At 38.8% G+C, this 72,089-nt stretch overlaps 5 protein-coding genes across 8 annotated transcripts in view; 3 read left to right on the plus strand and 2 right to left on the minus strand.

Moving 5' to 3' along the window:
* Nucleotides 1-7,961, minus strand: part of cd164 (CD164 molecule, sialomucin) — a 20,694-nt gene extending 12,733 nt beyond the window's left edge. The window contains exon 1 of one of the 2 annotated variants that reach the window (XM_061900501.1): nt 7,728-7,961. In XM_061900501.1, the coding sequence (XP_061756485.1) occupies nt 7,728-7,797 (70 nt within the window). In that variant the 5' untranslated portion in view covers nt 7,798-7,961. The remainder of the gene's footprint in view (nt 1-7,727) is intronic. The other variant, XM_061900502.1, reaches the window with a different exon arrangement.
* Nucleotides 7,962-27,375: 19,414 nt separating this feature from the next.
* Nucleotides 27,376-35,791, minus strand: ppil6 (peptidylprolyl isomerase (cyclophilin)-like 6). Its single transcript, XM_061900504.1, has 8 exons — nt 35,626-35,791; nt 35,300-35,379; nt 35,120-35,215; nt 31,554-31,910; nt 31,336-31,483; nt 27,780-27,839; nt 27,588-27,723; nt 27,376-27,515 (listed from the first exon to the last, which is right to left on the minus strand). Exons 4-8 carry the CDS (start codon nt 31,599-31,601, stop codon nt 27,404-27,406), a joined length of 504 nt encoding a protein of 167 aa, XP_061756488.1. The 5' UTR covers nt 31,602-31,910; nt 35,120-35,215; nt 35,300-35,379; nt 35,626-35,791; the 3' UTR covers nt 27,376-27,403.
* Nucleotides 35,792-35,864: 73 nt separating this feature from the next.
* Nucleotides 35,865-54,513, plus strand: LOC133552914 (flap endonuclease GEN homolog 1). The gene is made up of 13 exons (XM_061900503.1): nt 35,865-36,321; nt 40,111-40,306; nt 40,371-40,547; nt 40,641-40,751; nt 40,831-40,904; nt 42,463-42,548; nt 44,470-44,620; nt 46,069-46,105; nt 46,176-46,256; nt 46,335-46,465; nt 46,554-46,615; nt 47,725-47,874; nt 51,887-54,513. The coding sequence occupies exons 1-13, from the start codon at nt 36,161-36,163 to the stop codon at nt 52,924-52,926; spliced, it is 2,457 nt and encodes an 818-aa protein (XP_061756487.1). The 5' UTR covers nt 35,865-36,160; the 3' UTR covers nt 52,927-54,513.
* A 5,463-nt stretch (nt 54,514-59,976) lies between these two features.
* On the plus strand, nt 59,977-60,549 carry msgn1 (mesogenin 1). Its single transcript, XM_061899571.1, has one exon. It carries the CDS (start codon nt 60,010-60,012, stop codon nt 60,430-60,432), a length of 423 nt encoding a protein of 140 aa, XP_061755555.1. The 5' UTR covers nt 59,977-60,009; the 3' UTR covers nt 60,433-60,549.
* Nucleotides 60,550-68,666: 8,117 nt separating this feature from the next.
* The window catches only part of si:ch211-51e12.7 (uncharacterized protein LOC336335 homolog), a 20,236-nt gene continuing 16,813 nt past the window's right edge, over nt 68,667-72,089 (plus strand). For 2 of the 3 annotated variants that reach the window (XM_061900512.1, XM_061900510.1), the window contains exon 1: nt 68,667-68,821. The gene's annotated coding sequence lies outside the window, so the exon portion shown is untranslated. The remainder of the gene's footprint in view (nt 68,822-72,089) is intronic. The other variant, XM_061900511.1, reaches the window with a different exon arrangement.

Genomic DNA, 72,089 nt, shown 5'->3' on the forward strand with positions numbered 1-72,089 from the left:
CTCTGTGCGATATAGAAAATGACTATCGTGATATTCAAGGGTACGTTCTCACGCAGTTGCTTTTAGCTGCGGGCATTACACTGCAGGCTTTCATCACTCTTTCTTGTTTCTGCTTCTCACAGAAGCGCACCTTCTTACATATGTTACAGATGTATATGCCCTCGCGGAGCAGAGGTAGCGGCATGGGTTACGTCAGCTGTGGTGCGAGTGGTAATATGAGAGAAAGAAGGTGCTAATCTGTTAACAAATGAAGAATTAATTCACAGGAAAAATAGCAGGGGGTCCATCGTCTGGCGGTAGTTTGGCTTCAAGCGGGAATATGTCAAACAGACAACCGTACTGTAATTTGTCAAGTGTGGGGCAAAAGCGTTGATAAAAAAAAGTAGCATTACTGCCATGGCAAGGGGCAAGAGGGGGCAGAGCCCCCTTAAATAAATGTCTTGCCCCCTCAAATCAAAATTTGAGAAAGTAAATTTTAATAAACTCACAAAATCACTACATTACAAGTTGACAAAATTATCTGCACTAGCGGAAAAATCCGCCGAAAAAGGGACACACACGATATAGTAGTGTCGGCTTCCCTCTCATTCCTCCCTCCGCTCTGCGTGTACAACATTCCACAGGCTGCACAGCAGACACACACACCCGCACACACCCCTCAGCCCTCAGTAAACATCCAATCACTGTTGCATTATGAAAGTAAAAGAAAAGGAAAAGTTGTCTACATTTATCATATACTTGTTAGGATGGGTGTATTTGTGTAGTCTTATCTGTCATAAACACGTTTATCGTCGCGGACTTTCGGTGCTACGGAGTTTCTTTTTTTTTTTTTTTACAACTTGACGAGAGCAGTGACAGCGGAGGCACTGAGCAGCAGTTGTTTGGAAGGCAGAGAGCCTCCACTGTCCCTGTAACAAGCTAAAAGTCATTTATGATGCTGTTCATGACGGTAAAAATGAAACATAAGGTATATATCCTGCTTAGCAGTCCTCCTCTGCTGCCCTCTGTTCAGAGTGGAGTCGCTAGCAACGGCCCGTTTTACTTAGCAACGGTCTGGCAATCGACTGCTGGAATTCTTTTTCTGTTGTTTTTCTTGAAATTCTACATAATCAACCTTTGATGTTTCAATCTACATTTTGTAATAAACAAATTATAAGTTTCATTTGATATGACCAAGACACCTAAAAACAAAAACACAGCCGTTTTCATCAATTTACAAGCAAGTGGGCAACACACATACATTGGAGTGAATGAATTTGGTGCCCACGTTCTGTTTTATAAATTAGTTTGAGATTATTTTTTATCATTATTCATCAGACTACCTTTCAGTTTTGTAAATATTGACTGTAGTGTGTGAAGTCCTACTTTGGGTCAAAATTTATTTGAGAGTTAGGCCATCCAGTTAGGATAAATGTTATGTTGTTGGTTGATAAAATCTGGATGAAGGATGTTTTATTTTATTCATTTATTTTTATTTTTCAGTTTCCCCCCCCTGAGGGATTGCCACCTTATTGTGGTCAGGGGGTTTGCGTGCCTCAGTGACCGTAAGAGCTATACCAGCAGGAGCTTAGTCTTCAGGTGGGACACCCAAGTTGGACAGGTCTGAAGGTATAGGCCTGACAAAGTGCAATCCACTACTCCAGGTTGGGGTTGGACACATAGCTAAAGACCCATTTCAATGAAGAAAGCATCGTTACTCTAAGTACAAAAAAAAAGTGCTGGAGCATGATGTGTACACATGATGCCCCCTTCACATTTCTGACTGCCCCCTCATATAAGCATGCCTAGAACCGCCCCAGATTACTGCTAATATTTAGCATAATTTTAAAAGTCACCCGCTAGAGAATAAAGAGTGCCACACCAACAAAATGCAAAGGCAACCATTTCCACATCAACACCGTATGAAAAAAATAGTCAACAACAGAGAGAGATAACGTCTGCAGGAACCTACCACATAGCAAAGGACAAACACTATTTGATTTCCTATTATGCAGCTAATTTTTATTTGACAGTTATTGAAATATCTTGTGTGACATCATGCACAAAGGTGTACTTTGTTTTAAACTTTTGTAGTGGCGTTTTGTACAAAAAGTGCACTTTAATTTAGTGTTGTTTTGATATGTCATCTTTGTGACATCATCCACAAAAGTGCACTAATAGCTTGTTTTAAAACATCTCTGACAATCTTGCACTTTCTGTTTTGAAACGACATGAATGTTTGGGCCACTGCTTAATAACTGTTTAATAAATACAGTTTTGGTCAATTGACTTAGTTGTGATTTCCTTCTCTGCATGAAACTTTAAAATGAGCATATATTAATGCAGTATGAAAAATAATGTTTTAATGTAGACACATAGAATCATCATACTGCTGTGATTATATGCATCAAGTGTTAATTCAAGGCTAAAGCAAAATAGAGATATACTGTATATTGCGTATCGCGATATGGCCTAAAAATATCCATCGATCCATTTTCTACCACTTATTCCCTTTGGGGTCACGGGGGGCGCTGGTGCCCATCTCAGCTACAATCGCTGGAAGGCGGCGTACACCCTGGACAAGTCGCCACCTCATCGCAGCCTAAAAATATTGAGATGTTAAAAAAAGGCCATATCACCCTGCCCTAGTTCCTAGTTCAATCCCCACCTTCGACCAACCTCGTCACGTCCGTTGCATCCATGAGCAAGACACTTCAGCCTTGCTGAGGGTGAAGTGTTGTGGTTAGGGCCTTGCCATCAATGTGTGAATGTGTGTGTGAATGGGTGAATAAGGAAATAGTGTCAAAGCGCTTTGAGTAAAAAAGCACTATACAAGTATAACCCATTTACCCTTTACTAAAAAACGTTTCAATAAATCAATCAAAATGCTGTGAAGTGGGAAAGGTATAGGATCAAATAAGCTTTACTGGCCCTGTGATGAGGTGGAGACTTGTCCAGCTGAGATAGGCTCCAGCACCCCCACAACCCCATAAGGCAGTGGTTCTCAACCTTTTTTCAGTGATGCGCCCCCTGTGAACATTTCTTAATACAAGTACCTCCTAATCAGAGCAAAGCATATTTGGTTGAAAAAAAAAAGAGATAAAGAAGTAAAATACGGCACTATGTCATCAGTTTCTGATTTATTAAATTGTATAACAGTGCAAAATATTGCTCATTTGAAGTGGTCTTTCTTGAACTATTTGAAATTAAAAAAAATTATAATAACTAAAAACTTGAAAAATAAACAAGTTATTCAATTATAAATACAGATTTCTACACAGAAGTAATCAACTTAAAGTGCCCTCTTTAGGGTTTGTAATAGAGATCAATTTGGATTCATGAAACTAATTATAATTTCTTCACAAAAAAAGAAATCTTTAACATCAATATTTATGGAACATGTCCACAAAAAATCTAGCTGTCAACACTGAGTATTGCATTGTTGCATTTCTTTTCAGAGTTTATGAACTTACATTCATATTTAGTTGAAGTATCATTCGGTAAAAATATTTATAACAAGAATAGTTAAATTGTTGCTATTTTTAGAACATTTTTTAAAAATCTCACGTACCCCTTGGCATACCTTCAAGTACCCCCAGGGGTAAGCGTACCCCCATTTGAGAACCACTGCCATAAGGGACAAGTGGTAGAAAATGGATAGATGGTTGGAATTCTAAACATTTCTTCCCAAAAAAAGAAATCTTTGACATCAATATTTATGGAACATGTCCACAAAAAATCTAGCTGTCAACATTGAGTATTCCATTGTTGCATTTCTTTTCACAGTTTATGGACTTACATTCATTTTTTGTCAAAGTATTATTCAATAAGTATATTTTTAAAGGATTTTTAAATTGTTGCTATTTTTTAGAATATTTTTAATAAATCTCACGTACCCCTTGGCATACCTTCCAAGTACCCCCAGGGGTAAGCGTACCCCCATTTGAGAACCACTGCCATAAGGGACAAGCGGTAGGAAATGGATGGATGGATGGAATTCCAAACATTTCTTCACAAAAAAAAGAAATCTTTGACATAAATATTTATGGAACATGTCCACAAAAAATCTAGCTGTCAACACTGAGTATTGCATTGTTGCATTTCTTTTCACGGTTTATGAGCTTAAATAAATATTTGGTTGCAGTATTATTCAATAAATATATTTATAAAGGATTTTTAAATTGTTGCTATTTTTAGAATATTTAAAAAAAAATCTCACTTCCCCCTTGGCATACCTTCCAAGTACCCCCAGGGGTAAGCGTACCCCCATTTGAAAACCACTGCCATAAGGGACAAGCGGTAGAAAAATGGATGGATGGATGGAATTGTAAACATTTCTTCACAAAAAAAGAAAACTTTAACATCAAAATTTATGGAACATGTCCACAAAAAATCTAGCTGTCAACATTGAGTATTGCATTGTTGCATTTGTTTTCACAGTTTATGAACTTACATTCATATTTTGTTGAAGTATTATTCAATAAATATATTTATAAAAGGATTTTAAAATTATTGCTATTTTAAGAATACTTTTTAAAAATCTCACGTACCCCTTGGCATACCTTCCAAGTACCCCCAGGGGTAAGCGTACCCCCATTTGAGAAACACAGCCATAAGGGACAAGCGGTAGAAAATGGATGGATGGATGGAATTCTAAACATTTCTTCCCAAAAAAAATAAATCTTTGACATCAATATTTATGGAACATGTCCACAAAAAATCTAGCTGTCAACATTGAGTATTGAATTGTTGCATTACTTTTCACAGTTTATGCATTTACATTCATATTTTGTTGAAGTATTATACAATAAATATATTTATAAAAGGTTTAAATTGTTGCTATTTTTAGAATATTTAAAAAAAATCTCACGTACCACTTGGCATACCTTCAAGTACCCCCAGGGGTAAGCGTAACCCCATTTGAGAACCACTGCCATAAGGGACAAGCGGTAGAAATGGATGCTTCTTCTTACTCCTTTTCAGACATGATGTAAAATGAAATGTTGGTAATTTGTGTGATGTATTATGCTGTTAGTGTGTTCATGTTCGAAATAAACTAAAGAAATAAAAATTATTATTCTGATTATAAAATGGAGAGTAGTAGAGTTTTCTTTTCAAAAATAAAATAAAATGACTACACGCCACAATTCTATGAGCAACCTATCAGGGCATTTGAGGGCACGTTGCATGACAAAAGCAGCATTTATTGCGTCTAAGCCAGTGGTTCTTAACCTGGGTTTGATCGAACCCTAGGGGTTCGGTGAGTCGACCTAAGGGGTTCGGCCGAGCTCAAAACACACCCGACTCTTCGTGTAAATACAAACTTCTCCCTGTTGGCGTATTACAGATACGGCAATAGCTGATTGATTTGTAGGTGTGTAATTTGTTGTGAGTTTATGCACTGTCTTAGTTTTGTTGTTTGAACAAGGTGATGTTCATGCACGGTTCATTTTGTGCACCAGTAAAAAAAATATGGTATCACTCTAGTATAGGGAACATATTCACCATCAATTAGTTGCTTATTAACATGCAAATTAGTAACATATTGGTTCTTAAAGGCCTACTGAAATTAGATTTTCTTATTTAAACGGGGATAGCAGGTCCATTCTATGTGTCATACTTGATTATTTCGCGATATTGCCATATTTTTGCTGAAAGGATTTAGTAGAGAACATCCACGATAAAGTTCGCAACTTTCGGTGTTAAGAGAAATGCCCTGCCTCTACCGGAAGTCGCAGACGATGACGTCACACGTGTGGGGGCTCCTCACATCCTCACATTGTTTTTAATGGAAGCCTCCAACAAAAAGTGCTATTCGGACCGAGAAAACGACAATTTCCCCATTAATTTTAGCGAGGATGAAAGATTTGTGTTTAAGGATATTGATAGCGACGAACTAGAAAAAAAAAGATTAAAAAAAATGAGTAAGAAAAAAAAAAAAGCGCGATGGCATTGGGACGGATTCTGATGTTTTTAGAGACATTTACTAGGATAATTCTGGGAAATCCCTTATCTTTCTATTGTGTTGCTAGTGTTTTAGTGAGTTAAATAGTACCAGATAGTCGGAGGTGTACGTCCACGGGTGTCTTGACGCCAATGTCTCAGGGGAGTCCGCTTCATGGACGGCCCAAGCTCAGCTTTTCTCCGGTAAGAAGCGACTTTTTACCACAATTTTCTCACCGAAAACTGCTGGTTTACATTCCGTCGTGATTCATGTTTGCTTGACCGCTCTCTGATCCATAGTAAAGTTTCACCTCCAAGAATTTTAAACAAGGAATCACCGTGTGTTTGTGTGGCTAAAGGCTAAAGCTTCCCAACTCCATCTTTCTACTGTGACTTCTCCAATATTAATTGAACAAATTGCAAAAGATTCAGCAACACAGATGTCCAAAATACTGTGTAATTATGCCGTTAAAGGCCTACTGAAATGAGATTTTCTTATTTAAACGGGAATAGCAGGTCCATTCTATGTGTCTTACTTGACCATTTCGCGATATTGCCATATTTTTGCTGAAAGGATTTAGTAGAGAAAATCGACGATAAAGTTCGCCACTTTTGGTACTTCCTGAAAAAGCCTTGCCTCTACCGGAAGTCGCAGATGATGACGTCGCAAGTGTGGGGGCTCCTCACATATTCACATTGCTTTTAATGGGAGCCTCCAACAAAAAGTTATTTGGACCGAGAAAACGACAATTTCCCCATTAATTTGAGCGAGGATGAAAGATTTGTGTTTGAGGATATTGATAGCGACGGACCAGAAAAGAGAGAAAAAAAAAAAGAAAAAAAAAAGGAGTTAAAAAAAATCAATCAATCAATGTTTATTTATATAGCCTTAAATCACAAATGTCCCAAAGGACTGTACAAACCACTACGACGTCCTTGGAAGAACCCACATAAGGGCAAGGAAAACTCACACCCAGTGGGCAAGGAAAACTCACACCCAGTGGGACGCCAGTGAAAATGATGACTATGAGAACCTTGGAGAGGACCTCATATGTGGGCATTAAAAAGGCCGTATTGGCATGTGTTGCAATGTTAATATTTCATCATTGATATATAAACTATCAGACTGCGTGGTGGGTAGTAGTGGGTTTCAGTAGGCCTTTAACTAGTCATTATGTACTAATCAATGCCTTATTCGACATGGCCTTTTTGGAACCCTAAGCCTAAACCTGACCCCAACCCTAACCAAATAACTCTAAATTAGTCTTTATTACTTAGAATATGTTCCCCTAGTGTCCAAATGACTCTAAATTAAGTCTTTGTTACTTAGAATATGTTCCCAATACTAAAGTGTTACAAATAACATACAACTGTCTTGAATTAGAAAAAAAAAAAAAAAACATTTTATTTTTCACTAAAGGGTTCGGTGAATGCGCATATGAAACTGGTGGGGTTTGGTACCTCCAACAAGGTTAAGAACCACTGGTCTAAGCCTTCAAGCGGAGGTCTATGATGGCACTATCTCCAATCCAGGTCTATGATGGCACTATCTCCAACCCAGTATTCATAACGTGTCAGTCAGCGTGCTAAAGCTAACGCTAGCTGCTTCGGGCAAAAAGCAGCCTCACTGGCCAGCCTGGAAACGAAGCTGCCAGTCGGAGCATGCAGGAGCGACACAAACTAAATAACACAAAAACAACATTTTAATGTGCCACGTTTTCATTAAAAAAAAAGGCATTTCGCTTCGTAAAGAAGACGGCTACTCAACTAGCGGCTAGCGCCACTAGCTGGCGAGGCAAACTTACCTGTGTCTGACGCGGCAGATGCGCCAATCAAAGCCAAGGCTGCGGCGAAAAAAAACACCTTCGCTTCCATAACTGCGGCCGACTAATTTAGTGATTTTTACTTCGAACCGGTTAAATGTATCAATCTGCGGGAGAAAGGACGACACAGAGACGGCGGTGATTTCTGGGCTTGCTTCGTCGTGCGCTCGTGTGCTCGAGGGCTAACTAGACACTTCCTACTTGACAGGTCATGTGACACCTTTTTTTTTTTTTTTTCCTTTACCCGAGGGGCGGGGGAGGGAGGTAATTGGGCAACCTCTACTGCGGCAGCCTTATTGATTGACTGGAGAATTGATTAGAAGTTTACATAGGAAAGGGTATAGTTTCATGACAGTAGAGCAGGGGTCACCAACGTGGTGCCCGCGGGCACCAGGTAGCTCGTAAGGACCAGATGAGTCGCCCGCTGGCCTGTTCTAAAAATAGCTCAAATAGCAGCACTTACCAGTGAGCTGCCTCTATTTTTTAAATTGTATTTATTTACTAGCAAGCTGGTCTCGCTTTGCTCGACATTTTTAATTCTGAGAGAGACAAAACTCAAACAGAATTTGAAAATCCAAGAAAATATTTTAAAGACTTGGTCTTCACTTGTTTGAATAAATTCAATTATTTTTTCTTCTTATAACATTCAGAAAGAAAATTTTATAGAAAAAATACAACCGTAAAAATTATTTTAGGATATTTAAACACATATACCTTTTTACCCTTTAAATTCCTTCCTCTTCTTTCCTGACAATTTAAATCAATGTTCAAGTTTTTTTTCTTTTTGTAAAGAATAATACATACATTTTAATGTAATTCTTCATTTTTGCTTCTGTTTTTTCGACGAAGAATATTTGTGAAATATTTTTTCAAACTTATTATGATTAAAATTAAAAAAAATATATTCTGGGACATCTACAAAATCTGTAGGATCAAATTTAAATCTTATTTAAAAGTCTTTTGAATTTCTTTTAAAATTTTTGTTCTGGAAAATTTAGAAGAAATAATGATTTGTCTTTGTTAGAAATATAGCTTCGTCCAAGTTTTTATATATTCTAACAATGTGCGGATTGGATTTTAACCTATTTAAAGCATGTCATCAAAATTCTAAAATTAATCTTAATCAGGTAAAATTAGTAATGATGTTCCATACATTCTTTTTTTAAAAATTTTCAAAAAGATTCGAATTAGCAAATTTTTCCTCTTCATTTTTTTTCATTTGAATTTTGAATTTTAAAGTGTTGAAATTGAAGATAAACTATGTTTCAAAATTTAATTTTCATTATTTTCTCCTCTTTTAAACCGTTCAATTAAGTGTTTTTCTCATCATTTATTCTCTACAAAAAACCTTCCGTAAAAGGAAAAAAATGCATGACGGAATTACAGACAGAAATATCCTTTTTTTTTTTTATATATATGGATTTTTTTATTAAAGGTAAATTGAGCAAATTGGCTATTTCAGGCAATTTATTTAGGTGTGTATCAAACTGGTAGCCCTTCCCATTAATCAGTACCCAAGAAGTAGCTCTTGCTTTCAAAAAGGTTGGTGACCCCTGCAGTAGAGCTTTGGTTCTCAACCTTTTATTCAGTGATGTACCCCCTGTGAACATTTTTTTTTTAAATTCAAGTACCCCTAATAAGAGCAAAGCATTTTTGGTTGAAAAAAAGAGATAAAGAAGTAAAATACAGCACTTTGTCATCAGTTTCTGATTTAATAAAGGCCTACTGAAATGAGATTTTCTTATTTAAACGGGGATAGCAGGTCCATTCTATGTGTCATACTTGATCATTTCGCGATATTGCCATATTTTGGCTGAAAGGATTTAGTAAAGAACATTGACGATAAAGTTCACAACTTTTGGTCGCTAATAAAAAAGCCTTGCCTTTACCGGAAGTAGCAGACGATGTGCGTGTGATGTCACGGGTTGTAGGCCTCCTCACAGAGAAAGCAACAATTTCCCTAATAATTTGAGCGAGGATGAAAGATTCCTGGATGAGGAAATTTAGAGTGAAGGACTAGAAAAAAAAAAAAGGCGATTGCAGTGGGAGCGATTCAGATGTTATTAGACACATTTACTAGGATAATTCTGGAAAATCCCTTATCTGCATATTGTGTTGCTAGTGTTTTAGTGAGATTAAATAGTACCTGAAAGTCGGAGGAGTGTGTCCACGGGTGTGTTGACGCCAGAGTCTCTAAGGGAAGTCACGGCAGCTGCTCCGCTGAGGTCTCCGGTAAGAGGCGACTTATTACCAAAATTTTCCCACCGAAAACTGACGGTAAAGCTTCATCTTCGGGAATTTTAAACAAGGAAACACCGGCTGTGTTTTCGTGGCTAAAGGCTAAAAGCTTCCCACCTCCATCTTTCTACTTTGACTTGTCCATTATTAATTGAACAAAATTGTTAAAGATTCAGCAACACAGATGTCCAGAATCCATCCCATCCATCCATCCATTTTCTACCGCTTATTCCCTTTCGGGGTCGCGGGGGGCGCTGGCGCCTATGTCAGCTACAAACGGGCGGAAGGCGGGGTACACCCTGGACAAGTCGCCACCTCATCGCAGGGCCAACACAGATAGACAGACAACATTCACACTCACATTCACACACTAGGGCCCATTTATTGTTGCCAATCAACCTATCCCCAGGTGCATGTCTTTGGAGGTGGGAGGAAGCCGGAGTACCCGGAGGGAACCCACGCATTCACGGGGAGAACATGCAAACTCCACACAGAAAGATCCTCAGCCTGGAATTGAACCCAGGACTGCAGGACCTTTGTATTGTGAGGCAGACGCACTAACCCCTCTTCCACCGTGAAGCCCCGATGTCCAGAATACTGTGTAATTATACGAATAAAGCAGACTACTTATAGCTTGGATCGGGCTGGAAAATAATGTCCACTACAACCGGTGATGTCAAACGCACGTGTCATCATACCGCCACGTTTTCAACACGACACTTAGTGGGAAAATTTATAATTGCAATTTAGTAAACTAAAAAGGCCGTGTTGGCATGTGTTGCAATGTTAAGATTTCATCATTGATATATAAACTATCGGACTGCGTTGTCGGTAGTAGTGGGTTTCAGTAGGCCTTTAAATTGTATAACAGTGCAAAATATTGCTCATTTGTATAGTCTTTCTTGAACTATTTGGAAAAAAAGATATACAAATAACTAAAAACTTGTTGCAAAAATAGACAAGTGATTCAATTATTAATAAAGAGTTCTACACATTGAAGTAATCATCAACTTAAAGCGCCCTCTTTGGGGATTGTAATAGAGATCCATCGGGATTCATGAAAGTAATTCTGAAAAATTTTCAGGAAAAAAAGAAATCTTTAACATAAATATTTATGGAACATGTCCACAAAAAATCTAGCTGTCGGAAACTGAATATTGCATTGTTGCATTTCTTTTCACAGTTTTTGAACTTACATTCATATTTTGTTGAAGTATTATTCAATAAATATATTCATAAAGGATTTTTGAATTGTTGCTATTTTTAGAATATTTAAACAAAATCTCATGTACCCCTTGGGATACCTTCAAGTACCCCTAGGGGTACCAAACCCCCATTTGAGAACCACTGCACTAGAGATTCTAAACTGAAAAGAAATTATACAGGAAAGCCTGAGCTTGTCTCAATTGAAATCCTTTATTTCAACCCACATAACATGGAACAACATAGAATAGAATAGAATAGAATAGAATAGAATAGAATAGAAAGTACTTTATTGATCCCTGGGGGAAATTCAACAATATACAGCAAACATACAGAGAACACAGTGCTGTGCAGAAGGTAACATTTAAAAGACAACAATCCATCCATCCATCCATTTCCTACCGCTTGTCCCGTTCGGGGTCGCTGGAGCCTATCTCCGCTGCATTCAAGCGGAATGCGGTGTACACCCTGGACAGGTCGCCACCTCATCACAGGGCCAACACAGACAGACAACATTCGCACTCACATTCACACACTAATACTGCAGGACAATTCAAATAAATAAATGAATAAAATAATGTTTTTTTTATTCTCAGTTACCATTTTCCGCCGCTTGCATGTGGGTAGGTTCCCTCCGGGTACTTTGCCTTCCTCCCACCGCCAAATACATGCATCTGGGGAATAGGTTGATAGTGTGTGAATGTGAGTGTGAATGTTGTCTGTCTATCTGTGTTGGGCCTGTGATGAGGTGGCTACTTGTCCAGGGTGCACCCCGCTTTCCGCCCGAAGCAGCTGAGATAGGCTCCAGCACCCTTCACGGCCCCGAATGGGACAAGTGGTAGAAAATGGATGGATAGAGAATAGAATAGAATAGCTGAGATAGGCTTAGCACCCCCCGTGACCCCAAAAGGGACAAGCGGTAGAAAATGGATGGATGGGAATAGAATAGAATAGAAAGTACTTTATTGATTCCTGGGGGAAATTCAGCAATATACAGCAAACATAAAGAGAACGCAATGCTGTGCAGAAAGTAACATTCAAAAGACAGCAATACTGCAGGAAAAAAAAAATAATAATAATAAAAAAGTAAAAGTATTTTTTTTATTCTCAGTTACGATTTGCCGCCGCTTGTATGTGGGTGGGTTCACTCCGGGTACTTTCTCCCACCGCCAAAGACATGCACCTGGGGATAGGTTAATTGGCAACACTAAAATTGGCCCTGGTGTGTGAATGTGAGTGTGAATGTTGTCTCCGTGTTGGCCCTGTGATGAGGTGGCGACTTGTCCAGGGAGCACCCCGCTTTCCGCCCGAAGCAGCTGAGATAGGCTCCAGCTCCCCTCGCGACCCCGAACGGGACAAGCGGCAGAAAATGGATGGATGGATGTAAGTGAATTTTAAGCGGCTTTGAAGGAAGCATGACATTAGTGTTGTCCCGATACCAATATTTTGTTACCGGTACCCGTACCAAAATGTATTTGGATACTTTTCAGTACTTTTTAAAATAAAGGGGACCACAAAAAATTGCATTATTGGCTGTATTTAAACAAAAAAATCTTACGGTACATTAAACCTATGTTTCTTATTGCATGTTTGTCCTTAAATAAAATAGTGAACATACTAGGCAACTTGTCTTTTAGTAGTAAATAAGCAAACATCCATTCATCCATATACCCTTCAAAGGCTCCAAATTTAGCTTCTGACGTATGCAGTAACATATATTGTGTAATTTCTCATTCTATTACTTTGTCAAAATTATTGAGGACAAGTGGTAGAAAATGAATTATTAATCTACTAGTTCATTTACTGTTAATATCTGCTTACTTTCTTTTTTAACATGTGCTATCTACACTTCTGTTAAAATGTAATAATCACTTAGTCTGTAATTTCAGTTCTTATGTGGCTTGTACATGTTAAGAATGGACAACAATAAAGCTAATGTCTCTTCTGTTGTATGGATGGTTTACATTAGTATTGGATGATACCACAAATTTGGGTATCAATCCGATACCAAGTAGTTACCATGAATTGATTTATGTGGACCCTGACTTAAACAAGTTGAAAAACGTATTCGGGTGTTACCATTTAGTGGTCAATTGTACGAAATATGTACTGTACTGTGCAATCTACTAATAAAAGTTTCAATCAATCAATCAAAACAGGATCATACAGTGGTCATAATTTAAGTCATCATGTGTCTAGGGACATATTTCCTGAATTTATAAACACAATATAATTTTTTTTTAAACGAAAGAAGATTTTGTGATGATAAAAAATATTGATATCATAGTAGTATCGCCTCCTGTATTTGGTATCATTACAATAAATGTTAGGTGTGGATCCACCAATGGCGTTTGTTTACATTGTGACGCCGGTGAGCTATTTTATCCTCCTACGGTGTGTAGTGAAACTTGTTTAGCTATTCCTCGTCCTGCAGGGATGATACTTGTAAGAAACTCACTTTATTTGTCGCCCTGGAGGCGAGGGTTAGTGATTTAGAAGTGGATACGACACTGCAGACTGCGGATGGATTTTAGCCGCTACCTAGCTAGCCATGTCTTAAAGCACCTCTTCCTGAGGGCGTTTCAGTATTGTAGCTTCACCTTTATCTTTAGTTTTTAAGCCAAAATCCATCCGTTCTACCTTTTCGGTCTAAACACCTTGTCTGCTTGTAAGTACTCCATGATTGAACATGCTCGTCGGCTCGTAAACCAGCAATTACATGATGTGACGACAATGGGTGAGGGGGACCGGTACTTTTAGAGGCGGTATAGTACAAATATAATTCTTTAGAATCGCAGTTTTATACTAATACCGGTATACCGTACAACCCCACATTAAATTTACGCTCCTTTATGGCTATCGGTAGGGAGTTCTATATCTAGGTGATAGGCAAATTAATTCCAACCTTTTTCGGAATCCAATCTGGGTTGATCGTAATTTGTAAAACTACCTCTGGCGTTGTAGTGGTGGATATTTTTTATGTTTTGTAAGTATCCAGACAGGTACATGGGTATTTTTGTGGTAAAGTGTATCTTGTACACCAGTCCAATTGTTGTCAAGACTAGGACTTTGAGTTGAGTTGAGTTGAGTTTGAGTTTATTTCGAACATGCAAGCATACAACATAATACATTACAAGTTCCAGTTTCTCTTTTCAACATGTTCGAAAAGGAGTAGGAAGAAGCAGAGCTTATTTAATCCTACCCCTTTTCTTTTCCATAACAGTTGCTAAAACTTTAGTTCACTTCCTGTTCTCAAAGTATTCACAATATACTCCATAAGTAATCACAATGAAAATAAATAAATAATTGTTAAGGTAAGTTTTATTCCATACGATGAGATAAGTAAGATTATTTTGAGAATGAAAGAATGAATGGGTGAATAAATTCAGAATGTTTGTCATGGTGCTTCTTTGTTGTACTTTGTAAACACTTTAAGTGTGAAGAGTTTCTTGAAGTGGATCATATTAGTACATTGTTGGATTGCTTTGCTTAATCCACTCCATAGTTCAATTCCACATACTGATATACTGAAGGTCTTAAGTGTTGTACGTGCGTACAAATGTTTGAAGTTACATTTTTCTCTAAGATTATATTTCTCCTCTTTTGTTGTGAAAAATTGTTGTATATTCTTGGGAAGCAGGTTGTAGTTTGCTTTTTGTATAATTTTAACTCTATGCAAATCCACTATGTCGTGGAATTTCAATATCTTTGATTCAATAAATGAAAGATTTGTATGTTCTCTATATCCAACATTATGTATTATTCTAACTGATCTTTTTTGTAACACTGTTAGTGAATGAAGTGTACTTTTGTAATTATTTCCCCATATTTCTACACAGTAACTCAGATATAGTAACACTAGTGAGCAGTAGAGAATATGAAGTGATTTTTGGTCTAGAACATATTTAGCTTTATTCATTATTGACGTTTTTCTTGCTACTTTATGTTGTATATTGTTTACATGAGATTTCCAGTTCAATTTATCATCAATCATTATACCTAGAAATTTGGTTTCCTTTACTCCTTCAATTTCTATTCCGTCTATTTGTATTTGTGTTTGACTTTCTCTTCTACTGTTACTAAATAGCATTGTTTTAGTTTTACTGAGATTCAATGATAGTCTGTTTTTGTCAAACCATTTTTTAAATTTGTTCGTTTCTTCTGTTATTATTTGTATTATCTTCTGTGTGTTCTCTCCTGAACAAAACGCTGTTGTATCATCCGCAAATAATACTAACTTTAAATCTTGTGCAACTTTTCAAATGTCATTTATATAGAGATTAAATAATTTAGGTCCTAGTATTGATCCCTGAGGTACACTACAGGTTATATTTAGCGCTGTAGAAATGTGTTCGCCTAGTTTCACATATTGTTTCCTGTTCGTTAGATAACTTCTTATCCAGTTTAAGACTAACCCTCTGATGCCATATCGTTGTAGTTTTTTGATTAAAATATTATGATTAACTGTGTCAAATGCTTTAGTTAGATCCATAAACACTGCTGCCGCACATTTTTTACTATCTATTGCATTGGTAATTTCTTTTGTAATTTTAATTAAAGCCATTGAAGTTGAAACATTAGCTCTGTATCCATATTGGTTCTCTACGAGTATTCTATTTTTATTTATGAAACTCTCTAATCTGTTATTGAACAGTTTTTCAATGATTTTTGAAAATTGTGGAAGTAAAGACACAGGTCTATAATTTGTAAATTGGTGTTTATCTCCAGTCTTATAAATTGGTGCAACTTTAGCTATTTTCATTTTGTTTGGAAATGTACCTGTTTGAAATGATAGGTTACTAATATACATTAATGGTCCTGAGATCTCTTCAATAACCTTTTTTATCGTTTCCATATCAATTCCATTACAATCAGTTGAAGTCTTAGATTTACATTTTTTCACGATTGTTACTATTTCCTCCTATGTCACATTACTGAGGAACATGGAGTTGGCATTTCGCTCAATGGTTTCATTATAGTCCTCAATTGAAACTGGGTCTGGAATCCTTTCTTCCAATTTTGGTCCAATATTTACAAAGTAATTATTAAAGCTTTCAACTACTTCCTTTATGTTGTCATTATGTTTATTTCCGTCTAAGAAGTATTGAGGGTAGTCCCTCTTAGTGCCATTTTTAATAATGCTATTGAGAATGCCCCATGTTGCTCTCATATTATTTTTGTTCCTGTCCAAATTTTCACTGTAATATTCTTTTCAACATGATCGGAGTATATTTGTTAACTTGTTTTTATACTTTTTGTACTTAACTTCTGCCTCTGTAGTTCTTTGTGCTATAAATTTTCTATATAGAGTATTCTTCTTCTTACAAGCATTTTTTAATCATTTTGTCATTCATGGTTGATTATTATTTCTCTGCTTACTACTGAGTTGTCTCCATGGACAATGTTTGTCGTAAAGTATTATAAACTTGTTTAAGAAATGTTCATATGCTTCATCAACCTCTTCTTCATTGTACACATTGTTCCAATCTTGCTTTTGTAGCTCAATTTTGAAAGCAATCATCTTCTTCTTGGAGTAGCTTAATGCGAGGATTTCGCAGTCCGCTGCGATGAATGTTCTCCAGGGGTGCAAATCGACTTGACTGAACACGACGTGAAGGTAATGACATGATTTAATTAATCACACTAAAAGTACTAAACAAAAGGCGCGCACGAGGCGAAAACAACTTAGGACATGAGACATGAACAAAAAAAACTCCCTATACTGTGGACATAAAAACGAAAACACTTACTGTGACAAGAAAAAACCGAGCATGGATAATGTCAGGGGTATCAAGAGTGAATCAAGGGTGATGTTGCCAGGCCGACTACCTGGCAACTATGGCTTGAATAGTGATGTGAACATTGACAGGTGCGTGAGTCCAAACAAATAAGGCGCGTGAGTTGTGAACACATAACAGGTGAAACTAATGGTCGTCATGGTGAAAAAACAAGGGAGCGTAAACAGCTACTAAGAGTAAAAAAAAAAAAACAGAACAGAACCAAACAAAACATGATCACAAAGACATGACAGTTGGCTAACAAAATTCACCCCACACTAAGGAAATGATTGGCGGGTTGAGTAGAAACCTAAGTTTGTTTTGGCCTGTCTGGAGCTTAGTTTTTAGGGCCTTTGAGGCACCATGGTACCAAACATTAACTCCAGAGTTTAAAGTGGGGTTAAATGAGTGCTTGTGCTAGCTGGAGTCTTCAGCGGGGTGATCTTATGTATGAACCAAATTCGTTGGTTGATCATTTTTACTACATTTGTAGGGATTTTGTCCACTGGATAGATTAGCCTAAAGGTTGCAGCCTCAATAGGTAATCTTGTTTGTGTTTGTCATCACATTGTCATCAACTTTGACTGTAAAGTTATCTACTTTACATAGGTTAGGAATTGACCCAAGAGGATGGATTCGGTTTTACCCGTGTATTGATATTTTGTTGTCATTGAGCCAGGTGCAGTTCTTGTTTAGCTCAGAGTCAAGAGCTTTTTTGGACGTGCTGTAATGAAACAACTGGAATTGTGTGATGCATTGCGTTGTATCGTATGCAAGTTCGAAATAAACTGAAACTGAACTGAAAATGAACTGAACTGAACTGAACTGAACTGAACTTTTCAACCTGAAATTTGTCCCTGTCAGAGGTAAGGAGAGCCCTGTGGTTCGCGAACAGGAACAAGGTGCAGTCACAAGCAGATGCCATCTCGTTTATGTATATTAGGAACAATAGAGGTCCTAGTATGCTTCCCTTCGGAACACCAGAAGTTACCAGGGTACCATTAACCTATACTGCCTGCTCTCTCCTTACCAAATAGGAGGGCATCCAGCTCACTGCATTTTTGTCAAGGCCGATAGAGTGATTTACGGTGTCAAAATCCATCTGGAGGCCCCGCATGACTATTGCCCGAATTCACCTCCTAGTCATTTCAATAGAGAAGTCATGTGTCAGTTGAATGGAACTCTCTGAAGCCAGATTTAAACTCATTATGTTACGTCTGTTCGGCATTGTGATGCCGGGTTCGATTCCCTCGAGGATGCGTCAAGTGAACACAGCAAAGGTAAGACTATAAACAATTTAACGAAAATGATCTATGAAACAAAACACTGGTGCTAATAAAAAGGCAAACCAAAGACGCTAGCAAAAAAGCTAGGACATACAACAATGAGAACTAAACTGGCACGTAGGCACATAAAAGAGCAAAACAAAACATACAGCATGAGAGCTGGAATGAGAAAAGGGTTTAGCGTGAAAAGCTAGCGAGAATATACATACGATGACAAGAGTGCAGACGTAACTCATTGCGTGAAAGCAAATTATGAACCCAGGCTGAACAAACAAAAGAGGACGGCTTATAAAGTGACGGTGATTATCTGTAGCAGGTGTGCAGGGCGTGAGCAGCAGGTGAACTGATGAGTAACCATGGTAATGACTAAACAGGAAGTATGAGGGTAGAACGACGGACTGAATAAAAATGCAACAAACTATAATATGGGAAGATCGGAATACGGATCTTAACACATTAACCAGTTTATTGTCTTCGAGATCATTTGAAACCTGTTCATATACTATTTTTTCAATTACGTTAGAAATGGAACTGAGGATTGAGATGGGACAGTAGTTGTTAGGTCTAGTTTGCTACCTTTTTTGTGCAAAAGGGTTACTTTTGCTAGTTTGAAGTATGGAGGGACCTGCCCCTGGTTTATAAACAGGTTAAAGATGTGGGTAATAATTAATAAAAGTAATGGATAGGGTTTGAAATCCAACAAGAAGGTTGTTGTGGCAGGTGGTCTTTTGTTGATGTAGTGTAGCTAGTGGTTCTCAAACGTTTTTCAGTGATGTACCCCCTGTGAACATTTTTTTAATTCAAGTACCCCCTAATAAAAGCAAAGCATTTTTGGTTGGAAAAAAGAGATCCATCCATCCATCCATCCATCCATCATCTTCCGCTTATCCGAGGTCGGGTCGCGGGGGCAACAGCCTAAGCAGGGAAACCCAGACTTCCCTCTCCCCAGCCACTTCGTCTAGCTCTTCCCGGGGGATCCCGAGGCGTTCCCAGGCCAGCCGGGAGACATAGTCTTCCCAACGTGTCTTGGGTCTTCCCCGTGGCCTCCTACCGGTTGGACGTGGCCTAAACACCTCCCTAGGGAGGCGTTCGGGTGGCATCCTGACCAGATGCCCGAACCACCTCCTCTGGCTCCTCTCGATGTGAAGGAGCAGCGGCTTTACTTTGAGTTCCTCCCGGATGGCAGAGCTTCTCACCCTATCTCTAAGGGAGAGCCCCGCCACACGGCGGAGGAAAAAAGAGATAAAGAAGTAAAATACGGCACTATGTCATCAGTTTCTGATTTATTAAATAACAGCGCAAAATATTGCTCATTTATAGTGGTCTTTCTTGAACTATTCGGAAAAAAAGATATAAAAATAACTAAAAACTTGTTGAAAAATAAACAAGTGATTCAATTATAAATAAAGATTTCTACACATAGAAGTAGTTATCAACTTAAAGTGCCCTCTTTGGGGATTACAATAGAGATCCATCTGGATTCATGAACTTAATTCTAAAAATGTCTTCACAAAAAAAGAAATCTTTAACTTCAATATTTATGGAACATGTCCACAAAAGATCTAGCTGTCAACACTGACACATTGTTGTATTTTTTTTTTCAGTTTATGAACTTACATTCATATTTTGTTGAAGTATTATTCAATAAATATATTTATAAATGATTTTTGAATTGTTGCTATTTTTAGAATATTTTTAAAAAATCTCACGTAGCCCGTGGCAATACCTTGAAGTACCCCCAAGGGTACGCGTACCCCAATTTGAGAACCACTGATGTAGGGCACCGTAAACATTTTTAAACATCTTGTCGGTTGTCACAGTGGTGAATTTAAAACCATCTTTGCATCCCCTAGTTTTCTGTAGAGATCAGTGATATACAGCCCAGATGAGGCCAATAGTTTGTTAACCATATAAGTGGCTATGGTTGTAAAATATACGATAAAACATTTAGCCACTTTTAACTTGTCTGAGATTAGAGAGAGAGCAGTTTTGAGGTCTAGGCCCTTTTCCATCGCAGGAACTTTTTCAGGGACTTTCCCACTTCCCCACAGGGGTAAATAAAGTTGCCTCTGTGCTTCCACCAAAAACTACCCGGGTAGATTTTAATCTTATAAGATCCTTTGGAATTCCTCCTAGCTAGATGGAACTTTTCCAAGCGACCAGGAAACTTTTAAGGGGTGTGCTGTGCTGTCGAATGCTGATTGGCTGAACACAGTTGGGGGCATTCCTAAAACCTCTCTTTCAATCAAACACCATTGGAATATAAGCAGAGACTTGTTTATTTCTTGTGTATTTCTATTCCAAAACCCAAAACCAGTGGAGTTGGCACATTGTGCAAATGGTAAATAAAAACAGAATACAATGATTTGCAAATGCTGGTTCCATTGTATTCAGTATTCAGGTTGGTCCATCCTCACTTCCTGTGGTTCCCCGGCGCCACAGTCCAGGATAAGCACCGACTGCAGCGCATGGTACGTGCTGCTTAGAAGGTGATTGGCTGAAAACTCCAATCCCTCCAGGACCTGTTATCCTCCAGGACCAGGAGGCGTGTGGGGCAGATCACAGCTGACTCTTCTCACCCTGGTCACAAACTATTCTCCCCTCTCCCCTCAGGCAAGTGACTACGGTCCATCCAGACCCACAACTCTCACCACCTGAACAGTTTTTTCCCCTCGGCCATCAGACACATGAACAATAACAATCTGATAGCTCACTTACAGCTCGTCTTATTACCTATTCTGTCTTATATGACATTTAGAAGGCGGTCTGGAGAGGGATGCAGACCATCACCGGCCTCAAACCGTCGGGGTTAGGGGGGTGGGCAGAGACAAAGAGAGGGCCAATGAGCTAAACCAGGTATTTAACAGGTTTGACACAGTGGCTCCGACAAGCTCAGGAACCCCCCCCAAAAAACATGCCAGCCGGGCCCCTGACAACTTCAGCGAACCAATCAATCCACCCCCCCCCCTTTCAGAGTCCCCAAAATCCAATGACTACCTCCCCCCACCTAACACCTCACCCTCAGAAGGATGAGCCCGCCCTCCCCCAACCACCTTAAAACCCCCCGAGTGTTTCTGTCTGCAGAACAAGTGAATGCACTGCTAAATAAGTTACACACAGGCAAGGCCGCATGTCCTGACAGTGTGAGCCCCAGGGTGCTCAAAGCCTGCAGCCCACAGCTTTGTGGTGTGCTCCAGCACATGTTCAACAGGAGCCTTAGGCTGCAGAAAGTCCCCACACTCTGGAAAACCTCATGCGTGGTCCCCATCCCCAAGTACACGCGACCCAGCACATCAAAGGACTACAGGCCGGTGGCTCTAACCTCCCATATCATGAAGACCATGGAGAGGTTGGTCCTGGAACAACTCCGCCCTACAGTCAAGCCCCACCTGGACCCACTCCAATTCGCCTACCAGCCCTGACTGGGAGTGGAGGACGCAGTCACCTACCTGCTGAACCGAGCCCACGCCCACCTGGACAAGCCTGCAAGCAGTGTGACGGTCATGTTTTTTGACTTCTCCAGTGCTTTCAATACCATACGGCCTGGGCAACTGGGTGTGAAGTTGGAGAGGATGCAAGTGGAGGCCCCCTTGGTGTCCTGGGTTGTAGATTACCTGACTGACAGACCACAGTACGTGTGACTGCAGGACTGTGTGTCTGACAGGCTTGTCAGCAACACGCAGGGTACAGTCTTCTCCCCCTTCCTCTTCACGATTTACACCACCGATTTCCACTATCAGTCAGCGTCCTGCCACCTTCAGACGTTTTCTGATGACTCTGCGATAGTGGGGTGTATTGAGGATGGTGATGACGAGGAATACAGGACACTGGTGGAGGACTTTCTCACATGGTGTGGAAAGAACCACCTCCAGCTTAATGTGATGAAGACCAAGGAGCTGGTTGTGGACCTGGGAAAGAGGAGGAGTATTTCAGCGACCCCTGTTTCCATCAGAGGGGGTCGATGTGGACATGGTAGAGGATTTTAAATACCTCGGTTTAAACATGGACAACAAGCTGAATGGGTCAAAACACGCTGAGGCCCTCTACAAGAAGGGACAGAGCTGCCTCTACTTCCTCAGGAGGCTAGGATCCTTCAACGTCTGTACAAAGATGTTGAAGAAGTTTTACGAGTCGGTGGTGGCGGGCGCTTACTTGTATGCCGTGGCTTGCTGTGGCAGCGGCTGAGAGTGAGGGACGCAAAACCGACTGGACAAGTTGGTAGAGAAGGCCAGTAATGTGGTGGGAGTGGAGCTGGACTCCTTGGTGGTGGTGTCATAGAGGAGAAGTCTAGCAAAACTCCTAGCCATTATGGACAACACCTCCCACCCACTACACTCGGACCTTGAGGAGAGAATGAGCACATTCAGTGGAAGGCTCAGACTCCCAAAATGCAACACGGAACGACACAGGAGGTCCTTCATACCGACAGCCATCAGACTGTATAATGCATATGTTCCTTCTGGACTGCACTTAAATGTAGAATATATGTAGAATATATTCATACTATTCCTATATTATATATATAATATATGTTATATATTATTTATTATTATTGTTGTCTATTGTGAGCGAACTGTGGTGCTGAATTTCCCCCTAGGATCAATAAAGTACTATCTATTCTATTCTATTCTATTCTATTGTGTTGCACGATTGCACCAAGTAATATTCCTAGTTTGTGAAACCGTTCTCAAACAATGGCAATAAAAACTATTCTGATTCTGAAATCCTTTTCAACCTACCGTATATTCAATTGAATAGACTGCAAAGACAAAATGCTTAACGTTCGAACTGGTTAACGTTGTTATTTTTTGCAAATATTCGCTCATTTGGAATTTGATGCCTGCAGCATGTTTCAAAAAAGCTGGCACAAGTGGCAAAAAAGATTGAGAAAGTTGTGGAATGCTCCTCAAATACTTATTTGGAACATCCCACAAGTGAACAGGCTAATTGTGAACAGGTGGGTGCCATGATTGGGTATAAAAGCAGCTTCCATGAAATGCTCAGTCATTCACAAACAAGGATGGGGCAAGGGTCACCACTTTGTGAAAAAATGCGTGAGTAAATTGTCGAACAATTCAAGAACAACATTTCTCAACAAGCTATTGCAAATAATTTAGGGATTTCACCATCTACGGTGGGTAATATAATCGAAAGGTTCATAGAATCTGGAAAATTCACTGCACGTAAGCAGCAAGGTTGGAAACCAACATTGAATGCCCATGACTTTCGATCCATCAGCTCGCACTGCATCAAAAACGGACATCAGTGTGTATTGGATATCACCACATGGGTTCAGGTCGGGAACACTTCAGAAAACCACTGTCAGTAACAGCAGTTTGTCGCTACATCTGTAAGTACAAGTTAAAACTCTGCTATGAAAAGCCAAAGTCATTTATCAACAACACCCAGAAACGCCGCCGGCTTCACTGTGTCCGAGCTCATCTAAGATGGACTGATGCAAAGTGGAAAATTGTTTTGTGGTCTGAGGAGTCCACATTTCAACTTGTTTTTGGAGACTGTGGACGTCGTGTTCATCCGGACCACAGAGGAAAATAACTATTCGGACTATTATAAACGCAAAGTTCAAAGGCCAGCATCTGTGATGGTATGGGGGTGTATTAGTGCCCAAGGCATGGGTAACTTACACATTTGTGAAGGCACTCTTAATGCTGAAAGGTACATACAGGTTTTAGAGCAACATATGTTGTGAAGCGTTAAATATGACAACAGAGACCTTGGACTGTTGAACAACTTAAGCTGTACATCAAGCAAGAATGGGAAATAATTCCAGCTTAAAAAATTGGTCTCTTCAGTTCCATAACGTTTACTGCAGGGGTGCTCAATATGTCGATCGCGATCTATCAGTCGATTGCAAAGGTAGTATTGGTAGATCGCATTACATAAAAAAAAAATTGTGGGGCGTCTGTGCTGAACAACACTGGCCAGTGAAACTATTTTAGAGTGTTTTTACTCAGCAGTAGTCTTTAAACTTTATGCAGTTTAACATTGTTTATTATTTTTACAAACTTCATTTCGATACGTGAAGTTACAAGAAGTGGACGGAGTCTTTTAAACATATTTACGGACGAGTATGAAGTCGGACTTTATTGGATAAATGTGAAATAAAATAGGCAGCACATGAGTGGAATGAAGGTAAATAACAGAATAATAATTTACTCTATTACATAAGTAGTCAGTGACACTTCATGTGTGTAGTTATTAGCCTCATCTCGAGTGAACAGAAAGCTAATGCTAAAAAGCTAGTGTTAAAGCCAATTTGTTTGTGTTGTAGTCGTAAGATGAACTCTGACATTTATTATTTATATATTGTTATTTACAGATGAAATGGACCAGAAGGAATGGACCGGCCCTCATGAATTCAACATTTACAGAGAGGACGACTTTTTGACTGTGGGACATCGCGGACAAAAGCCTGACATTTTTTTAACAATTAAGTACACTTTATTTTATAAATCATATCGTTTTGTATATTATTGCTTTGTATTTCATTTACTTTTTAGTAAACTAACTGTGACCTAATATTGTCTGTTTTGTCCCCTGAACTTTTGGTGGAAAAGGGCCTAATATTATGATACATGGTTTTGAATTTGTAGCCATAGCTTAGTTGGTTGTTAAGTAGGATAGGATAGGATAGGATAGGATAGGTCTTTATTGTCATTGCACAAGTACAACGGAACTTTGTTTTCAGCACAAACCTGTTCAAGATTAGACAAACAAACAGTGCACAGGGTTACAGAACAAGAATGCTGATGGGTCGCCATAAGGCGCCCCGTAAAAGATGGGAAAAAGGTAAACGCTGGGAGTAAAAAAATAAAATCTAGACTGGGCTCCTATGGGGGCCCAGGCTGGAGTGGGAAAAAACCTCCATTGCAAAGCACACATACATATTACAACATACATCTCGAGATATCTAGCAACAGAGGGAAGGTAGTTCAAGGTGATGGTGGTAGGCCGCAGCTCTCAGGCGCTGACCATCCATTCATCACCCCTTTGGGATTTGCGTTGAGGGCGTTGGGTTGGGGAATGGGGGGGTGTATGTGTGGCGTATATTTTTTTTGTGGATGTGTGTGTGTGTGTGTGTGTGTGTGTGTGTGTGTGTGTGTGTGTGTGTGTGTGTGTGTGTGTGTGTATGTAAGCCCGCAGTGTGTCTCTGTTCCGTGGCCTTGATGTATTATGAGTCGCTAGTCCAAAGTAAACAACAGGTGTGTGTCCATGAGAGAAAAGAAGGGAGTTTGTTGTGTCTTCACTACACCGTCCTTCAGGAGAGTCTCGAAGCCAGGGAAACAATCCAAGTTAGAATGATTTGTATGCGAGAGAAAATAAAATGTGCTTTTCACTCTAAATTGTCTATGACTGGTCCTCAAAAACTGCGGGATAGACAGTCCGATGTAATCCACAGTTCTTCCCGCATCCTCCAATCATTTGTGGCAGCTTTAGGGTACTTTGAAGACTGCCAGCAACTTCCAATTTGTCGACAAACCAGAGCAACGCTTACTCCAATCAGCAGATGTCCTGTTGTCATAATTCCCAATAGGTGGATATCTTAATGTCGTCGACAGAAAAGGCTCGCCAGGCTCGCGGCCCTCCTTCTTCTCCCAAGAGTCCGTCGTGTGTCCAGCAACAACCGCTTTGTCACGACAGCAGGTTCCCCCAAACCCAAGATCTTGTCAATTTTGTTGAGGCCAGTTAAATAGTTCCAATGTTTAGATTTGGAGAGCAGTGCAAAAAGAGGCAACAGGAAAGTTAAGACAAGACAAAACAAAGAAGCAAGCAGGAGAGATAAGGGAGAGGAAAGGGGAGCGTCCACCCTCGATGAGTGCCAGAGAGAAAAAAAAGAAGAAAGAAAAAAAAGTAGCCTCCACAGCTCACATGGCTTGTTTAGATTTCTTCGTTTTTATCATCAATGTCGTTTTTTGGGCGGATTTGATCAAAGAAGTTGTAACATCAGATAGTTTCTTAGCCTGTTCACAGATTAGTGCATAGTGGGTGTTGAAGTTTAAGCTGAACTGTTTTTTTAGTTCAATTCGCAGTTCCATTTCTCAAGAGTATTTTTTATCCCTCCATTTTAATTAAATCTAGAATTTCCGAATTCATCCATGACTTTGACCTGATTTTAACATATTGGTTCTGTTGTATGGTGGCTAAGACTGCATAGATTTTCCTCTATGTGGCCCCCGAACTAAAATGAGTTTGACACCTATTTCTTAGGGCAGACCTGGACAAATTAATGCCCTGGGGCCACATGTTAAACTTTTCGATCTGAACCGCCGGACATTCCCCAAAACATTTTTTAGATGTTTAAGATGTAAAGTGTAGCTGCCATTATGATGTGCAGTGATGTTTTCTAATGACTGTAAGTCTTCAACCATACTAAGTCTTTCAATGCTTGGAATCTGCATGATGTACTAGTTACTATGGTCATCTAGTTAGTTACTATTGTCATCTAATTAATTACTATAGTCATCTAATTAGTTACTATGGTCATCTAATTAGTTGCTATGGTAATGTAAGTCACAGCAGCTCAGACGAGGCACCAAGCAGTGCGGGTTGGAATCATTTCCACAGTGTTTCCAAAGTCTGAAATGTGGGTGTCAGGGACAGACGTGGAAGGAGATTTTTACAACAAAGTTCTAAAGCGTAGCGATATATCACATTGTAGGTGTTTTTCTTTTTTTTTTTTACCCGTCGCGTTCATATTTCACTGTATTTGTTGCATTTTTGTTGCGTTTTGCTTGATTGTAAAATATGTGGATGAAGAGGGGGTGTGATGTTCATATGTTGTCAATATTCCGTGTTTTATCGTTCATAGTTAATATTGCAAATCCCACATCCTTTATTTTCATGTACATTCTGGGTGTATCATTCAGTAAAAAAAAAAACATAAAATTCTATCACGTTTTTAGCATTCAATCAGACATTATTGCGAGGTTTTGTATTAATGTTCCTAAAAATCAGATATACCAGCCCCTGGACACATTTTTTTCTCAAAATTTGGCCCCGAGTGAAAATAATTGCCTAGGCCTGTCTTAGGGCATTCAATCAATCACAACTGGACTGTTTGGTTTGTCTTAGAAAAATGTGTTCCTTACAACATTGTTTTTGTTTGTTCTTTATTGTTGTTATATAACAGCAGCTATACCTCAAACACACCACAGTTTACCACTCTACATTCCTGCTTGGGTCTCTGATTGACAGTCGGGATCTCCTCTATTCTCTTGAGGACATCTACACCCTCAACCACTTGACTGCATTGGGGGAAAATATGTATAAATATTATGTAAGCGTATATAATTATTCATTTATGTATGAAAACAAACCCAAAAGGAACGTATGCTCTGTCCATCCATAACGTTGACTGCAGAGTGATGTAGAACTGGGAGCCATTGCTGTGGGGGCCCTTATTGGCCATTCCGAGAATTGCCCGCTTTGAGTGAGAATGAGCAAAGCTCTCATCTGAAAGCAGGCGGTAAATGTTAAGTGTAGTACTGCAGATCTGCTTCTCTCCTTACCTTCAAAGGTTGGCCCGTAGATGGACTCCCCTCCATTTCCTCTACTACCTGGGGAAATATCTGAAAAAAGTTTAAGTAGAAATCCTTATTAAACATCCTGTATGATATTGCTCTAAATCAGTGGTTCTCAAACGGGGGCACGCGTACCCCTGGGGGTACTTGAAGGTATGCCAAGGGGTACGTGAGATTTTTTTTAGAAATATTCTAAAAATAGCAACATTTAAAAAAAAATACAACAATGCAATATTCAGTGTTGACAGCTAGATTTTTTGTGGACATGTTCCATAAATATTGATGTTAAATATTTCTTTTTTTGTAAAGAAATGTTTAGAATTAAGTTCATGAATCCAGATGGACCTCTATTACAATCCCCAAAGAGTGCACTTTAAGTTGATGATTTCTCCTAAGTGTAGAAATCTTTATTTATAATTGAATCCCTTGTTTATTTTTCAACAAGTTTTTAGTTATTTTTATATCTTTTTTTCCAAATAGTTCAAGAAAGACCACTACAAATGAGCAATATTTTGCACTGTTATACAATTTAATTAACCAGAGACTGATGAAATAGTGCTGTATTTTACTTCTTTATCTCTTTTTTCAACCAAAAATGCTTTGCTCTGATAAGGGGGTACTTGAATTTAAAAAATGTTCACAGGGGGTACATCACAGAAAAAAGGTTGAGAACCGCTGCTCTAAATGGCCACAACATTAGCAGGCACCAATTTCCGGGGCTGGTGCTCTAGCCAAAAAAAGACCAGCCATTACAAAAATTATTAATACAATTATTCATGCCTCCATCCATTTCCTACAATTCTACCGCTTGTCCAATTATTATTGTAATAATATGGATGAAGTGCTGGCTGTCCAGAGAGTCAGGACCCGGGATGTGCATCGGTTGGGGACATCTCTGCGCTGCTGACCCGTCTCCGCTTGGGATGGTCTCCTGCTGGCTCCACTATGGATGGGACTCTCATTATTATATTAGATCCACTATAGACTGGACTCTCACTATTATGTTGGATCCATTTTGGACTGGACTTTCACAATATCATGTTAGACCCGCTCGACATCCATTGCATTTGGTCTCCCCTAGTTTTTCCTTGCCCTTATGTGGGCTCTGTACCGCGGATGTCGTTGTGGCTTGTGCAGCCCTTTGAGACACTTGTGATTTAGGGCTATATAAATAAACATTGATTGATTGATATTGTTACAATTATTATAAAAATCACAGCGAGGCATTTTCAATCCATCCATCCATTTTCTCCGGCTTATTCCCTTTTGGGGTCGCGGGGGGCGCTGGCGCCTATCTCAGCTACATTTTCAATGAATATATTTATTTCAATTAATAATTACAAACTCAAATTATCATATTGAAAAAAACTTGAACCCATTTCTGACATTTGCTGAAAGACTCATCAAAATCCCCCCATAACCCTTTGAGATACATTGCTAACGAACACATTTTCTACTGCTTGTCCCTTTCAGGGTCGCGGTGGGTGCTGGAGGCTATCCCAGCTACACTCGGGTCGAAGGCGGCGTACACCCTGGACAAGTCGCCACCTTATCACAGAGCCAACACAGATAGACCTGTAGGTCCAATCTGCAAGTTGGCGTCTGGGCTGACTCGCGGATTGGCGCTGTTTGGTCCTTATGGTTTTGTCGGTCGCAGTTTTTCGGTCGTCATGTGTCAGTCCAGCAAAAGTCAACACACATGTAGGTATTTGAATAATTCTGGAAATTCAAACTACCCTTTTTCCAAGTTTAAAAAAATTCCAGATTTTCCTAAAATTCCCTAATACCATTTACTACAACATTTCTTGCCCGATTTAAACAATTCCAACATCAACCAATTCAGCTCATTTAGGATATTAATGCTCGTAATAAATTTTTTTAAAGCCAACTTTTCCAAAAACTCCCAAATTACCAAGAAGTTTACATTGAAATTAATGGGACATTTTTCCAAGTTGCACAATTACCACATTTTTCAACCTATTTAAACCATTCCAACATCAACACATTCCACTCATCCTAGACATTTAAACTAACACTTTCCCAAGTTCCAAATCAAATTCAGGTTTTCCTGGAAATTCAAACTCTTCAACATTCAAACCATTAGAACATTCAAACCATTTCAGCTTTTAAACAATTACATTATTCAAACCATTTCAGCATTCATCCTACATTACATCAGCATTTCAGTTCAGTGTCAGCTCTCCAACAACCGAACCATTCCAACATCCAAACTGTTCTTACATTCAAACTACAATCTGTCAGCATTTCAGTTCAACTTCAGCATTGGAGCATTCACACGCAATTCTTTCAGGATGGATGGATGATCAAAATTAAAATATATTATCCTGTATTACAAAAATATTTTTGTTAAAATACTGTACTTAAATATCTGCTTGACTTATGTTTTCAAAACAAATTATCAATCAAATTGTAGACTGGTTTTCTGCTACTGTTGTGTTTAGTTTATTACCAAATATTGTCAACGGATTGCACAAACATTGTTATCACCTGTCTGTCAGATTTTGTAGGTCAAAGGAGATGTAGGTTGCAACCCTTTGTGCTACACGAGGGTAAAGAGGTGTGGCTAATGAACGCCTCAGAGCAAGTCAGGGTAGGATTCTTACAATAACTGAAATAAATGGCCCTTCAGATATCAAAACATTCTTGGGGACAATTGATGATTATTATTTGAATGGAAGAGAAAATGGGCTACAGCAGGCAGGTAACTTTTCTCATGCAGGGCAAAAAGGCCTATTTGTGTATGTCACTGCACATTAGGTTGCATTTGTTTGTACTGAACAAGACATTTTTTTAAATGATAATAATTTGGACACCTTTGATTAGAATTGTGCATAAATTTGCATAAATGTGGTTTTATTCTATTGGATAGGACTTGTACCTCAGTATATCTCGGACCTCATCCAAATTTACACTCCAGCGCCCGCTCTGAGGTCCGAGAGCCAGCTCCAGCTCATGGTGCCCAAGACCAGACTTAAAACCAGGGGAGACATGGCCTTCTCTGTGGTCGGCCCTAAGCTCCATGTTCAAACTGCTCTCACAGTGTAGTGTTTTGAGTCTCGTCTTTAGACCCACTTTTATTCTTTGGCTTTTAACACTACGTGGGTTGTGTGGTCCTCTGTTGTCCTCTGTGTTTTTTTAAATTTTGATTTCTATTTACTGTTTTAATTGGTTTTACCCTTTAAAATAGTTTTTAATCATATTTATTTTTATGTTGTTTTTTTATATTTATTTATTTTTGTTTTTATTCAGTCATTGGTTGAGCTAAGGATAATATTTGATAATTGTTTTTAATATTGTTGTGCAGCACTTTGGAAACATTTTTTTTGTTTAAATGCGCTGTATGATAAATAAAGTGGATTGGATTGGATTGGATTTCCAAATATATTTAAGTTCTCTGTTAAGGACTAATTTAAAAAAACACACCCCGATATCGCCATGATTAATCCCCAAAAGAATTCAAGCTTTGAGAAATCCCTATTTCATTTGGTATTGCATTTAAATTTCATGTATTTATCATTATTACCTCCACCTTGCACCCAGCCTTTGGGTACCACGCGATGGAACAGCGAGCCCTTGTAGCAGAGCGGGTAGCCGTCGGTTGAAAGGCCTCGCTCTCCTGTGCAGAGAGCCTCAAAATTCATTGATGTTTTTGGGCATACATCTGAGAATAGCTGCAAGAGAGTGAAAAGAATATATGGTGAGGGACATTATATTTTTTAAAGACATAATAGGATGATTCACCTCAAACAACAACGTCCCTACAGGCTCTCCTCCAATCTCGACATCCATGAAGACAAACTTATGCTAAAAATGCAAGGGAAAAAACACAGGAAATATACTTTCTCCTGCACTATATTTACCTCCTGATTACATACCATGAAATCTATGATGGATACAATAAACTTAGTGGAGACTTGCCCCAGATGACTGGAGGTGTTTCAGGTAGTGTTCTTTCACACAGGAAGGCTGCGGAGGTTCGCACGTGAAGCCCCACTGGTTCTCGGCCCAAGTGGCAAGAGCCCCCTCATCTCCGATGAAATGACCATCCAGAAAACACATGACGCTGCTGGAGAACTCCCATACTACGCCACGTAACTCCTAAACATAAACAAAGAGTAGATTGACGTCACTAATAGAAAGTTCTATTAATGCTTATACTCTATAGTTCAGGGATGTCAAAGTCAAGGCCCGCAGGCCGGATCTGGCCCAAAGAGGGCCGAATGAAGTATATATGGCTGTATATAGGATATTTATTTAGTATTAGAACCGGCCCGCAGCCGCCTGCTGCTGTTTTGCACGCACCAATATTACGTCAGTGTTGGCGTTAGGTATTTTCAAAATGGGGTCACATGGACCCCATCAAGTCACATTGAGTCCCAGAGTAAATTTTGGGGGTCACGCTTTTTTGTAACCGTTTTGAAAACAAATTATAAATGTATGCATTATCCTTTTATAGCTCACATTCTATATTGTGTTTTGGAAAAAGAGTTACTTAATATATTTTTTTTAAAATACAAAAGAAAACATTTTTATACAGACCCCGTTTCCATATGAGTTGAGAAATTGTGTTAGATGTAAATATAAATGGAATTAAATTATTTGCAAAACATTTTCAACCCATATTCAGTTGAATATGCTACAAAAACCAAATATTTGATGTTCAAACTGATAAACATTTTTTTTTTTGCAAATAATCATTAACTTTAGAATTTGATGCCAGCAACACGTGACAAAGAAGTTGGGAAAGGTGGCACTAAAGACTGATAAAGCTGAGGAATGCTCATCAAAAACTTATTTGGAACATCCCACATGTGTGCAGGCTAATTGAGAACAGGTGGGTGCCATGATTGGGTATAAAAACAGCTTCCCAAAAAATGCTCAGTCTTTCACAAGAAAGGATGAGGCGAGGTACACCTCTTTGTCCACAACTGCGTGAGCAAATATTCTAACAGTTTGAGAACAACGTTTCTCAAAGTGCAATTGCAAGAAATTTAGGGATTTCAACATTTACGGTCCATAACATCATCAAAAGGTTCAGAGAATCTGGAGAAATCCCTCCACTGTCACTAAATACAGTTTGTCGCTACATTTGTAAGTGCAAATTAAAGCTCTACTACGCAAAGCGAAAGCCATTTATCAACAACATCCAGAAATGCCCCCCGCATCTCTGGGCCCAAGATCATCTAAGATGAACTGATGCAAAGTGGAAAAATGTTCTGTGGTCTGACAAGTCCACATTTCAAACTATTTTTGGAAATATTTGGCATCGTGTCATCCGGACCAAAGGGGAAGCGAACCATCCAGACTGTTATCGACACATCTGTGATGGTATGGTATGGTATTAGTACCCAAGGCATGGGTAACTTACACATCTGTGAAGGCATCATTAATGCTGAAAGGTACATACAGGTTTTGGAACAACATATGCTGCAATCTGAGTGTCTTCTTTTTCATGGACGCCCCTGCTTATTTCAGCAAGACAATGCCAAGCCACATTCAGTACGTGTTACAACAGCATGGCTTCGTAAAAAAAAGAGTGCGGGTACTTTCCTGGCCCGACTGCAGTCCAGACCTGTCTCCCATTGAAAATGTGTGGCGCATTATGAAGCCTAAAATACAACAGCAGAGACTGAAGCTCTACATAAAACAAGAATGGGAAAGAATTCCACTTTCAAAGCTTCAACAATTAGTTTCCTCAGTTCCCAAACGTTTATGGAGTGTTGTTAAAAGAAAAGGTGATGTAACACAGTGGTGAACATGCCCTTTCCCAACTACTCTGGCACGTGTTGCAACCATGAAATTCTAAGTTAATTATTATTTGCAAAAAAAAAATAAAGTTTATGAGTTTCAACGTCAAATATCTTGTCTTTGTAGTCCATTCAATTTAATATGGGTTGAAAAGGATTTGCAAATCATTGTATTCTGTTTTTATTTACCTCTAACACAATTTCCCAACTCATATGGAAACGGGGTTTGTACATATGTATATGTTATTCAGTTATTAACATTCATTCACTTTCTTCTTTACTTCATAGTTTTAAACTAGGGGTCCCTAAAGTTTTTGACTCGAGGGCCCTATTGGGTTAAAACAATTTGGCCGGGGGCCGGGCTTTGTGCTCGTCCGACACTGCGGTGCAAGTGCGATGATGTCACGTTACCGATTGGAAAATGCATTTTTAGACAAGGTGATTTATTGGAGACACCGAGAGTAACAAGCAGTAGAAAATGGATTAAAAAAAATAGATTAAAAAAAAAACAATAAAAAAATATATGTGTACATTTTTTTTTTTTTAACCAGGGACTTCCTGCGGGCTGGATTTTTGACGATGGTGGGCCGTATCTAGCCCGCGGGCCATAGTTTGGGGACCACTGATCTAAACTTTACCGCTGCCTGTATTTTTGTCTGTATTTTTATTGTAATATTTTCAGAATGTGTTTGTTCTATTTTTGGCCAAAGTAAGACAAAGAAAACAACCTGAAGTTGTCTTTATTTTTTAGTTTTAATGGCATGATTTTTAATAGTCCAGCCCGCGTGTGCACAGATTTTCCTCCATGTGGAAAATTAGCTAAAATAAGTTTGACACGTACCCCTGCTATAGTTGTACTTGAAAATGATGATGACCCTTTTCCACACAATTCAACTTAAGAGCGGGATGTCATTTGGTCTGGTAATTTTGTTGCAGACTAAGAGAAAAGGTGCACTGTTTAGTACAGGGGTGTCAAACTCATTTTAGATCAGGGGCCACATGGAGAAAAATCTAAACCCAAGTGGGCCAGACTGGTAAAATCCCTGCACGATAACTTAAAAATAAAGACACCTTCAGATTGTTTTCTGTGTTTAAAAATAGAAGAAGCACATTCTGAAAATGTACAAATCACAATGTTGTTGTTTTTTTACACTTACATGTTGCGGATAATAGTATTCTATCTTTATTTGTCATTATTTATATTTTCTGAATGAATGATCTGATAATGTTCATCAGTCAATTCAATTGTGTTCATTTTCAATCTATCAAGATAAAAAAATATCAAAATCAAATTACAGTATGCCAAGTATGTAGTTTGATCTTTTTCCTCGATTGATGTACTAATATCATGTGGTTTATTTTGTACATATGTACTATCATCCAGAGATACGAAGAATTGCTATTGCAACATCCAGTAGACACATGTAGAAGAGCTGTTTCTTTCATTCAAAAGTTTTAGGTTAATTTGTATACTTAGCAAACTCATCCCGCGTGCCAGATAAAACCTGTTCGCGGGCCGTACGTTTGACACCCCTGGTTTAGTATTTCCTCTATACTTACCCTCTTCTGGTTGCAGAGGTAAGCATGCCAGTCAAATTCAAGTAACGGTGTAATTGTTGGTGCCACAAACTTGCGAGGAAACTTCTGAATAAGTCCCTGTTGTGGTAAAAATAAACACACATATGGTAAAGATTCCAGAACGGTGATAATTAAACAAGCAAACGAAAAATAAGGATTTACCTGTGTGATACTCTTGGCAACATAAAAGTGGGGTTCTTTAATCAAACCAACAATTTCTATGTGCAGCTTTGGGTCTGTACCTGGGGTAAAAAAATACAACCTCATAAAAAGGGACAAGCGGTAGGAAATGGATGGATACAGAATGGTTGTATTTTAACTAACATCACCACGTGTTTTTTGTTTTTTTTTGTAGTAATGCCACTTGACATCTTTTGATGCATGATTATTTGATACATTCACAATAGCCAAATATAAGTTAGTATGATCGCCCACATTTGGTGACACTCGCAAAGTTTGTTAGTTTGCTATGAAAATAAGTCACTTACTGTCTGCACGTAAACAAGCCATTATTTATTTGTTGTGATGCGTATCAAACTATCTCTGTATAATTGTGGCGTTCGAAAATTGATTTAGTTCCTTTCCCAGCCAAATGTGCAATCGCAACTTTAACTACAACCTAAACGTAGTGATAGTATGTAAACAGGAGCCTCGTATCCAAGGCAACAGAGCATTAGGCGGCGCTGTATTACGGCGTCATAGAAAATTTAATGGCGGCGTTCCACTTAGTTCAGTGTCCTCTCTATTGTTTATTTTTCAGTTTGTTTTTATTGATATAGATTTTATATTTATGCTTAATTTAACATTTATTTATCATATTTGCCTACAAAATAACTTATTTGAAAATGATTGAATGTTTAGGCTACAACAAGGAAAGCGTATGAGTGAGGGGGCAAACCTAATCGGTCGCAGCCAAAAGGGCGCCCGCTTTTGAAAATCACCGAGCCATTGTTGTATTATGTGTCGTGCAGTTGTCATTTTTCTCGGTCGTTTAACTAATAAAAAGCAAATAACTGTCCGGTCATGGGTGTCCAAGGTTTATGGTCCATCGTCGAGCCGGTTCGGGAGTCCGTGCCATTGTACAGTTTGAGCGGAAAGACGCTGGCGGTTGACCTCAGTTTGTGGATCTGTGAGGCCCAGCACGTCCAAGCAATGATGGGCAGAGTCACCAAGCCTCATCTCAGGTAATATGGACCATTTTATTATGGACAGTTGGGAAGAAGTCATCCTAGATTATGGGTGTCAAACTCTGGCCAACAGGCCAAATTTGGCCTGCCGTGTAATTTCAGTTGGCCCTTGTGGCAATATCAAATTAACATTGGAGCTGGCCCGCCGCTTCAACACCGCATTCACCGCGAATACTCATATTCGTCAACCCTCCCGATTTTCCCGGGAAACTTCCGAAGTTCAGCGCCCCTTCCAAATTCCTCCCGATTTCCACCCGGACAACAATATTGGGGGCAGGCCTTAAAGGCACTGCCTTTGGCGTTCTCTACAACCTGTCGCCACGTACGCTTTTCCTCCATACAAACAGCGTGCCGGCCCAGTCATATAATATATGCGACTTATACACAGAAGTGAATGCAAGGCATACTTGGTCAACAGCCATACAGGTCACACTGAGGGTGGCCGTATGAAAAACTAACACTTTTACAAATATGCGCCACACTGTGAACCCACACCAAACAAGAATGACAAACACATTTCGGGAGAACATCCGCAACGTAACACAACATACACACAACAGAACAAATACCCAGAACCCCTTGCAGCGCTAACTCTTCCGGGACGCTACAATGTACACCCCCCGCTACCACCAAACCCTGCCCCACCTCAATCCCGCCGCCGAAAAGATGCATCCAATTTTTTTATTTATTTTATTTGATATGCCATTGATATTTTTTAATTATTATTAATGTTTGAAACTCGATTTTGCATGTCACTATAAAGTTATATAAGCCTTGCTTGTTCAATATTCAATGCAAAACATGTGTGGGTCCCTATTAAAAGGTTAATTTGCACAACCTTGGCCCGCGCCTTTTTTCAGTTATAAACTTTGGCCCACTCTGTATTTGAGTTCGACACCCCTGTCCTAGATGAAAAGTTGAGATGGAAAGCTCATATATTGCATATGAAAAAAAGGTATCTAAAAGCGTATTTATTTTGAACAAGGTTAAATACAGCCGTATGTTATATTGCTCAATTATTGTGCAGAAGTATGAGGAAATAAATATCACAGCAACATAATACCTTTATTTCTTTTACAGAAGAGAGCAATTTGTATTATTTTAAGTCAGTGACTTCACTATTAAAGTGGGTGACATTGTTATCACCAGGAAAGATGAGGTCACCTACCAAGGTTCTATTCTAGAGGCTAATCTTTCCTCTGATAAAATGGTAACCAAGGTAATCAAAAAGGTCAACCAACGAACAAGATTTCTCTACAGAATCTCCTCTCTGGTCAACAAAAGCACCATGAAGATTCTAGTGGGAGCTCTCATTCAACCCTTTTTTGACTACGCATGCAACTCCTGGTACCCCAGCACCTCCAAAACCCTCAAATGTAGACTCCAAACATCCCAGAACAAGCTAGTCAGGTTACTTCTCGATCTCCACCCCAGATCACACCTCACTCCTACCCACTTCTCCAAAGTGGGCTGGCTCAACGTGGAAGACAGAGTAAAACAACTTGCACTGAGCCCAGTCTATAAAATTCGCTACACCTCCCTGATACCGAAGTACATGTCAGAATACTTCCAGAATGTAAATGACTGCCATAACCACAACATCAAGAGGAGCTCCACAAACCACGTTAAACCCAGATTCCGGTTCAACAAAGGTCTTAACTCATGACACATCAATATAGAATGCACTCCCAACAGGTGTAAAAGAACGTGCATCTCTATCCTCCTTCAAAACCGCACTAAAAGAACACCTCCATGCAACTACAACCCTGGCCTAACACCCTTCCTCCCCCACATCCCACCTCCCCAGATTGTAAATAATCATTTGTAAATAATCAAATGTGAATAATCAAATGTATATGCTTGTTCTTATGCTTTCTGAACTCACTATGTTCACTGCTTGCTGTACATATCCAACGAAGTCAGACCTACACTGTTACAATGTCCATTTCTCAGATATTTTTTTTGACGACTGAAGTGCTGATATCAACCAAACCTAACCCCCCCGCCCCAACCCCAACCCCCTCCACATCCCACCCCTTGGATTGTAAATAATGTAAATAATTCAATGTATATACTCTGATGATTAACTTGTGTGATGACTGTATTATGCTGATAGTATATATTTGTACCATGAATTGATTAACGTGGACCCCGACTTAAACAAGTTGAAAAACTTATTCGGGTGTTACCATTAAGTGGTCAATGGTACAGAATATGTACTGTACTGGGCAATCTACTAATAAAAGTTTCAATCAATTAGGTCAGGACTATTAAAACTAAAAGACATTGTAGAATTGCATATGCTATACAGTGTTTTTCCACCACACTAGTGTGCCGCGGCACACTAGTGTGCAGTGATACAGTCTGGTGTGCCGTGGGAGATTATCCAATTTCACCTATTTGGGGTAAAAATGTTTTTTGCAAACCAGTAATCATAGTCTGCAAATTATGTGTTGTCGTTGAGTGTCGGTGCTGTCCAGAGCTCGGCAGAGTAACCGTGTAATACTCTTCCATATCAGTTGGTGGCAGCCGGTAGATACTTTGTAGATGTCAGGAAGAGCGTAAAAAGGTGTCCAATGCTTAAACCAAAAATAAACAAAAGGTGAGTGCCCCTAAGAAAGGGCAGTGAAGCTTAGGGAAGGCTATGCAGATCAAAATTAAAACTGAATTGGCTACAAAGTAAACCATAACAGAATGCTGGACGACAGCAAAGACTTACTGTGGAGCAAAGACGGCATCCACAACGTACATGACATGACAATCAACAATGTCCCCACAGAGAAGGATAAAAACAATTGAAATATTCTTGATTGCTAAAACAAAGTAGATGCGGAAAATATCGCTCAAAGGAAGACATGACACCGCTACTGGGAAATACCAAAAAAGATTTTTTTAAAAGCCACCAAAATAGGAGCGCAAGATGAGGACTAAAACAATACACACAGGAAAACTGCAAAAAACTCCAAAAAAGTCACGGCGTGATGTGACAGGTCATGACAGTACACCTACTTTGAGACAAGAGCTATATTGATGCATGGTTGGTTATGGTTTAAAGTCATATCCAACAATTGCGACAACGACTTACTGTCAACCGAGTTTAGTTTTTTAATGATTTCTGCCTCCGGATTTTTTCAACGCAAAAAATTTGACTTGGCTCGAAAAAGGTTGAAAAACACTGCTTTCTTTATTAGTGATGTTCAAAGCTAGAAATAAAGTTTTTTTGAAGCACTTACAAAAGTTATTCTTGTTCACGTCTGAAGATGAGAACCATGACATATGACTTTTATCATTCAAGAATGCGAAACATTTGAAACAAATGTGGCTGTCATTTGTTAGTGTGAAAGCATGTCATTCTCCAAAGAAAGACTTAAAAAGTTGCTAGAATATTTTTGAATTTAAAAAGAGTTAGAAAAAGAGACAACTGGCATTATATCAGACTGAATTTTGATTTTGTTTGAACGCGTCATTGTGAAAATGCTTAAACGAAAATTAAAAAGTATGTTGGAGTTTGGGTGTTGTGTGCAGGGAACAGTGACAGAGTCATCCAAAATAATTTGTGTTACAAAAAGGGGGCAAAAAATATGAGGATATTCTTCTCCCATCTGCTGCTTTCTGATCATTGAAATGTATAAGAAACAAAAAAAACAATGAAAGTGTGGACTGTACGTGGCTTGTATATATGCATATTAATGAACGGAATAAAAAGAAATGATAATGAAGAAGTGTTACAAAATTATTACAAACGTCTATTGATGGTTGAGGGTAACGTTGCTGTTTTATGTGCAGGAATCTATTTTTCCGGGTCTCTTCCCTTACTCTCATGGGAGTGAAGCTTGTCTTCGTCATGGAGGGAGAGGCCCCGAAACTGAAAGCCGAGACCATGAGCCATAGGAATGCAAACCGATTTGGAGGGCCCAAAAAAGCTGCTCCCAAACACTCCACAAACACCAGCAGAGGACGCTTTAAGGCCGTGCTCAGAGAGGTTTGTGTCTGTCAGAAATGTTTGCCATGCACAATAAATACTAACCTTTCTCTTTTCTGTCCAGTGTGCAGAGATGTTGGACTATCTGGGTGTGCCGTGGGTGACCGCGGCAGGGGAGGCTGAGGCCATGTGTGCATACCTGGACTCACATGGACTTGTGGACGGTTGCATCACCAACGATGGAGATGTCTTCCTGTACGGTGCACGGACCGTCTACAGAAACTTCAATATGAACTCTAAAGTGTGTATGAACTTTTACACAGCATATGTTAGCTAACCTAACACATTCAATGCACACAATAAGCCGTGAAAATGTATTGTTTGTACTATGTAGGACCCCCAGGTGGACTGTTACAAGACCTCACGTGTCCAGTCACAGGTGAATCTCTCCAGAGAGAACCTTGTTGGTCTGGCTATTCTCCTCGGATGTGATTATATTCCCAAGGTATGGGGTCAACCTTCAACGTTTTTATGATGGTCTACATTAAATAAACAACTAGCGTGTATGTTTATTTTTCTAAAAGGGAATCCCCTGTGTTGGTAAGGAGCAAGCGCTGAGGCTGATCCAGACACTGAAAGGACAAACACTTCTGCAGAGGTACAAAACCCAAAGCAAGTGAAGTTGGCATGTTGTGTATATCGTAAATAAAAACAGAATACAATGATTTGCAAATCCTTTTCATCTAATTTTCAATTGAATACACTGCAAAGACAAGATATTTAATGTTCGAACTGAGAAATTTAATTTTTTTTAATGCGAATAATCGTTAACTTAGCATTTAATAGCAGCAACACGTTGCAAAAAAGTTGGCACAGTCGTATTTTTACCACTTTGTTGCATGGCCTTTCCTTTAAAAAAAAAACTCAGTAAATGTTGGGGAACTGAGGAGACCATTTTTTAAGCTTTTCGGGTGAAATTATTTTCCCATTCTTGTTTGATGTACAGCTTACATTGTTCAACAGTCTGGGGTCTCTGTTGTGTAATTTTAGGCTTCATATTGCGTCACACATTTTCAATGGGAGACAGATCTGGAATACAGGCAGGCCAGTCTAGTACCCACACTCTTACTACAAAGCCATGCAGTTGTTACACGTGGCTTGGCATTGTCTTGCTGAAATAAGCAAGGGCGTCCATCATAACGTTGCTTGGATGGCAACATATGTTACTCCAAAACCTGTATGTACCTTTCAGCATTAATGGTGCCTTCACAGATGTGTAAGTTACCCATGCCTTGGGCACTAATACACCCCCATACTCTCACAGATGCTGGCTTTTGAACTTTGCGCCTGTAACAATCCAGATGGTTCTTCTCCTCTTTGTTTCGGAGGACACGACGTCCGCAGTTTCCAAAAAACATGTGAAATGTAGACTCGTCGAACCACAGAACACTTTTCCGCTTTGCATCAGTCCATCTTAGATGAGCTCGGGCCCAGCGAAGACGGCGGCGTTTCTGGGTGTTGCTGATAAATGGCTTTTGCTTTACATAGAGTTTTAACTTGCACCTACAGATGTAGCAATGAACTGTAGTTATTGACAGTGGTTTTCTGAAGTGTTCCTGAGCCCATGTTGGGATATCTTTTACACACTGATGTCGCTTTTTCATGCGGTACCGCCTGAGGGATGGAAGGTCCGCAATATCATCTCTTACGTGCAGCGATTTCTCCAGATTCTTTTAACTTATTGACGATATTACGGACCGTAGATGGTGAAATCCCTAAATTCTTTGCAATAACTTGTTGAGAAATGTTGTTCTTAAACTGTTTGACAATTTGCTCACATATTTGTACACAAAGTGGTTACCCTCGCACCATCCTTGTTTGTGAATGACAAAGCTTTTCATGGAAGCTGATTTTATACCCAATCATGGAACCCACCTGTTCCCAATTACCCTGTTCCCCTGTGGGATGTTCCAAATAAGTGTTTGATGAGCATTCCTCAACTTTCTCAATCTTTTTTGCCACTTGTGCCAGCTTTTTTGAAACATGTTGCAGGCATCAAATTCCAAATGAGCTAAAATTAAAAAAAAAAAAAAAAAGTTTTCTAGTTCGAACGTAAAGTATCTTGTCTTTGCAGTCTATTCAATTTAATATAGGTTGTATTCTGTTTTTATTTACGATTTACACAACAAACTACTTCAATGTGTGATAACTCTCAGGTTCACGCAGTGGAAGGATGAGGTGACATGTGTGTCTCAAGGAGTTGTGAAGAAGGTTCCTCATTGCCACTTATGTCAACATCCCGGTGAGTGGTTCCACAGCTTTGAACTCTGACCTGCATTTTTTGCCCAGATAAGCAGTAGGACACAAGTAAATGGGAAATGGGAAATGGGTTGTACTTATATAGCGCTTTTCTACCTTCAAGGTACTCAAAGCGCTTTGACACTATTTCCACATTCACCCATTCACACACACATTCACACACTGATGGCGGGAGCTGCCATGCAAGGCCCTAACCACGACCCATCAGGAGCAAGGTTGAAGTGTCTTGCTCAAGGACGCAACGGACGTGACTTGGTTGGCAGAAGGTGGGGATCGAACCAGGAACCCTCAGGTTGCTGGCACGGCCACTCTACCAAACGCGCCACGCCGTTGCATCCTTGAGCAAGACACTTCACCCCCAGTCTAGAACAAGTGTAGTAAGTATAGAGTGGAACATTGAAAGGTTGTTCTGAATTTTTATTCAATTGATATCAATAATGGTAGAAGTAATCTGTTAAGGGGTTGAACCGTGGCAATATTACGTCTTTTTAACTGTACAGGCAATGATAAGAAATTACATTTTACTGTCCGAATACATTAGCTAACCGGTGTATAATACGAATAAATACAACACTAATAAACAAAGCATACTTTGACGACACATGACATCAAACATGTTCATGGTTTTTTACTGTCATAAAAGTGTTATGTCCATACTTTAGGTCACATTGTACGAGGGATAGGTACTGTTCACATTTGAACTGATTACGTGCCAATTCCTGGTACCGTGGTCATCTAATCAGTTACTATGGTCCTCTACGTCAGTGGTTCTCAACCTTTTTTCAGTGATGTGCCCCCTGTGAACATTTTTTTTATTCATGTACCCCCTAATCAGCAAAGCATTTTTGGTTGAAAAAAAGAGATAAAGAAGTAAAATACAGCACTATGTCATCAGTTTCAGATTTATTAAATTGTATAACAGTGCAAAATATTGCTCATTTGTAATGGTGTTTCTTGAAGTCTTTGGAAAAAAAGATATACAAATAACTAAAAACTTGTTGAAAAATAAACAATTAATTCAATTATAAATAAAAATTTCTACACATAGAAGTAATCATCAACTTGAAGTACCCTCTTTGGGGATTGTAATAGAGATCCATCTGGATTCATGAACTTAATTCTAAACATTTTTTCACAAAAAAAGAAATCTTTAACATCAATATTTATGGAACATGTCCACAAAAAATTTAGCTGCCAACACCGAATATTGCACTGTAGCGTTTGTTTTCACAGGTTATGAACTTACATTCATATTTTGTTGAAGTATTATTCAATAAATATATTAATAAAGGATTTTTGAATTATTGCCATATTTAGAATATTTTTTAAAAATCTCACGTACCCCTTGGCATACCTTCAAGTACCCCCAGGGGTACGCGTACCCCCATTTGAGAACCACTGCTCTACGTCACAGCAGCTCAGATGAGGCACCAAGCAGTGTTGGGCGGGAAGCGTTTCCACAGACGAGATTTGCACAACAAAGTTCTAAAGCTTAGTGATGTATCAGATATATCAGATTGTAGGTAGGTTTATTTTGTACCCTTCGCGTTCATATTTCACTGTTTATTGCATTTTTGTTGTGTTTCACTTGATTGTAAAATGTGTCGATCGAAAGGGGGTGTGACATTCATATGTCGTCAATATTCAGTGTTTTATCATTTATAGAAAAATGTAAAATTCCATTACATTTTTTAAGGCGGTCTGTCATAACGTTTTTAACATTCAATCAGACATCATTGTGTGGTTTTGTATTAGTTTTCATAAAAATACATATACCAGCCCCCAGATACATTTGTTTCTCTAAATGTGGCCCCCGAGTCAAAATAATTGCCCAGGCCTGCTCTTTCTATCATCTTACAGTTGTCCATTTTTCTGTATTCTCACATTCATATTTTTTGTTTTAGGCTCGGCCAAGGCACACGAACGCAGCGGTTGTACGCTTTGTGACAGTCAACGATTCTGCCAACCTCAGGATTTTGACTACCAGTGCCCATGTGACTGGCACCGCTGCGAACGCACTCGCCAAGCACAGTCTGTCGAGACAAATATAAAAAGGTGTGTGACTTTGTTTGCGCTTTTATTGTCATCTTTTAGCGTCTAACTCCGAGCTATTCAATTACGTAATGAACACAGTATCAAGAGCCACAGGGCACAGGGGTCGGACAATCAAATATGGTTGTTTCGTCAGAAAGTGCCTCCGAAGGTTATATTTCTTTGAGAGTGCGTTTATTTAAATGAAAAGTAAACACATCAGCTTTCCCAATGGACTGTCAATAAACTCATTAATCTGCCCTCGCTACTCAGTCCAGCGTGTGCAGCTGGACAGATAGTTAATAGAAACTAAAGAGAGTCTACAGGTTTTGTTGAGGATTGATGTTCATTCTGTTGAATTATTTTCCTTCCTCAGTTTTATTTTTTACACTTCTCCCTTTATTTAGGTTTGTTGGGCTAAAAATAAACATCACTAAAGTACAATGTCCATTGTGTATTTTACATAAATATGTGTTGTTTTTTTTAACTTTAGGTTTAGTGTTAATACAATCACAAAAAATACTACAGATGAAGCAAAACAACATCCACATTGAACACAAATAAACCTAAACTGTAGCGTTATTGCTCTCTACTGGTCAAATTTAGCACTACATGCATTAAACAAGCTCTTAGACTTAAACAAACTTTATTGATCCACGAGGGAAATTGTTCCACACAGTAGCTCAGTTACAGAGGATGGAAAGGATAATGCAGTTATAAAGTAGACTAAAAATGTACCATTGTAGCAATCTAACATATATGTAATATTTACATATTATATCTACAGTATGCAATATGTACTGATATATTATAATATTAAATTGTATTTTATTAGCAATTTATAAAAAAATAATTTATTTATTCATATTCTTATTTTTTATTTTACCAGAGTGACTCTCTGGCAAAAAACACGACTACGAATACAAAAGACATCCCAAAGTCAGCATTTTAAATAAAAAACTAGCTAAATCTATATTTATGCACAATATCTACTTACAAAGATTTAACCAAGTTTCGTGATGAAGCTTAAACGTGTGGATTTCTACAGTTGTTGCTAGTCTGGAACAACGTGCTCGTTGCTTAAAACGTCAGACAACAATGACTTGAGCAGCGGCTCGGTGCAGAGCATTCATATTTTGTTTTCCAGGCACTGTTAGGAGTCCAATTTCCGAATTTTCTACTCACCCCACTGCTGCTTCATTGTTACACATATGCCTCGCTGTTGCCCTTTGCAGGGTAGCGTAGGTACTGCATACATGAGCAATCCAGTTTGAATAATTTCACCAAGCCTATTTGGATAACGTTCAGCGGACCAAGTTAAAAGCTGTGGCGGGCCGGATGTGGCTCGTGGGCCACTGTTACTATTCACCTGGTCTAACTTTTGTCACTCTTAGCCACCAGCATTTACCATTTACAAAAATATAGAGCATTTGTACAATTTCAAAAGATGATTTCCTTGTGTGTTATTTCAGGAAAACCCTGGCAAGTCAACACTTCCCATTTACTGAGGTAAAGCCAATTTGTTTTACTCCAGTACTGCTGTAGACCAGATGTTCATTTTTACCCAATTTCTCTGCAGATTATCAACGAGTTTTTGATTTCCAAGGATAAACCTGTTGCAAACTTCAAGAGGAGACAGCCAAATATGCTTTTAATGCAGGTAATTTGTTTAGCAAGAAGCTCTATTTTCAGTGTTCATATTGTTTCCTCAAAACTGTGTTTTTTGTTATTATTATAGAAATTTGCACATGACAAGATGGAGTGGCCAAAGCACTACACCAGTGAAAAGGTTTTGGTCCTGATGACTTATGCAGTGCTGATAAACAGGACATGTGGGAGATCAATGTCATCACAAATCAAGCCTATTCGGTACAACTTTTGTATTTCCTTTAGAAGATCATTTGGGTTTTTTTTAACATTATGATTACAATCCTTTCTCCTCACTCCCTATAACAAGAATAGCGAAACCACGCGTGAGAAACTCAGTGTCTTGCTTCGAAGTCATCTGGACAACACCAGGTAAGTTCCAAAACAAACATCCTCTCGGCTTGAGTGACAGGCCTGCTGCGGGGTACAGGGGTGCGGGGTGCTCGTCACCCGATTGTTAGTGCCTGGCTGTGAGGTGTGCATCAGAGGTGACGGATCACTCACAACAGCTGAGAGGTGCTAAAGTGGCTTCCTCCCCCGGGCTGAGAAATCTGTCAAATTAGAGTCTAGTGCACTAACAAGGCTGTCTTGTACCAGTAGCCTGGAAAAGGCAGCGTTGTTTGTGTTTTTCATTAAGAAAGAAATTGTATATGAATTATTAGGGAACGATAAGCTTATTTCATAAACATTTTAAAACCCTTGTTTGCACTATTTTTTTTTACTTTACAAAGTTGAACTGTTAAGACAGTATATTGAATATTGATAATTATTATAACAGTATTAATAATTACTAACTTATTGGATGTATTATTACTGTTAGTAACAGTATTTTTTGGCCTTTTCATGTGCCACATTTTTTTCTCAAAATCCATTATATTAAATATTCTGAATATATTTGTAACCATTTCATTTATGTATTTTCCTCTATTTTTATTTAAATATTAAAAGTAAACATGAGTTATACATATTTTTTTATACTTAATTATATTTATCATTTTCTATGTTACAGTTAAAATAATAGTTAATGTAATAAAAACACATGAAAAATAGCTTAAACTCAACTCCTGCATAAAGAAAGACATAATGAACATCTAGAAAGTTACCTTTTTTTGCGAAAATAATAAAGAAATTAACAAAAGGTTGGAGGTCATTATTTTGTGTGTATTTTTACTTTTCTACACTTTGAAGACTATCTTTAGGCCAAATGCTAAGGCTAGCATGCTAAATAGTTATCTAGTTTGGTTTGTATGAGTTGAAACAAGAGTGTAGGCTGACTGTAAGGCTGCATTTGTGTTGACTGGATCACCTTTTTCTTGTGTTTGATATAAAAGCTCATATAGGGGTTTAAAATCCCTAAAAAAAAGTGCTACAATTTCAAATGATGACACAGCCATCAAGTTAAAGTTGAATTGCATAATATATGTATAAAAACAAGATGGCGCAATAACAAATTGCCTGTGGCTTTGATGCACTCTCGGCAGATCATTACGTGTTTCCTGAGGATCACCCTGTGGAGGATCAGCATGAGGTGAGGTCGGTGGAGGAGGAGTCCCTCTTTAGTGTGGCCTTCCCGGAGGTGGTGGAGAGCTACCTGAGGGACAAAGCTTTGGCTGAAGCAAACAAGACAGAAAGTAAGACCATAATGATGCTCATTATACAGAAATGTATTATTTTGTTGTTTAAATACGACCAAAACGAGAGACATACCCCTACTCAATACACATGCTTCATTGGTGATCAAAGTCAACTAGACTTCTAACTTGTTTTTGCAAGCGAGGCGATTACGGCCGCTGCGACACCTGAATATGTTAGCTTGACAGCTCAGCCAGTCCATATCAAAGGATCCCGCCATGAGGTGTCTTTCCGTCTCGCCTATCATGTACTCGCTTTTGGACCACCTTGTGTTGTCACGGCTGGAGCGCTTCACTTCCTCATATGAACTAAACTCGCAGCCCAACAATTAGATCAGAAAATGTACTCCTCAAGGGACAATACTCAATAAATACAACTTCAGAGTAGTAAGTGTACAGATTATACTTGTATAGCGGAATAGATTTACAATCCACTGAAAGTGGGTCTACACACAGCCATGGAACACAAGTGAGTAGCAAGATAATACAGTCAAGCATGGTGGTGACAGCGTCACGGTCTGGGGCTGCTTGAATGCTTCCAGCACTAGGGAGTTGCGGTTCAGGAAGGGAAACACGCTGTGTGACATTCTGAAGAAGAAACTGAGCTGCTAACATGATGAGTGATGTCATCATAGAGTGTAAGATGATTCCAGTAGCAATCTGTGTAGCTCTGGTGAATTTTATGTCCAAGAGGATTAAGGCAGAGCTGCAGGAGACAACAATTGTGCTCACACAAAATATTCACTCCAACCCCACTATTTGGACATGTTTGCTCTCAAGTGTACTCACTTGTGTTGTCAGCTATTACACAATAATGGTGTGTTTATAGTAGAGCGAGGCGATATGTTATATATGAAAACATTGTTGTTCATACTGCATTGATATGTGCTAATTTTAAACTTTCATGCAGAGAGGTAAACCACTATTAAGTCAATTTACCAAAATGTTATTTATTAAACAGTTATAAAGCAGTGGCACAAACATTCATGTCATTTCAAAACAGAAAGTGCAAGATTGTCAGAGACATTTTGAAAAAAGCAATAAGTGCTCATTGTGCATGATATCACTTAGATGACATATCAAAACAACACTAAATTAAAGGCCTACTGAAAGGAGATGTTCTTATTTAAACGGGGATAGCAGGTCCATTCTATGTGTCATACTTGATCATTTCGCGATATTGCCATATTTTTGCAAAAAGGATTTAGTAGAGAACATCGACAATAAAGTTCACAACTTTTGGTCGCTAATAAAAAAAGCCTTGCATGTACCGGAAGTAGCAGACGATGTGTGCGTGACGTCACGGGTTGTGGAACTCCTCACATCCGAACATTGTTTACAATCATGGCCACCAGCAGAGAGAGCGAATCGGACCGAGAAAGCGATGATTTCCCCATTAATTTGAGCGAGGATGAAAGATTCGTAGATGAGGAAAGTGAGAGTGAAGGACTACAAAAAAATGACTAGGCCAGTGGGAGCTATTCAGATGTGATTACACAAATTTACTAGGATAATTCTGGAAAATCCCTTATCTGCTTATTGTGTTACTAGTGTTTTAGTGAGATTACATGGTCGTACCTGTACAACCTGAAGGTCGGCCCAGCACCTTTCTTCAGCACCAGTCGACGGGTGGTGGCGATGCCCATCTCTGCCCTTCGCAAGGGACCCTCTTCGAAACACGTTCTTTCGAAATGATCGCTGCATAATACACTGTATTTTGTGTGTGTGGTCCAATCCAACCGTCTTCGCTTGACCGCTCTGTTCCATAGTAAAGCTTCACCGTCATCTTTCGGGAATGTAAACAATGAAACACCGGCTGTGTTTGTGTTGCTAAAGGCGGCCGCAATACACCGCTTCCCACCTACAGCTTTCTTTTTTGACGTCTCAATTATTCATCGAACAAATTGCAAAAGATTCAGCAACACAGATGTCCATAATACTGTGGAATTATGCGATGAATTAGCTGTGAACGGTGCTGGAACAAAATGTCCTCTACAATGCGTGAGGTCACGCGCACGCGTCATCATACCGCGACGTTTTAGCTTGATACTTCTGCGCGAAATTTACAATTGCAATTTAGTAAACTAAACCGGCCGTATTGGCATGTGTTGCAATGTTAAGATTTCATCATTGATATATAAACTATCAGACTGCGTGGTCGGTAGTCGTGGGTTTCAGTAGGCCTTTAAAGTGCACTTTTTGTACAGAACGCAACTACAAGAGTTTAAAACAAATAAAGTGCACTTTTGTGCATGATGTCACACAAGATATTTCAATAACTGTCAAATAAAAATTAGTTGCATAATAGGAAATCAAATAGTGTATGTCTTTTGTTATGTGGTAGGTTACTACGGAAGTTATTAAATTCTGTTGTTGACTATTTTTTTCATACGATCTGGAAATGGTTGCTTCGGCATTTTGTGGGTATGGCACCGAATGGAGATGTTGACATTCAGTTTCAAGCACTCTTCATTCTCTAGAGGGGGACTTTTCAAATGATGCTACAAATTAGCAGTAGGTGCTACTTTTTGTAACAACGCTTCTGCCGCATACTTGTTCGACATATTCCCATTTGAAGCCAAACCACCGGCGGACGATGTTCCCCGTACTGTTTTTCTTAGGAATTAATTCTTCCTTCATTTGTTACCAGATTTGCACCTTATTTCTCTTGTATTACCACTCGCACGACTCCGCTAGCATCACAGCTAATGTTACCCATGCTGCTCCCTCTCATGCGAGGGCGTATGACGCGACAGTATGTGACGTATGTAAGAAGGTGCGCTTGTCTATAAGGAGAGACAGGAAAGATTGAGAAGAGCCTGCAGTATAATGCCCGCAACTAAAAGCAACTGTGTGAGAACATATACTCGAATATCACAATATAGTCATTTTCTATATCGCACAGGGACAAACCCGCGATATATCGAGTATATCGATATATCGCCCAGCCCTAGTTGGTAAATCTGGTTTGCTGTAGGGGCTGTACATTGACTATTCGAAAGTTTCATTTTTATTGTATTGTCCCTTGAGATAATATAGTTAAAATGATATGCACTTTTTAAAAATTTTGCCTATCGTTTATAATTATTATGAGACAAGAAGACGGATGTATTTTTTTATTGCATTCTAACTTATAAATAAAAGTCTGCTTACAAAGGAGTCATTGGAAGGTCCTCGATTCCGCCCATAAAGCCCTCTATATAACCATTCCAAAAGTGCCAACAATACTTAATTTACATGTCGTGACCAGAATATTAACCAAGTATTAGTGATATTGTTATTGTAAAGCAGACAAACTAGTTATAGCGGTGCTGTGATCACAGCGAGCTAAAAAGAGCTAACCAACTTGTTCTGCTATATTGACAACATAAGCCGGTGAGCTGCTTTCTCGCTTCAAAGTTTGTGAAAGTTAACATTTTGGCATCCAATTTACTCCTGGCAATAACAAGAAAGACACGAAAAGACGCTTGGTTACACCCTCCGGACCTTTTTTTTTCTCGAGGATTATGAGTCATTCTTCATTTAGACGGGGATACATCTCGATAATTCAGCATCCAAGTGAAAGCAGACATTGTACAGTAAGAAGTGTTTCATTATGTGTGTTGGCTATCACGAATTCTGCAGAAAGTAGTAATTGGTTATGTTGTTGATGGTAAACACGGACATTGTGATGCGTTTTTCAAATGAATGGACCGTGTATGCTTAAAATGAGCAAAATAGGTAAATATTTCAGGGTATTACAAATGTGCCTGTTACGACATTATATCCAGATGGAGGCATTTGGATGTTTTTCTAAGAGGCTTTATGGGCAGAATACAGCAACTCCTATAGGCGCCATTGTAAGTGGACTTTTGCTTGCGTTTATTTTTTTCATTAAAAAAACATGCGTGATTGTCTTACATAAAAAATTGTGAATGATAGGCAAATTTCCCCTCAAAAAGTGCAGTTCCCATTTAAATGTAAGAAGTGTAACTCACTGATGGTGTCATTTTTGTTTTGTTTGTTTTTTTAGAGCGGAAACCAAAGAGCAAAAAGGACAAGCCCTCTGGATCTGAGGAGATTTTGGACCTTGTGGCAAAATTGAGCCTTCAAAGCGTCTCTCCAGAAAAGGCAAGGGCACAGACAGAAGAAAGAAAAACACCGCCTGGTATGACTCCAAACATACCCGAAGTGGTGGTTTTGGACTCGGCTGTAAGCCGTAAACCACATGATGATTCGCCCAGTACGCCTCAGGCTACCCTTTCGCCGTCTGTCTCCGCCGTTATTGACGCTCTCCAACTTAGTGACATCAACTGGGATGCTTTGTCCTTCACATCCACTCCGCCTCCTCAACCGCCTAAAGCCACGTGTGATGACGTTAAAGAGAAAACCTCAGAACGTAAACCAGACCGCTGTGTCACCGAGTGTCCTCTCAGGGAGAGGCTACTCATGAGAAATGCCGCCGAAACCAAGCAACTAAGCTACCTTGAACACATTCCCTCACTTAACCCCACTTCAAAACAGAATGCAGACAGTTCTAAAGATAGTGATGGGAGCAAGACATCTATGAGCAAAAAAGAGCTGGAAGAAGCTGCCAGAAGACTGACAGGGACAGACAGAAAACCTCCTCACCAGTATAAATTTATCATGAAACAACAAAGGTGCTATTCTGATCCATGTCAAAGTAACAAAGACAGAAACATGGCCTCAAAGAAGAGCGTTTGCATGAGCGTGCCTTCATCCAGCGACGACAGCGACGTAGAGAACCTGCCGCCCGCACCTCGGAGAACCACAAAGCCCTTACACAAGCCCAAGGGAAGGATCCAATTAGATGTCCCTCTGAAACCTGTCCGTGGACCACTTAAAACCACTAGTAGCAGTAGCCAATCCTCCAAATGTCTGCAGAGTTTGGAGAATGCAATAAACCCTCAGGTAGAAGCAGCTGTTCCTGATCTGTTCCCTCCCACCCCCGTGTCCCCGATCATCGTGTTAGATAGCGATGATTCCGTCGTTTTTAGTGGGGACAGCCCTCTGCCCTTGGCAGAGAGACTCAGGCTCAAGTTCAAGCAGTGACAAAAGGAGGATGCAAAAAGATGGAAGCTGTGTGGAGGAATTTTTCATGAAATGCATTTCTACAGTTACGAATCACACCAAACAATATCTAGTAAACCTGCAAAATCAAATGACATTCAATACCACCAAAAATTTGCCTTCGCAAAGATGCATATGCTTTAAGTATGTCCTCCAGATACATATGTCAGGAAATTAGGGGAGATAAAAAAGCAACAATAATCAATACTTGATTACTTAATTGGCACTTAAATTTATTTTTCTACTGGAAATTGAGGGAACACATGATAAACGCAACTATAATAATTCTGTAATTGAGTGGACACATGATAAACACAATTATAATAATTATGTAATTGAGGGGACACATGATAAACACAACTATAATAATTATGTAATTGAGGGGACACATGATAAACAGAACTATAATAATTCTGTAATTGAGGGGACACATTATAAATACAACTATAATAATTCTGTAATTGAGGGGACACATGATAAACACAACTATAATAATTCTGTAATTGAGGGGACATATGATAAACACAACTATAATAATTCTGTAATTGAGGGGACACATTAGAAATAAAACTATAATAATTCTGTAATTGAGGGGACATATGATAAACACAACTATAATAATTCTTTATTTGAGGGGACGCATGATAAACAAAATTAATAATAATTTTGTAATTGAGGGGACACATGATAAATACAACTGTAATAATTCTGTAATTGAAGGGAAACATAATAAACACAACTATAACTAGTTATTTAAGCACTGAAATTAATTGGTGTATTTTTTTTACACCTTTAATTCGTTCATTTAAAATAAATTGTTCATTATCTTTTCTTTTTTTTTTTAATTGGTATAAAATACTTCCAACCCCTCAGTTTTGCTTCACAGACTAAACATTTGAAAATAAAATAATATTATAAAAGACAGATAGTAGAAACATCTGTCAGTATGATGCAGTGCAGAGCCCACAATAATAAACATCTTGTTATATTTATAGCTCTTCGACAGCTGAGCTTTAATCTTTTCTTCCTTGTATTGGATATCAGATTGTGCAGCTCACATACAGTAGTGCCAGGTGAGCCGGATCCTCCATTGCCATTTCATAACACTTAACAGGCTTCACATAATTTTGGCTCCCCAAGAGGACGCTAGGCCATTTTTTTTTTTTTTTTTTTTACAACTTCTCTGGTATTGGTCCCCCCTTGATCATGAGTGAGGGCTTACACACCTTCTCAGACATGAAAGGTCTGGCATGAGGCTGGTGACAGCTGCATCCTCTTGGCCAAATTACAACTCGCTGGCGTTAAATAAGCGTATTTTTCTTCTAATAATAAACACTTAAAGTACTTTGACAAATAAGCGGTAATAAAAACACAAATTATCACTGACATGTTAGCTCGCTATCAGATTTTGGCGTTTCAGCTATAACTTTTTTGCGGTTGTTTCTATAGCCTTATTTTGCTACACAAATAAAGAAAAAATATTATCACCATCATGTTCTATTGAATATTTTCATACTGTATTAATTTTGTGGTAAGATATTGGGAATAATAAAACCTCTTCAAAACTGATTGTACATTCTTAGTGGTTTATTCATCCATCCATCCATTTTCTACCGCTTATTCCCTTTGGGGTCGCGGGCGGAGCTGTAATATATATTTCTCGTTGTCCATCTTTATACCAAGCTACATTTATAAATCAATAAAAAGGCTAGTTTCCCTTGACAGTATTTATCACCTTAAAACAAGTAATAATGGACTCTTACTATTTACATGCTGTCTAGATACTTATTGTATTCTGTAGTTACTGAACTTTTTCAGTAAGTTATGTGTTATATTGTGATGAAACAATATCAATTAAATAAAGTGTTTTTAACGTTATTTTGGCTTTATCGATTTCACTCTTTTCAGGCAGCCCGATATTTTTAACATGGTTGTCATGAAATAACCAAATAGGTCATGAAATACGTAATTATCAATGCATTACAATTCTGATTGTTTTTATTGTAATTTTTATACTTTATTGCACCCTTTTCGCATTTTTTTTTTGTAGTTTTCTTTTTTTTTATCATATTGTTTATTTATTGTGTGCTTTTTTTAATTTTTTCCCCATTTCTTTTATTTTTATTTTAAATTGTATTTTACTGCCTTTTTTTACATCATGCCCTCGAGACTACAGATGAAAACTAGCCTTCTGGCTTTTTTAACCATGTGTTTTATGAAATTGCATTGTCCCCTTTGAAATTATCTAATCAAATCTAAAAATAGATAAATGGGGCATACTATACAGTACAGGCCAAACGTTTTGACACACCTCATTCAATGTGTTTTGTTTATATTCATGACTATTGTCACTGAATGCATCTAAACGATGAATGAACACATGTGGAGTTATTTACTTAACAAAAAAAGGTGAAATGTGAAAACATGTTTTATATTCTAGTTTCTTCAAAATAACCACCCTTTACTCTGATTACTGCTTTGTACATTCTTGGCATTCTCTCGATGAGCTTCAAGAGGTTGTCACCTGTAAGGGTTTTCACTTCACAGGTGTGCTTGAAGCTCATCGAGAGAATGCCAAGAGTGTGCAAAACAGTAATCAGAGCAAAGGTGGTTATTTTGAAGAAACTACAGAATCATAATAGTTTTCATTTCCATTGTTTGCAAATAGTTTTACAAACTATGAACTTTACTTGGTGCAATCGTGCAACACCAAACACATATAACACAGATAAGAATAACATGAGCTGTAACTGAGCTATCCGATCTTGTTATTGTTCGTGTGCCTCATGGCCGAGGGGAAAAAACTGTTCAGGTGGTGGCAGTTGTGGTTCTGGATCAGGCGAAGCCTGGGCAATGATTTTAACTCGAGGGGGCCACATCTACAGAAAAAATGTGTCTGGGGGCCGGTATATCCATCTATCCATCTATCCATCTATATATCTATCTATATATATATATATATATATATATATATATATATATATAGATAGATAGATAGATAGATAGATAGATAGATAGATATATATCTATATATACATATATATATACATATATATATAGATAGATATATATCTATATATATATATATATATATATGTGAGTGTGAATGTTGTCTGTCTATCTGTGTTGGCCCTGCGATGAGGTGGCGACTTGTCCAGGGTGTACCCCGCCTTCCGCCCGATTGTAGCTGAGATAGGCGCCAGCGCCCCCCGCGACCCCGAACGGGAATAAGCGGCAGAAAATGGGTGGGGTGGGGGTATATATATATATAGGGCTTCACGGTGGAAGAGGGGTTAGTGCGTCTGCCTCACAATACGAAGTTCCTGCAGTCCTGGGTTCAAATCCAGGCTCGGGATCTTCCTGTGTGGAGTTTGCATGTTCTCCCCGTGAATGCGTGGGTTCCCTCCGGGTACTCCGGCTTCCTCCCACCTCCAAAGACATGCACCTGGGGATAAGTTGATTGGCAACTCTAAATTGGCCCTAGTGTGTGAATGTGAGTGTGAATGTTGTCCATCTATCTGTGTTGGCCCTGCGATAAGTTGGCGACTTGTCCAGGGTGTACTCCGCCTTCCGCCCGATTGTAGCTGAGATAGGCGCCAGCGCCCCCCGCGACCCCGAACGGGAATAAGCGGCAGAAAATGGGTGGGGTGGGGGTATATATATATATAGGGCTTCACGGGTGAAGAGGGGTTAGTGCGTCTGCCTCACAATACGAAGTTCCTGCAGTCCTGGGTTCAAATCCAGGCTCGGGATCTTCCTGTGTGGAGTTTGCATGTTCTCCCCGTGAATGCGTGGGTTCCCTCCGGGTACTCCGGCTTCCTCCCACCTCCAAAGACATGCACCTGGGGATAAGTTGATTGGCAACTCTAAATTGGCCCTAGTGTGTGAATGTAAGTGTGAATGTTGTCCGTCTATCTGTGTTGGCCCTGCGATAAGTTGGCCACTTGTCCAGGGTGTACCCCGCCTTCCGCCCGATTGTAGCTGAGAGAGGCGCCAGCGCCCCCCGCGACCCCAAAAGGGAATAAGTGGTAGAAATGGATGGATATATATATATATATATGTGTGTGTGTGTGTGTGTTTGGGTCCTATTTTTAGGAACACTAATACAAAACCTCATAATAATGTTTGATTGAATGCTAAAAAACTTTATGACAGACCACTTTAAGAAACAAATTGGAATTTTACATGTTCTACTGAATGAGACACCCAGAATATACACAAATTTAAAGAATGTGGGATTTACAATATTAACTATGTCCGATAAAACACTGAATACTGACAACATAAGAATGTCACAACCCCTCTCCATCCACATTATTTACAATCAAGCTAAACACAACAAAAATGCAACAAACATGGCGAAATATAAACAGGAAGAGTAAAAAAAAAAACAACCTACAATCTGATATAATATCACTTTTCTTGTAGAACTTTGTTGTAAAAAATCTCCTTCCGTGTCTGTCCCTGACACTCGCTTTTCAGGCCGCTCTGGAAACACTCTGTAGAAACGCTCCCAACCCAGATTTCTTGGTGCCTCATCTGAGCTGCTGTGACTTAGACTACCATCATAACTAATTAGATTACCATAGTAACTAGTATACTATTAAAAAGCACAGATTCCAACCATTGAAATACTTTGTATAGTTCAAGGCTTAAGTTCATTAGAAATCATCACTGCACATTAGAGATGCGCGGATAGGCAATTATATCATCCGCAACCGCATCACTAAAGTGGTCATCCACCCGCCACCCACCCGAACCAACATTTCATCAAAGCCACACCCGCCCGTTGTTATATATCTAATATAGACGATGCAAGGCATTAGTGAGGTTAGAAAGTGTAACTCCCTCCAAATAGCACAGACACAATGGCTTTCTTGAACTGATTTATTTGAAGGCTTACTTTCCCTTCGAATTCACACTGAAAACTGTAATAAATAAAACACGTTACAAACGTAAAAATAATAACATGCACAGCATGTGGATCAAACATTTTACCAAGTAAAATACCAACAAATGACAAATACCTCGTTGGCCATACCCGGAAGTAGCTTCCTTACATCCGTCGACAGACCAAACGAGACACTTCAAAATAAAAGTATGCCCACATACTGTTTCAAAGAGTGCTGCTCGTTTTTCGTATGTGGGTAACAAAATTTAACTATTTATAAATGGTTGATTTCTATAGGCTAGTAAGGTAAAGTGTTGTACCTGACAAGTTTGGGCTACCTTGCTTCTGCAGCCTTCATCAGAGGTGTCACGTGATGTTGACATAACTCAGTGGTTGTCAACCTTTTTTCAGTGATGTACCCCCTGTGAACATTTTTTTAATTCAAGTACCCCCTAATCAGAGCCAAGCATTTTTGGTTGAAAAATAAGAGATAAAGAAGTAAAATACAGCACTATGTCATCAGTTTCTGATTTATTAAATTGTATAATAAAATAATGCTCATTTGTTGTGGTCTTTCTTGAACTATTTGGAAAAAAAGATATGAAAATAACTAAACAATTGTTGAACAATAAACAAGTGATTCAATTATAAATAAAGATTTCTACACATAGAAGTAATCATCAACTTAAAGTGCCCCTTTTGAGGATTGTAAAAGAGATCCATCTGGATTAATTAATTTAATTCTAAACATCCATTCATCCATTTTCTACCGCTTATTCCCTAAGTGGGGTCGCGGGGGGCGCTGGTGCCTATCTCAGCTGCAATCGGGCGGAAGGCAGGGTGCATCCTGGACAAGTCGCCACCTCATCACAGTGCCAACACAGTTAGACAGACCACATTCCCACTCACATTCACACACTAGGGCAGTGGTTCTTAACCTGGGTTCGATCGAACCCTGGGGGTTCGGTGAGTCGGCCTCAGGGGTTCGGTGTAGCCTTTGCCACGGAGGTAAAGACACATCCGACTTATCGTGTAAATAAAAACTTCTCCCTGTCGGCGTATTTTGGATACCCCCAAACAATGTTCCATCTAATTTTCCAACTCATTTGCAGGTTTTTTGATTGATTGATTGATTGATTGAAACTAATACGAGCAGATTGCAAAGGAAGAGAATACATTATATGAAACAGTACAGTTTACGCAGTACAGTACACATTCCGTACATTTGACCACTAAATGTTAACACCCGAATAAGTTTTTCAACTTGTTTAAGTCGGGGTCCACGTTAATCAATTCATGGTAATGTGTGTAAGGTGTGTAATTTGTTGTGAGTTCATGCACTGTGTTGGTTTTCTTCTGTTAACAAGGTGATGTTCATGCACGGTTCATTTTGTGCACCAATAGAAAAATCATAAGTTTTTCTTGAATTTGAAAAAAATAAACATTTTATTTTTCACTAAAGGTTCGGTGAATGCGCATATGAAACTGGTGGGGTTCGGTACCTCCAACAAGGTTAAGAACCACTGTACTAGGGCCAATTTAGTGATGCCAATCAACCTATTAATTCTAAACTTTTTTTTCACAAAAAAAAAGAAATCTTTAACATCAATATTTATGGAACATGTCCTCAAAAAATCTAGCTGTCAACACTGAATATTGCATTGTTGCATTTCTTTTCACAGTTTATGAACTATTTTGTTGAATTATTATTCAATAAAATTTGTTAGAAATTATTTTTTTGAATTGTTGCTATTTTTAGAATATTTAAAAAAAAAAAAACTCACGTATCCCAATTTGAGAACCACTGACATAACTATAGCCGCATTGATTCTGTTATTTTGCCTGCTGGTGTAATTAGACATGGACCCTCACATCAAACTGACAATTGTCAAGCAGACGTTAAAGAGTCGTCTCCCACAAAAGAGAATCTAATCATTTTTCTTTCCATTGCATTATCCGTCTATTCGACCTTATTCGCACCTCGGTGATAACGAACGACGTCCTTCTGGAAGGTCGCATTTTGCCACTTGTGGTTTTCTTTGAACTTCTTTTTTCCGCCTGAGCTGTGAACCCATAAACCTCCGGAGATGCCACCGCGTATAAAAAGTCCCTCGGCTTAAAAAAAAAAAGGGGAAAAAAGACAATCTTGCTGTCATCATCCCTGGATCTATAACATGGACTGCGATGCTGCGACGTCCAAAATCCTGGCCGAGTGGAAGGAGGTCAGCGACGGGGCTTTCGAGGACTCTTCGCCGGAGTCCTCCTCCATGGACTCCATGTGCTCCTCGCCGGAGATCTTCTTCTCCGGCGGTCACCAGGAGATCCAGGAACTCGCCAACGTCTTCCCGGGGCGCGGTTCTTCATACAGTCCGAAGGCGCAAAGGGAGAACAAGTCCAAGATGTCCACCAAGAGGCGCATGAAGGCCAGCGAGAGGGAGAAGATGAGGATGAGGAGTCTCGCCGAGGCTCTGCACCAGCTGCGGGAGTACCTGCCGCCGGACTACACCAAGAGGGGACAGCCGCTCACCAAGATCCAAACCCTCAAGTCCACCATTGAGTACATCAACAAGCTCACGGACATCCTGAACCGCGCGTAAAAAAAAAAAAGCCTCCTTTGACGCAGCTCATCTTGGACTTAAATGAACCTTTCTGTTTGATGATTTTAATATTTCTGCCCATGGTGTAAATATTCGAAGGGCACTTATTTTGTATAAAATGATTGGAATGAAACCTGTTTTTTTTTTTTTTCTTCTAACGTGTGGGGTCTAATATTGGATAATATTGTTTATCTCAATCCATAACTAATTGTGCTGTTTTCCGTATTGTTTTCCTACTTTTTCGTTCAAAACTATAAATACATTGTTGTACTTTTTCATGGTTGTTATTCTTTAGTTAGGCTCCAGCGCACCCTCCGACTTTGAGAGGGACAAGCGGTAGAAAAAATGGACAATACACAATATTTTTTTAAATTATTATTTTAATAAACTTTTTCTACAATATGCAACATCTACATACAAGCAAAGAATAATCAAAACAAGTACAAAACAGCGCCAGGGGGTTGTAAACTCAATAAAGCAACTAAATGTATTTTTTCTAACCAACTATGAAATATAAATAACAAAATATACATGTTGCTTCTGTCAGCAGCTACAAAAACTATATTCTCCTGTTTTCTGTGGAGCGCATACTGACCAAGGGACGTGTGTGGTGTAATATTGGATAATATTGTTTATTGTGGCGTGTTATGCTCTCAATCCACAACTAATTGTGCTGTTTTCCGTATTGTTTTCCTACTTTTTCGTTCAAAATTAAAAATACATTGTTGTACTTTTTCATGGTTGTTATTCTTTAGTTAGCCTCCAGTGCACCCCCCGACCTTGAGAGGGACAAGCGGTAGAAACAAACGGACAATACACAATTTTTTTTTTTTGTTAGATTTTTAGGATTTCTGGTAATTTTTTCTATATTATGCAACATTTACATACAAGCAAAGAATAATCAAAAGAAGTACAAAACAGCGCCAGGGGGTTGTAAACTCAATAAAGCAATACATACAATGTATTTATTCTAACCAACTATGAAATACAAATAACAAAATATACATGTTGCTTCTGTCAGCAGCTACAAAAACTGTATTTTACTGTTTTTTGTGGAAGGCATATACTGACCAAGTGACGTGTGTGGTCTAATATTGGATAGTATTGTTTATTGTGGCCTGTTATGCTCTCAATCCTTAACTAATTTTGCTGTTTTCCGTATTGTTTTCGTACTTTTTCGTACAAAATTTGAAATACATTGTTGTACTTTTTCATGGTTGTTATTCTTTAGTTAGGTTCCAGAGCACCCCCCGACCTCGAGATGGACAAGCGGTAGAAAAAATGGACAATACACAATATTTTTGTTTTAGGAGTTCCATAAACTTTTTCTATAATATGCAACATTTACATACAAGCAAAGAATAATCAAAACAAATACAAAACAGCGCCAGAGGGTTGTAAACTTAATAAAGCAACTAAAGTATATGATACAGTGGGGGGGGGGGGGGGGGGGAGTATTTCGTCAGCCACCGATTGTGCAAGTTCTCCCACTTAAAATGATGACAGAGGTCTGTAATTTTCATCATAGGTACACTTCAACTGTGAGAGACAGAATGTGAAAAAAATCCAAGAATTCACATTGTAGGAATTTTAAATAATTTATTTGTAAATTATGGTGGAAAATAAGTATTAGTTAAACCATTCAAAGTTTTCACTGATAGAAGGAGGTTTTGACTCAAAATCTCACGATACATGGCCTCATTCATTCTTTCCTTAACACGGATCAATCGTCCTGTCCCCTTAGCATAAAAACAGCCCCAAAGCATGATGTTTCCACCCACATGCTTCACAGTAGGTATGGTGTTCTTGGGATGCAACTCAGTATTCTTCTTCCTCCAAACACGACAAGTTGAGTTTATACCAAAAAGTTATATTTTGGTTTCATCTGACCACATGACATTCTCCCAATCCTCTGCTGTATCATCCATGTATCCATTTTGGTATAAACTCAACAAGCAAAGAATAATCAAAACAAGTACAAAACAGCGCCAGGGGGTTGTGAACTCAATAAAGCAACTAAAGTACATAATACATACAATGTATTTTTTTCGAACCAACTATGAAATTTATAAAACAAATATACATGTTGCTTCTGTCAGCAGCTACAAAAACTGTATTTTCCTATTTTTTTTAATGGAGCGCATACTGACCGAGTGACGTGTGTGGTCTAATATTGGATAATATTGTATATTGTGGCGTGTTATGCTGTTAAACCATAACTAATTGTGCTGATTTTCATATTTTTGTCATACCTTTTTGTTCAAAATTAAAAATACATTGTTGTACTTTTTCATGGTTGTTATTCTTTAGTTAGTTTCCAGCGCTCCCGACCCCCCGACCTCAAGGAAAATGGTTGGATGGAGTTCATACACAGTATTTATTTATTTATTCTTTAAATTATTCTCATAAACCTTTATTTATAATATGCAACATTTACATACAAGCAAAGAATAATCAAAACAAGTACAGAAACAGTACAAAACAGCACCAGGGGGTTGTAAACTCAATAAAGCAACTAAAGTACATAATACAGTGTTTTTTTCAACCACTGTGCCGCGGCACACTAGTGTGCCGTGAGATACAGTCTAGTGTGCCGTGGGATATTATGTAATTTCACCTATTTGGGTCATACTTGCCAACCCTCCCGATTTTTCCGGGAGACTCCCGAATTTCAGTGACCCTCACGAAAATCTCCCGGGGCAACCATTCTCCCGAATTTCTCCCGGTTTTCACCCGGACAACTCTATCGGGGGCGTGACTTTAAGGCACTTCCTTTGGCGTCCTCTACAACCTGTCGTCACGCCCGCTTTATCAAACAGCGTGCTGGCTGAGCCGCCCGATATATGCAGCTTAAACAAACACAAAAGAAAATGCAATGCCATACAGGTCACACTGAGGGTGGCCGTACTTCAACACTGTTACAAATATGTGCCACACTGTGAACCCACACCAAACAAGAATGACAAACACATTTCGGGAGAACATCCACACCGTAACACAACATAAACACAACAGAACATATACCCAGAATCCCTATGAGCACTAACTCTTCCGGGACGCTACATTATACACTCCCGCTACCACCAAACCCCAGCCCACCTAAAACCCCGCCCTCCACCTTAACCCCATCTCCCGAATTCGGTGGTCTCAAGGTAGGCAAGTATGATTTGGGTTCAAAATTGTTGTACTTAGTATTATTATAAAAAAATGTGATGGTGTTAATGTATTTAAAGAAAAACTAAGCATTCCCTTTCTAAATTTACAGTTTTACATTATACTACAGCATAATTCAATGTTTGTAGTTTTTCATACTTAAGATGGACTCTCTAGCATGAGAATGCGGCGTAACTTTACTCAGGTGCATAAATGGTGTCTGAAATTGTACACCTTTTAACCTAAATCCATGGAAAATTGAAGAAAAACCGAAAGTAATATTAATTTCCTTTTTTTGTTCCAAAAAACCCTTTCTGTATATTTTGGGTTGATGGCAGTTCTCTTCCTCATCGGATGTTAACCCTTTGAGGCCGTGCCCATATCCTTTGAGTTGATTGTGTGATGGATAAGATATTTTTTGTCGGGGATTTACTCATGTGTATTTTTTTTTTTGATAAATAAATAAACGGTCTCGGAGCCATGTTTTCATTTTATTAATTTAAAGTATCAATGATTGTCACACACATACTAGATGTGGCAAAATTATTCTTTTCATTTGACCCATCACCCTAGATCACCCCCCGGGAGGTGAGGGGAGCCGCAGTGCCGCACCCGGGAATCATTTTATCGTGATTTAACCACCAATTCCAACCCATTAACTCAAGTAGGTAGGTAATGAGTCAAATTTTCATAGTCTTTGACTCGGCCGGGACTTGAACTCACAACCTACTGATCTCAGGGCAGACACTCTAACCACTAGGCCACTAAGTAGGTCAGTAAGTTAATAGTGTAAGAGTACATCTTCATATACATAGATCCTACATGAATGTATATACACTGCCCCTACGCCATTTGTAAGTTTTGCATTTAATTTGTATTGAATCAGGCCGCTCACTTTATTAGGTGTGAGCACAGCAAGTAAAGCATTGAAATTTCTACAATAAACAAATACCATTGCTGCAATCTCTGGATTTCAAATCAGAGATATTTGTATTTCACTGTATTACTGTTCAATGTAAGAAATACGCTTTCAGTTAATGCTTTGATTTGTCATAGATGGCAAGCTATATTTAGAGAGTTCCACTCAAGTGACATTGGCGCACATTGTGGCCAGATCAAAACAAGGGATGCAATTTCCAAGAGATGTTCCTGGCCCTCCATGACGTGTGACATTGAAAAATGGGTAAGATTTGTTTTTTCCTCACTTTTGCCTTTACAACATGTATTGCCTGTCTTACCGAAAGGTACTGCTGCCTTGTCAGAAATAAATGGAATACAGTCCATCATTTTATTTATGATGGGCACTTATGACTGTCCACTTTGAAGGACAGTCTGCTGGCTCGTCATAAAAACATTAAAAATAATAGAGCGATTTAAAAAAAATTCTGAATCTCAAACAATTCAGATATTTTGGCCTTCATTGCTGTAATAAACTATTTGATTCCCAAGTATATATCAAAGAGTCTTTACCATTTTGGCCTATATATCCCATTCCCCTTTGTCAAACAATTAAATAACATACTCTGCACATACCCATACTGACATAACTTTTAAGCCGTTAAATACTTTGTATTGATCAATGTTTTTTATATTCAGGTGTCTGAATGCAGGTCCTGTCAACAGAAGGGCAGGGTTGACCTAAAGGCAGGCACAGAGTACAAGCCAATCAAGGTGAACTTCACCTTTTGCATTTTAATTACACAGCATGTATCCTTGGCGAGAGGTGGGGTGGCTAGCTCTGCAATCTCCCATGAAAAGGTGGCCCTATTCAAACTCTGGCAGGGATAAGGCCTCGCTCTTTGGAGGTCAATCATTTGAGACCACCAAAGTCAAACTAGTTGTGAAGAATCTGCAAATTTTGCCTAAATTTTCATGTCCCTGAACCATTGCCTCACAGCAGCTATAATTCTCCCTGTGTTTTTTTTTTTTTCTAAATCAAGACCAAGTTATATGTATTTGGTAACACTTTATTATGGGGAACATATTGTAAGTAACATAGATTAAATTTAGAGTTATTTGGACACTCGGGTAACATATTCTATGTAATAAAGACTTAATTTAGAGTTGTATGGACACTCGGGGAACATATTCCAAGTAACAAACACCTAATTTAGAGTTATTTGGACACTTGAATAACATAGTCTAAGTCAGTGGTCCCCAATCTTTTTGTATCCGCGGACCGGTCAACGCTTAATAATTTGTCCCGCGGCCCGGGACAATTTTTTTTTTTTTTCTTCTTTGTCATGAAAAAGGGAGGTTTTTGTGGTTGGTGCACTAATTGTAAGTGTATATTATGTTTTTTATGTTGATTTAATTAAAAAAAATATATATATATTTTTAAATAAAATTTAATAAAAAAATTTTCTCCGGCCCGGTGGTTGGGGACCACTGTTCTGAGTAACAAACACTTAATTTTGAGTTATTTGGACACTAGGGGAACATATTCCAAGCTACAAAGACTTAATGTTTTGAGTTATTAGGCTAGGGTTAGGGTCAGGGTTAGAGGGTTAGGGTTATAACAAGGCCATGCCGAATAAGGCATTAATAAGTACTTAATAATGACTAGTTAAGATCCAATATGTTACTAATTTGCATGTTAATAAGCAACTAATTAATGGTGAATATGTTCCCTGTACTGAAGTGTTACCATGTTTTTTTTTTTACTGGTGCACAAAATGAACCGTGCATGAACATCACCTTGTTCAAACAACAAAACCAACACAGTGCCTAAACTCACAACCAATTACACACCTGCAAATCAGTCATCTGTTGCCGGATCCGTAATACGCCGATAGGGAGAAGTTTGTATTTACACGATTAGTTGGGTGTGTTTTGACCTCCGCCGAACCCCTGAGGCCGACTCACCGAACCCCAAGGGTTCGATCGAACCCAGGTTAAGAACCACTGCCCTAAAATCTAAAACAGCAGAAGAAGTGACAGGGTGCATCCTCAAATTTTTCCATCAGTTTGAGGTTTCCCAAAGAATCCTGACTAACCAGGGTAAATAATTTGTCAACAATGTATGCATATACATTTTTGTTTGATGTAAGATACACAAACTTATGATTTAGTTTAGAATTATTGTGTTGTACTTCTCACTGATACGATTGATGACTATAATATTGTTGATAGAATACTGCTTGACTTACATTGTGAAGTTTAAAAGGACTAAACATGTGAAAGTACTTGAAGCCTTAAATTACAAACTACTTTTACAGATCAACACAGAGGGGTTGTGTAAAAAAGGCAGGAAATGGTAATTGAGGTGCCAGGCTTGAGAATAGGGAACATACAGTAAGGCAGTGTATTTTTTTATTATTATCAAAATCAACATGTATAGCCTTATCTATATTGGAAAATTTATGTGTGTGAGAGAGAGTCAACAGCTGATACAATGGACTTATACTATAATGAAAGTAAGTCATTGATTTCCAGATTATGTGTAATTTATTAATGCTGAAATTCTGACAACTGACGTTTCAGCATTAAGGATAGTTTACGCCAGGGGTCACCAACGCGGTGCCCGCGGCCACCAGGAAGCCCGTAAGGACCAGATGAGTAGCCCGCTGGCCTGTTCTAAAAATAGCTCAAATAGCAGCACTTACCAGTAAGCTGCCTCTATTTTTTTAATTGTATTTATTTACTAGCAAGCTGGTCTCGCTTTGCTCGACATTTTTAATTCTAAGAGAGACAAAACTCAAATAAAATTTGAAAATCCAAGAAAATATTTTAAAGACTTGGTCTTCACTTGTTTAAATAAATAAATTTATTTTTTTTACTTTGCTTCTTAAAACATTCAGAAAGATAATTTTAGAGAAAAAATACAACCTTAAAAATTATTTTAGGATTTTTAAACACATATGCATTTTTACCTTTTAAATTCCTTCCTCTTCTTTCCTGACAATTTAAATCAAAGTTCAAGTCAATTTATTTTTTTTATTGTAAAGAATAATAAATAAATTTTTAATTTATATCTTCATTTTAGCTTCTGTTTTTTCAACGAAACATATTTGTGAAATATTTCCTCAAACTTATTTTGATTAAAATAAAAAATATATATATTCTGGCAAATATAGACAATCTTTAGAATCAAATTTAAATCTTAATTCAAAGTCTTCTGAATGTCTTTTAAAAGTTTTGTACTGGAAAATCTAGAAAAAATATGGATTTGTCTTTGTTAGAAATATAGCTTGGTCCAATTTGTTATATATTCTAACAAAATGCAGATTGGATTTTAACCTATTTAAAACATGTCATCAAAATTCTAAAAGTAATCTTAACCAGGAAAAATTACTAATGATGTTCCATGAATTCTTTTTTTTAATTTTTTCAAAAACATTCGAATTAGCTAGTTTTTCTCTTCTTTTTTTCGGTTGAATTTTAAATTTTAAAGAGTCGGAATTAAAGATAAACTATATTTCAAAATTAAATTTTCATTTTTTTCCCCTGTTTGCTCCTCTTTTAAACCGTTCAATTAAGTGTTTTTTTCATCATTTATTTTCTACAAAAAACCTTCCGTAAAAGGAAAAAAATGTAGGACGGAATGACGGACAGAAATACCATTTTTAAAAAATATAAATATAGATTTATTTATTACAGGTAAATTGAGCAAATTGGTTATTTCTGGCAATTTATTTAAGTGTGTATCAAACTGGTAGCCCTTCGCATTAATCAGTACCCAAGAAGTAGCTCTTGGTTTCAAAAAGGTTGGTGACATCTGGTTTACGCCTTTTACGCAAGCGTTCTTCTTCTCCTCCTCTTTGGCCTTGCTGTTTAACCACTAAACAAACGCCATGGGAACATCGCCCCCTGGAGTTACAAATTCTGATGGGTAACAGATTTCGGTACAACACGGCCACTTTCCCAACTTCGCCACGCTGTCCCCGTAGGAAATGGATGGATACAACAAAACACACATTTTCATGAATATTGTCCAGTTTGATACACAGTATTGGTCATTAAACTCGCGTTTGACGACTACTAATTGTCCTCCAATCACAATGTAGAGTAACTAAAACAGGAAGTACGTGTTTTAAAGCTTATCCAATCACGTTTAAGAATACTGCTTGGTGGGCGTGACACTTCCTCTAACAAACATACACATTTCAAAGCGTACCAGTGTGACGCAACGTTAAAAGGTCTAAACCGGAAGCCAAGAACATAAAATATTTTTCTAGTGTTATTTTTTTCAATATCGATATTTTGTGTCTCTTGCGTCTGTTCGCAGACCATTACGGTAAGTCGTTTCGTCTCCGTTAAACGAACAGCCGCCTAAAACAACTGCTTAATACAAACCAATTTGAATGGTTATACACGTTTGAGTCACGGTTGCAACAATAACTCAACGTACCAAACGTTCAGTCGATTTTTAAATGCAAAAATTGCTAGTTGTTTTGGAAAGAAGCTTTCTATTTGGTGTTGCTGTGCCCAGGAATTAGACGGGTCCACCTCATGTTTAATCAAATGTGCGTCCTTTTTGCCAGCGTTGCTTTCCAATCATATGCAATCCATACTTACGTTCGTGTTTAATCTAATGCTCTTCTTGATTTACCCGCAGAAAGTAAGCCGTACATCAAATACAATATGACAGGTTTCACTATTTGCGATTAGCTTTGCCTTATTAATAGTTTCATAACAAGTGTTGTAAGCACAATACCAATGGCGCAGAATTTGCAAAATGCGCAACCGCATTTTGCAAATATAATGTCAAATCAAATCAAATGAAATGTTTATTGGATTCATCACTATACAGTGTACATCCACGACTAAACTACTACCAAGTGTGGATTCAGGCCGGGTGGCCTATTTCAAGTTCCAGGTAACCCTACATTATTATATTTTATAAATAGAAAACCAAGTTGTGGTAGTAGTTTAGTCAGTAGTTTAGTCGTGGATGTACACTGTATATGAATCCAATAAACATTTGATTTGATTTGATTTGACATTAAATTTGCAAATGGCGTGCCATTGGTATTGTGCTTACAACAACAGTACGTCTGCTGGTGGAAGGCAAGTATTACACATGTAACGGGTTTCTTTATTTATTCCATTTAGAATGGCGCAGCCTTGAGAAATACAAATCTTGAAAAAGCAGATCAATGACAATGCTTTGCAATTAACATCTCTCCGCAATGTCTGCTGAATGTTGTTAAAACGACTCGAATTAACACCTAACAACGATGCATCCATCCATCCATCATCTTCCGCTTATCCGAGGTCGGGTCGCGGGGGCAACAGCCTAAGCAGGGAAACCCAGACTTCCCTCTCCCCAGCCACTTCGTCTAGCTCTTCCCGGGGGATCCCGAGGCGTTCCCAGGCCAGCCGGGAGACATAGTCTTCCCAACGTGTCCTGGGTCTTCCCCGTGGCCTCCTACCGGTTGGACGTGCCCTAAACACCTCCCTAGGGAGGCGTTCGGGTGGCATCCTGACCAGATGCCCGAACCACCTCATCTGGCTCCTCTCGATGTGAAGGAGCAGCGGCTTTACTTTGAGTTCCTCCCGGATGGCAGAGCTTCTCACCCTATCTCTAAGGGAGAGCCCCGCCACGGCATACTCAGTGAAAAGTTTACAGGTATCCTTATTTCGGTTAATTGGGCCCAACATAGATTTCACAGTTTCTAAAATTTTTTTTTCTCTTTCATCTCCATTCCCAGAATCAACAATGTGGTCAAACATATCATGTTGACTTTGTCGGCTTTTGCATGGGATTCATGTTTCTGACAACCGACAACACTAAACTTCGCTGCATCGATGATCGGAAACTGGTCATCCGATGTAGGTCAGATTTCACTGAGTCTTGCAAAACAGTTGTGTGAGTGTAACAGATGCCAGGTAGTGTAGATGTGCGATATAAGTACGTTGTGTAAACCTCATCCCTCGATGCCTTAAGAGTGGTGCTGGACAATGACTTCTCAGCTTGTGGCTTTTAGCTCATTGGCGAGTGCTACTCAATTTAAAGGGGCCACATAATGATTTTTTCTGTACATTTAAAACATTCCTTGTCCACCTAACATGTAACTGTGGTTCTTTGGTCAACATTTTGCAACAAATATGTTTTACAGACCCGCTTTCTTAATGTCTGTTTAGGTGCGCTGTTTTTTATTTATGTGACGCTTCAACATCGCCTTCTCCCTGCCCGTCATCATCGTTGTAGATTTTAGCGCTTCCTTAACAACCCTTTTGACAGATTAAATTGAGAACTACGCACTACTTTTCATTTGAAATGGCAATAGCGAAGGTGCATGTCCATATACGAGCCAGTCTGCCCCACAACAAGAGGATAGTGAAATAAGAGCTTCTTGACTACAGTGTGTTACTGTAGCAAAGCACTCTGGGCAAATGTAAACTATATATGGATAATCCGCTGACGTCACCAAGGGGAAAAAGGTCACTAATGGGGCATACGGATTGTTTAGCGGGAGTATGAAGAAAGATGTATAAATATCGCCGCTGGATTTAAAAATGTCGGTAGTTATGCAGAGCCCAAGTACACAACAGCAGGTACCAATACAGGGTCATTGAAAATCTTCAAGTTGTTAAAATAGACTTTTCGAATATTAAAGCATTAAACACGTTAAATTTCCAGAGGCATTAGAAAAATTAATACAATTGTAGGTCGGGGCTGACAATAAGTCAATCAATCGAACAAGGATTGAAAATGAACTCCATAACATTTCCGTCATAGATAAATTGGTATGTCTCTGTCTCTCTTTCTGTTCTTCGGCTCTGCCTTTCAAACTGGATACAAGAGGTCTCACTCTGTGCATCACATATAGCATCTGAACATGTCTATTCGACAGTAGAATTACATGAACAGAGTGAGTCTGTTATCGGGTATCCACAGTTTTTGTTTTGGTACGAGCAGGCGTGAACTATAAAATGCAAGTAAACATGTAACTAAACATGTTTTCAAAATATGTACTGTATTTTCCGGATTATAAGGCACACTTTTTTTCCTCCAAATTCGAAAGTGCGCCAATAACCCGTAGCGCCTAATGTACCGAATAATTCCGGTTTTGCTTACCGACCTCAAAGCCCTTTTATTTGGTACATGATGTAATGATAAGTGTGACCAGTAGATGGCAGTCAAACATAAGATTTGTGTGTCGATTGCACTATGATGGCAATATGACTAAAGTTATCAACACCAACATTTTATATGTTCCTTTGAAAATAAACCATTCATTCATCCATTCATTCATTCAAAATACACTGTATACACGGCGCTCAAAAATCTATCAAAATATTTTATTACGACTTTGGTAAGATATGAAGCCGCACCGCCTGATGGATTGTCGACGCATTAAACATACAAGTATTATTATGGTTTGTGAATAAGATGAGACATATCATTAGGCGTTTTGTTTCGCAAATTATGCAAAAGCAACTTTTTTTTTACCTCCTAGTACCTTATGATCTATATTTGGAATCTGCATAAATCCTGAAAAATTGAGCATTTCCGCCTTTGTAGTCCGTGAAGACGCCGTAGTCGATAAGCTTTTTCT

The sequence above is a fragment of the Nerophis ophidion genome, linkage group LG05 (assembly GCF_033978795.1).
Source record: "Nerophis ophidion isolate RoL-2023_Sa linkage group LG05, RoL_Noph_v1.0, whole genome shotgun sequence".
NCBI classification, from domain to species: Eukaryota; Metazoa; Chordata; class Actinopteri; order Syngnathiformes; family Syngnathidae; genus Nerophis; species Nerophis ophidion.

What these genes read in the sequence shown, in the direction of transcription:
- msgn1 (XM_061899571.1), top strand. Translation starts at nt 60,010, where the DNA reads ATGGACTGCGATGCTGCGACGTCCAAAATCCTGGCCGAGTGGAAGGAG.
- LOC133552914 (XM_061900503.1), top strand. Translation starts at nt 36,161, where the DNA reads ATGGGTGTCCAAGGTTTATGGTCCATCGTCGAGCCGGTTCGGGAGTCC. An exon ending in GTCACCAAGCCTCATCTCAG is followed by an intron (nt 36,322 to 40,110) that starts GTAATATGGACC and finishes TTTTATGTGCAG; the next exon opens with GAATCTATTTTTCCGGGTCT. An exon ending in TCACAAATCAAGCCTATTCG is followed by an intron (nt 46,466 to 46,553) that starts GTACAACTTTTG and finishes CCCTATAACAAG; the next exon opens with AATAGCGAAACCACGCGTGA.
- ppil6 (XM_061900504.1), bottom strand. Translation starts at nt 31,601, where the DNA reads ATGGATGTCGAGATTGGAGGAGAGCCTGTAGGGACGTTGTTGTTTGAG. An exon ending in CTACGGGCCAACCTTTGAAG is followed by an intron (nt 27,724 to 27,779) that starts GTAAGGAGAGAA and finishes GCCTGCTTTCAG; the next exon opens with ATGAGAGCTTTGCTCATTCT. An exon ending in AGAGCATACGTTCCTTTTGG is followed by an intron (nt 27,516 to 27,587) that starts GTTTGTTTTCAT and finishes CCCCCAATGCAG; the next exon opens with TCAAGTGGTTGAGGGTGTAG.